Source organism: Poeciliopsis prolifica, unplaced genomic scaffold, assembly GCF_027474105.1.
Source record: "Poeciliopsis prolifica strain line A6 unplaced genomic scaffold, Auburn_PproV2 SCAFFOLD007, whole genome shotgun sequence".
Lineage (NCBI taxonomy): Eukaryota > Metazoa > Chordata > Actinopteri > Cyprinodontiformes > Poeciliidae > Poeciliopsis > Poeciliopsis prolifica.
This window is the reverse complement of record NW_026562382.1, coordinates 12,942,546-12,998,994: the sequence shown is the minus strand read 5'-3', so window position 1 is coordinate 12,998,994 and position 56,449 is coordinate 12,942,546. Positions and strand designations below refer to the sequence as shown.

At 37.4% G+C, this 56,449-nt stretch overlaps 5 protein-coding genes across 7 annotated transcripts; 3 read left to right on the top strand and 2 right to left on the bottom strand.

Moving 5' to 3' along the window:
* Positions 1-4,992: 4,992 nt before the first annotated feature.
* On the top strand, positions 4,993-17,391 carry pfkla (phosphofructokinase, liver a). Its single transcript, XM_055031980.1, has 22 exons — positions 4,993-5,279; positions 6,570-6,643; positions 6,746-6,823; positions 7,764-7,953; positions 8,078-8,243; positions 8,761-8,805; positions 9,458-9,566; positions 9,677-9,772; positions 9,999-10,091; positions 10,858-10,983; positions 11,079-11,143; positions 11,958-12,021; positions 12,108-12,254; positions 12,344-12,414; positions 12,595-12,682; positions 12,766-12,918; positions 14,101-14,265; positions 14,352-14,413; positions 15,197-15,308; positions 15,518-15,617; positions 15,702-15,807; positions 15,902-17,391. Exons 1-22 carry the CDS (start codon positions 5,195-5,197, stop codon positions 16,047-16,049), a joined length of 2,343 nt encoding a protein of 780 aa, XP_054887955.1. The 5' UTR covers positions 4,993-5,194; the 3' UTR covers positions 16,050-17,391.
* A 9-nt stretch (positions 17,392-17,400) lies between these two features.
* On the bottom strand, positions 17,401-21,976 carry LOC129361234 (uncharacterized). The gene is made up of 15 exons (XM_055031981.1): positions 21,679-21,976; positions 21,421-21,477; positions 21,131-21,257; positions 20,922-21,011; positions 20,651-20,838; positions 20,530-20,572; positions 20,355-20,451; positions 20,128-20,260; positions 19,977-20,041; positions 19,539-19,598; positions 19,122-19,297; positions 18,905-19,043; positions 18,778-18,819; positions 18,675-18,702; positions 17,401-17,892 (listed from the first exon to the last, which is right to left on the bottom strand). Exons 1-15 carry the CDS (start codon positions 21,728-21,730, stop codon positions 17,768-17,770), a joined length of 1,422 nt encoding a protein of 473 aa, XP_054887956.1. The 5' UTR covers positions 21,731-21,976; the 3' UTR covers positions 17,401-17,767.
* An 817-nt stretch (positions 21,977-22,793) lies between these two features.
* On the top strand, positions 22,794-27,588 carry tmem169b (transmembrane protein 169b). Of its 2 annotated transcripts, none has more exons than XM_055032471.1 (3): positions 22,794-22,905; positions 23,476-23,819; positions 24,300-27,588. In XM_055032471.1, the coding sequence occupies exons 2-3, from the start codon at positions 23,552-23,554 to the stop codon at positions 24,932-24,934; spliced, it is 903 nt and encodes a 300-aa protein (XP_054888446.1). In that variant the 5' UTR covers positions 22,794-22,905; positions 23,476-23,551; the 3' UTR covers positions 24,935-27,588. The 2 variants fall into 2 exon arrangements, with proteins under 2 accessions (XP_054888446.1, XP_054888445.1); XM_055032470.1 differs by having other exon boundaries at positions 23,447-23,819.
* Positions 27,589-29,045: 1,457 nt separating this feature from the next.
* Positions 29,046-37,706, top strand: xrcc5 (X-ray repair complementing defective repair in Chinese hamster cells 5). The gene is made up of 21 exons (XM_055031730.1): positions 29,046-29,087; positions 29,604-29,717; positions 29,796-29,979; positions 30,577-30,625; positions 30,734-30,856; positions 31,024-31,203; positions 31,386-31,500; positions 31,698-31,836; positions 31,964-32,076; positions 32,155-32,217; positions 32,307-32,444; positions 32,969-33,065; positions 33,427-33,542; positions 33,968-34,164; positions 34,302-34,392; positions 35,279-35,348; positions 35,489-35,598; positions 35,807-35,903; positions 36,064-36,131; positions 37,128-37,202; positions 37,400-37,706. The coding sequence occupies exons 1-21, from the start codon at positions 29,073-29,075 to the stop codon at positions 37,412-37,414; spliced, it is 2,169 nt and encodes a 722-aa protein (XP_054887705.1). The 5' UTR covers positions 29,046-29,072; the 3' UTR covers positions 37,415-37,706.
* Positions 37,698-54,114, bottom strand: LOC129361078 (collagen alpha-2(VI) chain-like). Of its 2 annotated transcripts, XM_055031728.1 has the most exons (29): positions 54,098-54,114; positions 53,833-53,986; positions 51,816-52,007; positions 50,050-50,654; positions 49,937-49,957; positions 47,868-47,933; positions 47,709-47,762; positions 47,536-47,580; positions 47,430-47,456; positions 47,320-47,346; positions 47,196-47,240; positions 47,067-47,120; positions 46,831-46,893; positions 46,279-46,341; positions 46,154-46,207; positions 46,031-46,066; positions 45,891-45,953; positions 45,323-45,385; positions 44,973-45,035; positions 44,832-44,894; positions 43,787-43,837; positions 43,610-43,708; positions 42,021-42,083; positions 41,886-41,921; positions 41,749-41,794; positions 41,489-41,641; positions 40,006-40,461; positions 39,897-39,935; positions 37,698-39,806 (listed from the first exon to the last, which is right to left on the bottom strand). In XM_055031728.1, the coding sequence occupies exons 3-29, from the start codon at positions 52,000-52,002 to the stop codon at positions 39,205-39,207; spliced, it is 3,144 nt and encodes a 1,047-aa protein (XP_054887703.1). In that variant the 5' UTR covers positions 52,003-52,007; positions 53,833-53,986; positions 54,098-54,114; the 3' UTR covers positions 37,698-39,204. The 2 variants fall into 2 exon arrangements, with proteins under 2 accessions (XP_054887703.1, XP_054887704.1); XM_055031729.1 differs by having other exon boundaries at positions 51,825-52,007; positions 53,833-54,102.
* Positions 54,115-56,449: the final 2,335 nt, after the last annotated feature.

Sequence of the window (56,449 nt, the reverse complement as noted above, 5' to 3'; positions counted from 1 at the left end):
GCAGCGACCCGGTATCCCGCATCCTTTCACTTCCTTGTCAGAACTGTGGCCAACACAGGTAAACAATGAGCTCATGGAGACAGTGTCAACACCAGCATGAACAACTCGCCTTGCAAATTGCAAATGGAAACTCCCGTGAAGGGGAAAAAAAAAAAAAACACCTCTAGACTTGTCTCATTGTCAGGATCACTACATAGCTTTCAGAGCATGCTCTCAAGAGGAAAAAAGCTTTACAAGGACTGCATAAAGCAGACAAGCGGTCAGCAGAGAGGACGACTCATCCAAGAGCCAAAAACATACAAAATAAAGGACGCGCTCATCCTTCTCTCTGAGACACGTCATAAGCAATCAGGCGTCACGACGGGAACTTTTGAGGACGGTGTGTGTTGGTTCTCGTAAGCTTCCCTTCCTCAACCATCAGACATTGCAGTTTCAAGTCTCATCTCAGGATCACTCGAGGACTGTGAAACTGGATCGGACCAACTATCGTGTGAAAGAATGTTCTTCGACTGGCACATGTCAATATAAAGGACCGGGGAGGCATTTAAAAACAAAACAAAGCTCTTACAGAGAAGCCTTGGACGTTCAACCCTTTAGTGTCAGTGTTTCTGTTGCTGCAGACTAAATGCAGTATCTCTTTTTGTCTTGGGTTAGATTTTCCTGGAAAGTGACAGAGCACCTCTTGGGTTAGATTTTCCTGGAAAGTGACAGAGCACCTCATTCATCATTTTCTTGCGGAGATTTTTATTTGTTTATCCATGATGATACAAGTGCATTTCTATAAATAAGAATATGATGAAATTGTTTTTTTTTTCACTCAATCAAGTCAAATTCATATTTTAATTTAGGCACAGTCAAAATTTGCAAACAAAATGACCTGTTTAGTTTAATAATTGGAATGTTTATGAAAAAGTCTCTTAAATGTCATCATACCAGTTTGTAGAAAAATAGTATTTCTCATAAAACTGTCATTCCACAAGCTGCACAAGCTAGGATTCCACAAAAGAAGATGCCTATTCCCAGACTCCTTTAACTCAGCAAAACAAAAAGAGAATATTATGCTAAAAAGAGAAAAAAGTATGCTAAAAATATGTGATAATCACATATGGCACAGCCTTAAGTGGAAAACAGAAATAAAGGCTCGAGTCTCTGTAGTCATTAAAGTTTGTAAAATAATTTCAGTTTTAAGTTTTAAAAACATGAGTCTTAAATGTTATTTATATTTTAAATGTACTCTTATCTGCTTCTTCCTCTGATTTTTTTTTTTTTTGTTTGTTTGTTTGTTTTATGTTGTGGTAGTAATCATTTGTCCCATATTTTGAAGTTCTTAATATGTAGTCAGCCTATAATCCCATAAAATACTTCTGCTTGTGAAGCTGGATTATAGTTGTGAAAATCACACTCTTTTAACCTTATTTATTTCAGCTAATTTTTAAAGGAAATGTGTATATTTGACAAGGTGGCTGGATTTCAGATATTTACCTTATAAGGATAAATACTATGAGACTTACTTTATAAAAGGTATTAAAAGTAGGTAACCTAAACACAAAATTCATAAAAACATATGGAAAAGACAAAAAAAGAAAATGCAGAATATAAGCTAAATGTAGGTTATTGAGCATATCAGGGATTCATTTAGTATGTTTTTCTTTGTAAGTCATGTTGCTCTTAAACCATATTTGATCCAAAAAAATAAAAGATTTAAACTTAACCTTTTAAGTTTGAGATTGAATTTACTGAAACTTGAAGAAACTCTGTAAAATATGAATCCATTTGCAATTAATCTATATAATGAGTTTAACTTTTTTAAATTGAATGACTAAAGTAAATGAACTTTTTGTGATATTTGAATTTATTGAGATGCACTTGTAAATATTGTCTGTTAGCTCAACAGCAATAACAAACAGCAGGGTAGTTCTCAGGTGATAAATAGGAGAGGGGGTTCATCCAGCAGGCTGGATGTAACCACGGTTAATAGGAGTTAGAGTAGAGCAGTAAATAGATATATTTTTTAATTTATCCCCGTCTCTTATTTTCCGCCCAACTTGCCTTTTTGAGGTTTGATGCTCAGGATTTGTGTTGAATGACAGCAATATATCAGATGCCACTAGATGGCGACATTTGATTTTTGCCTTTCTTCTGTGAATCTCCCACACCAATCTCTCAATCCCAGCAATCCAACTTTTTTTTTTCACCCAATCATCTTAAATACAAAACAAAACAAAAAAGAGATACTGCATTTATGAAGACATTAATTTTTGCTTTTGGTTCCTCGTCTGGCATCCACATTTGTAATGATCCCATCAATCAGGGTGGTACTGAACGCTAATGATGTCAGCTGAGACGTGTGTGCAGACGGTTGTGAATCTGCGTAAGGAACACAAGCCAGAGACGAGGCCACGGAGCTTTAAGCTGCTCTTGGTTTTCACCAACCATATATCTCAGTGTTAATCCTGTACATAAACAAATGTAAATGCGATGTGATCTGTTTTTCATCCTCTTTCGTTCATGTGTCTGCCGAGCGGCCGGACAGGAAGAGGAGGTCATCCTTATATCAGTATTGAACACTACGACAGGAAGGTGAATCTTGATTCAACGTGCTCGAGAGCTTTGAAAAGGCTCCATCTACCTTCTTCTCTTCTGTTTACGTACACGTGAAGTAACCTCGTATAATCTGATCAAGCTGATAATAACACTTGTCTTCTCTGGCGTCCATCCTGTGAAGAATGATTGTTGTGAACTTTTAATTTAATTTTGATCTTTTTATTGTTGAGTTGTTGTTGTTTTTCTCTCTCTATCCTTTTTGTAGCTGGCCTACATAATTATTGAATTAATTTATTTGAAATGAGTCACCAGGAGTAGAATTCCTTTTTAATTTGAGGCAGCTTCAGAAATCTCATGACCAACAGGTTCTCCTTTTGAAGGAAGCACAATGAATGGGTGTGGGGAAGAGTGCAGCATTTGTGTGGTTGAACAAAAGCGTTACCATATCACTGTTTGATCCTGCAGAGGGACCACTCATCGTTTAGATTCACCATTGCAGTTTAAAGTGTTGAATAAGTAGTTTGCAGAATCAAGTAGAATTAAGTGTTCCTGCAGCTTTTTCCATCTTCCCCTAGGCTGTTAGGAATCACAGTAGGATAGTCGAGCCCGAGGGAACATTTAAGGAGCCAATTATGTCTCTATTTCTGCAGTGATTCCTTCTTCGCATTTGTAATCATAAACTAAAATACTTCCATTTGAATTTCTGTGAAATTGTTGCCTGATTCTGTTAAGCGCATACACTTTTTTTTTTCTCTCATTTGCGACCCTCTTTCCTGTTGAATGGCATTATGATCAACCAATCCTGTCATTTTCCTGTATTATTCAGTGTACAGTGCAATAGGAGAATAAAATCAAAGCAAACAAACTGCATGGAATAAATGCTGATGTACTGTACCAAGAACACAGTTGTTTGTCTTGTTTTATTTATCACAAAGTGGGCAATGCATATAAATTCAGTGCTTTGCAAACTAATTTTATTACTATTTTATATTTTATTGAAGGTTTTATGTGCTAGATGAGAGGTGCTGGGGTTCAGTCATCTAGTGTAGTGTCGTGTGCAAATGGATGAAACGCCTCCTCAGCATGCAGTAAAGTTCCACAGAGTTTCTATAATGACCTAATTATTTGATTCAAGTGTCTAGAATCTGAGTTTTGTCTAAATATTGCAGATCTACTGCCCTCATAGGACTGAACTTTAACATTTGATCCATAACTGAAGTGCAAGGAGAAAGATACAGTTTTCAGGACACCTGTGAGCATTTTTTTTCTACGTCTTGACACATTTTAAATTATATTTAGACGTCTTCACTGATACTCCTGATGTATCTCAAACCTCCAAGCTGGGCATCGCATGAAACAAATCAATCCAGATCCACTCAGAAGCTGTTTATTATCATCACAAAACAATATTCAAAATTGATAACTCAGAAACTAAGATAAATATAACATTATCTTTTGAGATTTCACATCACAGGCTCCCACTTGGACCATGGCAAGTAAATGGCATTCCCTGCAAAACTTTCACCTTATTCAGAAAATTATTAAAAATAAGATTTTTGTTTTTTTTAATTGGATTGCTTGAAAATCACAAATTATGACTCTTATTTCTTCAGTGAAGTCATTCACAGGCTGCATTCAAATCGAGGGAAGCCATTTCTTGACAACTGGAAAAGTGTAGCAGCTCTGCCTCCCCTTTTTCCTGATTTTGTTCTAAATTAAGAGGATCTGATAGGAAACATTTGTTCAAACGGATGGTGTGACCCTTTTGTGTGCTTTTGCTATACTTTCAAGTCTGACAGAAAACTACACAAATATTTTGTTTATTTTCTATTTTTAGTCAGGTCTCATTTGCTTGTTTTGAAGCAGCCTTCGGCTTTCAATCCAACCAGTGCAATTGTTCTTGTAGCAATAAAATTGAATTTCTATCCCCTTTATTTTTCTAGAGAAGCGCTCGATGTTACTTTGTGCAAGCTGTCTTGGCTCATCTCGTCTTCTTGAAGCGGGATTTGCAAACACAAACATTACGCAGAACCACAGAGTGAAACTGTTGCTTCTTGTTTTCCTGCTGCTCTGAGCGTGATCTCAGTCACGTTTTCACTATGCCGTCTTTCCAAGCTCCACCTTTTCGACGTCGACCACTAACGGGAAGCGCAGGAAGACGCACTCAAACGCACCTCATAAGAAAAGAGGTTTTAATATAATACGGTTACAGTTGTTTATCTTCTGTAAAGAGTGCGTCAGTTTCTGCGCGGTCCTCTCGATAGCTACGGTTAGCATGACTGATCTGTTTATATTAATCCTGGGTCTCCTCTCACGAACATTCCGGTTCAGCGGGTATCCGGGAGGAGCGCAGAGAATAGCAGGTATTCGCAGCTCCGGGCGGCGCCGGGTAGTAAAATGAACGCTCCACAAATGAGCTTTCCCTCGCTGAGTGAGGGCGGAGTCAGTCTACGGAGAGGTGGGACTGCTGAGAGGGGCTTCCACTCCGCTGAAGGAGAAAGGGTTTGGTTTGAACCCGCTGCCAACAAGGAAGCGGACAGCTGAGACAACACCGAGGAGCGACTGCATCATTTCTTTTATCCACCCAAACTAACGGGGTGCTTTTCATTTTTGTAGGCGGGTTTCTCTGTTGTCAGGTGAGCAGGTCAACATGTCTTCCATGGACTTGGAGAAGCTGAAGATGACGGGCGCAGGTCGGGCCATAGCGGTGCTGACCAGCGGTGGAGATGCACAAGGTGACCTTTAGAAAACTCCTGATCTGCATTGAGGTTTAATATTTCACACCTGTGGCTGGACGCGTGGAGCTTAAATCGTGTTTCTGTGCAGCTCTGACCCCACAGAGTGGGTTTGTTTACACATGGACGAGCTGATTGTTCGCACTCAGACATGATCGATTTGGATTTATTTATGTTCTCACTCATAATGTAGTTCAAATGTCCCAACAGGCTCGATGTACGTGAACTATATGCCAATTATAATAGCATATTAAAAGGTTAATGGGATTCGGATGTGAAGAGGCCAAAGTCAAGGCCCCCCTGAGGCCCTGTGCGGATTCACAACCCATATAACAATCCCTACACTAGTATCACTAACTGCACCTACTTAATACTATAATAATACAATATTTACTAGCTTTGAAATCAGGAATTTCCAGCAGAATGTGTGCAACAAACAATTACAGCTACAGTATTACAGCTGATTGAGCTGTAAAGCCAGACTTATTAATATTTAATTAACACCCCCTTACTGCATATCCATACATTTAAAGTTGCAGAGGCTTCCAAGATGGAGATATTACAGGTGCATAAATTAGCAATTGGGTCTGGCTTTTTTCATTATTTAATCATAAATCTTATACTTAAAAGCCTCAACTTTTCAAATTTAAGTCACAGATCATGTTTATGCATGTCTTAAAACTGTACATTTGATCACAAATGTCTTTTTTTTTAGATAATTATTTTAGAACTCTGCTGATGTTTATAGGCTTTTTGGCATGCAGTTCTAGCTCTGCATGCATAAAATCCAATGCAGATTTTATGCATGGAATGAGATGTATAAAAATGTAATCATCCGCTAATTTAAAAATAATATGGACTGCTTGACCCTTTTGATTCCCATCAAAAGTAGATGTAAAGCTGGAGGTATGAGACTTCTTATTTCATACATTCAGTCTAAATGCAATTACATAAAACACGTCCAGTAGTTTTTACAATAATCACAGCCAACTGAAGCTGATTTGCACACGTGATTACGCAATAATGGTGAAAGGCTTAAATCTGAGCTCTCTTCCCCTTGCCCCTCTTGGAACAGGCTCAGCAAACCTTATGTGTCATGATCTGTTCAAGCAAATCTTACTGAGGATTGTTGCTGTAGTCCTCACAGAGCAAATGGCACCTTTGCCCAATAACTGATAAAGAAGTGAAATGCAACAACAGACACTTTAATTTCCTCATATGATGCAATAGCCTGACTGCAAATCGACTAAAGTTGAGTGTAATGTAAGGACAGTGCTGTTTTTGACCCAGGTATGAACGCCGCTGTCCGAGCCGTGACCAGAATGGGCATTTATGTCGGGGCCAAGGTGTACCTCATCCATGAGGTAAACAAGAGTTTTACGACCGCGAGTGAACATGCAGACCGACGTCACATCCTGTTTTATGGCTTTTCTGGGACTGATTGCAATGTTCTTGTGACATTCCAGGGATATCAAGGCTTGGTGGATGGAGGAGAGAACATAAAGCTGGCACACTGGCATAGCGTGACCAACATTATCCAGCTGGTGGGTTGAAAGTTATTACTGTCTTCTGGGAAAATGACTTTCACAAAGTGGAAATGATTACATTACACCCCTGTGTGCCCTCTTGATGCCATCTCATTTTTCCATTTCATACCAATTTGCATAATATACATATATCATTTTGCTAGAATGCAAATAATATTTTTGTAGACTTTACATTATTCTCTATTTCTATATACTGTACTCCAGATCACTCATTAAAGCCAGTTTACTCTCATTGTTTTATTCTACCAAAGGTAATTCTCACTGATGGATATTACTTAATATTGTAAGATAATAGAATGTCTGAAAAAATAGTATTTTCAAACATTACTTGTCACAAAAACATGCTCCTAAGCCACTGGTTTGTTTTTGAACCTGAAAAAAAGTGTGAAATGGGGAAGGAGTGAAATGACCAGAACGCTACCTGGAGCTTTGGTCAACAAAAGCAACCAAATTGGTCAACAAAACCAGTGAAACTAAAGAAAAATTTTTACTAAGGGCTCTTTCTTTAATCATCTCTGAGAAACATGACTAAAGAAATGCAAGGTTGTTTTTATTCTTTAGTCGTCTTTGCTCAGATTTTTTTAAAAACGACTTAAAATATTTTATGTCTTCACCTGACTCTGTTTTATGTGCATTCATTTTAGAAAGCAACGGCTGTTACAGCTGACAATTGTGTTGGTTTTTTCCTGAAGTTTTAGTTTATAAACCATTATGAAACATGCATTTTATGGTACAAGACAAGTATTTTCTGTGAGCATTTTAAGAAGTTTAACAATGAATGCAATAAATGAATGGAAACTTTCAGTATTTCACACAACAGTTTTTTTAAACATGATCTGGACAAGAATCATGTTCAGAAAAAATGTGTGATCTGGCTTGTCGTTTCAGCGACAGATCATATGTTTCAGCTTAGTTTTCACTAGCGTCCCTGCTGCAGGGTGGCACGGTGATCGGTAGCGCTCGCTGCAAGGCCTTCCAGACACGCGAGGGCCGCATCGCCGCCGCCTTCAACCTAGTGAAGAAAGGCATCACCAACCTGTGTGTGTGTGGCGGAGACGGCAGCCTCACCGGAGCCAATATCTTCCGCAGCGAGTGGAGCGGCCTGCTGGATGAGCTCGTACAGAAAGGTCAGCCGCTCTCTGGGAACCGTTTTTTATTTTGACCCGGGATATTTGATCAGTCTTGTTTCCTTGCCATCACTAGTGCTGTATAATGCATTTTAAAGAGAAAATTACATCTGTGGGTCTTCAGGAAGGATCACAGACACGCTTGCGAAGCAGCACAACAATCTGAACATCGTCGGACTTGTGGGATCAATAGACAACGATTTCTGCGGCACTGACATGACCATCGGAGCTGACTCTGCGCTGCATCGCATCATGGAAATAGTCGACGCCATCATGACCACTGCAAACAGGTTAGACAGTCGAAGGAGTTGCATTTGTGTTTTACTGTGATTTTATGTCAATAAACAGCATAAAGCACAACCTTTTGCTGCAATTACAGCTCCAGATTTTTTTTTGAGTTACACAATTAGAGAATAAATATTTTTACCCATTTTTTTATAAAGCACAAGCTCAGTCAAAGCATCAATTTTCAACCTTTTTCACATTACATGATAGGTCATTTTAATCATTTAATTGCGCAAGTATTACTTCCCAAAGATTTTCTCAATTGAGGTTCCAACATCTTGTTTTAATGTTTACTAAAGTGACTAATATCTTTGAAGTTTGGCTGTTGCCAACATTCAGCTCTGCACAGAACTTTGTTACATGATCGTAAGTCATCTTCCTATAATGTGAGTAAGCTTTAGTGTGTTACTGCACTATTTGCCCCCAGCTACGTGAACTCAGCATATCTGCTGTATCCTGCACAGACTTGCTCTCAGTTTTTACAAATGCTTCTATGATTCATGCTTCTCTTCTTTCCTGCAGCCACCAGCGCACTTTTGTTCTCGAAGTCATGGGCCGCCACTGTGGGTCAGTAACACATAGATTTTTAAAGTTATTTATTTATCCTTTTATATGGTGCTAATTAAATTTGGGTAGTAACTAGCTATATTTGAGTAACGTTTTAGAACAACTTTACGTTTAGAAGGATTTTCACTAAGCTGTGGTTTTTACTTTTACTTGAGTAATTTTATTATGAAGTACTGTTACTGTTTCTTGAATAAAATCTCTGGATTCTCTACCCATTGTGAGTAACTTCACAGAACGAAGAACAAGCTCGTTTTAACCAAAAATTAATCAGAAACAAACAGACCTGCAATTTTTGTTGAAGTTTTGTATGCTTTTTACTGAAACAAAAATAGTTAGACAAATTTTTCTTTTGCCTGTTTTTTTTGGTCATTTTTTAATTATGGTATTTCTAAGAATTATTTTCAGTTTGATCTTTTCATACCAATATTTTGGTTCATCGGAGGATGTAATTTTTAAATACTACATCATTCATGACTTGATCAGTTACAAATTTTTTACCAAATACTATTTTTACTGCCACTTGAATAATTTTTTGGACAGCGACTTTTTAGTTTTACTTGAATAAAAATATGTAGTAGTACTACACTTACATAAGTGCATTTTTTGGGTACTCCACCCTCCTCTTGTGCTAATTAGCATGTTTTGCCTGAAGGTATCTGGCCCTTGTATCAGCTTTAGCATCAGGAGCAGACTGGCTCTTCATTCCAGAGGATCCTCCGGTTGAGGGCTGGGAGGATCGCATGTGTGCTCGTCTGGAAAAAGTAGAGCATGAATGCACACAAAAACAGCCCAGATATCATATGAGCACCAGCTTCATGCTGCGGTACACCGTGTCTGAAGGTTTAACCAAGAAACCTCTGTTTACCTTCAGAGCCGAAACAAGGGGTCAAGACTCAACATTATAATTGTTGCAGAGGGAGCCATCGACTCAAATGGAAAGCCCATCTCCTCAACTTACATAAAAGATGTGAGCTCTTATTTACAGTCTTGATGACACTTATAATGGCTGTCAATATGTGTTGAAGACTCCTTACTTAAGATTAAGAAAGTGTATTTTGTAATTCATTGTCTTTGGTGTAGCTTATAAGGACATGTTATTGTTTCTGGAGCTTAAACTATGATTTAGTTTTTCTTTTTTTTTCATACTGGAGAATGTAACATTAATAGATGAGTACTTGTACATCTGTTTGAAGCTGGTGGTGAAGAGGCTGGGCTATGACACCAGAGTGACGGTGCTCGGCCACGTTCAGCGAGGAGGAACTCCGTCTGCGTTCGACAGGATACTGGTGAGGATTGTTGAGTGTATGTTTAAATACCATCATCAACATGATGGCATTTAACTGTTAATTCTTAGTGTAAAGTCGGAAGTTTTAGACAGTTTGAAATTGAAATGATCAGCATGGACAGGTAAATTGTATTTTTCCCTTTATTTAGTAGTCACAGCTTTTAAAAATTATGATAAATTGAGTGACAATTACTTTAGTTTTGGAGCATTAGGTCTCCAGTCCCAGTCCCTGGAGACTTTCTATTAAATACTGGTAGATCAGAGCATTTGTTTGTTCTCTTCCTCTATTTATAGTGTCTGAACTCATCGCCTGACTGGACTGTGTATACAACATTTGTCTGTTTACAGAGAGGCTTTGCAGTGGGAAATACTTAAAGCTGGTTATCCTTGTCAGGTCATTGTTTACATATGAATTCAAAAACAATTTGCTATTATTTTTGTTATTTGATACAAATTTGACTTTTTCCTGGATTAAACTGGGTTGTATACAGTCAAATTTAATATAAGTTGGACCTGTTTGGTTAAATATATAATAAATAAACTCAATTGAAATTGATGAACAGTACATGAAGACCAGCAAACAACTTACAAAAAATCATGTTGACAACTTTCATAGTAACTAATATGCAACCTTAAAATCTTGTCACTTTGCTTCTTTTAATTATTATTGGTTAGCTTCTCTGATTGAAGATTTTCTAGTCCAGCCTGCACGATTTCGCCAGACCCACATTCACTTTTTTCATCTAAATATCAATGTGTGTTTGCAGAGCACCAAGCTGGGAGTGGAGGCAGTAATTGCCCTAATCGAGGCCTCTCCAGACACGCCAGCCTGTGTCATCGGCCTCTCTGGCAACCATGCAGTCCGTCTGCCTCTCATGGAGTGTGTGGACATGGTGAGTCTGGCTCCATAATGGGGGAACTGATTTAATGGATGGCAAACATTGTGATGTGGTTGCAGATTAGCAAGAAAGTTAACAATCTTTTGCAGACCAAGTTGGTGCAGAAAGCCATGAATGAAAGGAGGTTTGCTGAAGCTGTTAAACTGCGTGGAGGGTAAGCGCTCATAGTTATACTGGATTGTGCTGTACAATGATTCTTTAAGGAATATTGAAGTGCTTACTTTTGTTAATTTTGATGATTATCATAACAAAAACTTGACAAAAAAACATTGCTAGTTGTAACCCGAGACCAAATAAAGATGGTCTCTAATATACAAACTGATAAGACTGCTGACTTAGTGACTGTCTAAACAAAGAGGCCAATTAACAACCATTCAATTTTAATAAAGCTTGTTGTTCAGGCTCTATGAGCAAGTGTTCAAATGACCACAATACCACTTAATTGGTCAGCAAACTGGTCTTAATTAAACCACATAGAGAATGTTTTTTTAGTTTTGTTAGGATGTTGATGGAGACATTAGAACAACAATCTAGATGAGGTGAATGTCGCTGTTGAAGCAACTAGAGATTCCTGGCAGATTCACAGGCTGACCACTGGATTGGAGCCCCAATCAAAGCTATACTGTACTGGATATGGAGATACTTTTCAGTAGACTGTCATTTCGGTGTTCCAATTTAGTTTTTTGATTCTTTTAAATAAGTATTTTGTAACATTACATTTTTTGAGAAACTGAATTCTGTGGTTTTATTAGCCTTAAGCCATAATCATTGTTTTTAATAGAATTAACGTGTAATAAATGTACATTAAATGTGTAGATTTACACATTTAATGTGTTTGTTATTGTATTTAACAATGACAAAATACGAGTCATTGTTAAAATATAACAAGTTAAATTAATTTATTAAGAATTGACAAGTTCATGGAAAAGTGCCTGCATACCTAACTATAATGCGTCTTGTTTCTGTAGGAGTTTTGAGAACAACTTGAATATTTACAAGCTTCTGGCCTTCCCAAAGCCTGCTGTTACTGAGGTTAGATTGTTAGACATTAGCTATAGCTCATGTTTTTAAGTGTGAATGTTACATGGGAGATGAACTTGACTTTGGTTCCCCTTTAGAGCAATCACTCTGTGGCTATTCTGAACGTCGGCGCTCCAGCCGGAGGCATGAATGCAGTAGTCAGGTCAGCCGTGAGAGTTGCACTTGCTCACGGACACAAGGTCTACGGTGTCAATGACGGCTTTGAAGGACTTGCCAACGGATTGGTGAGGATGGCTTTTTATGACGTAAAATTTCAGCTATAATTTTTAAAAATAATTTAAAAGAAACTGTTCTCCTTTCTGCCTCTGAGCAGATATTTGAAATGGAATGGCACAACGTGGCCGGATGGACGGGACAAGGAGGATCACTCCTGGGGACAAAGCGGTAAAAAAGAAAGCTGTACTTTTTCAAAAACATGCCTATCAAGTATTTGTGTACTCATAAGCAAATTCAGGTAGTAAAATAAACTTAATTTTAAAATGCTTAGAGGTCAATTGCAACACATTTGAAATTAAACGCCTCACAGTAATTTTAAAACCTTTTTTCATGTTGTGCCTTTCTCAGAACCCTTCCTGCTAATTTCATGGAGAAAATTGTTGAGAACATTGGCAGGTTCAGCATCACAGCTCTGCTTGTAATTGGAGGATTTGAGGTATTTGAGTCTTATTTTCTCTAAATCACTGAATACTATTAATTAAATGCTTCAGACTTACGATCCACGTGTTCATTTCAAAGGGATACGAGGGTGTGCAGCAGCTGTACGAAGCCAGGGGTCACTTCGATGAACTCTGCATCCCCATGTGTGTCGTTCCAGCAACCATCAGCAACAACGTCCCAGGAACGGACTTCAGTCTGGGAGCAGACACAGCTGTCAACGCCGCCATGGAAGTACGTCTGAACAGATCTGTGCACATTTACTGGCAGTTTCATTAAAAAAAAAAAAAAAAAAAAAACATAAAAAAAAAAAGTTTTAAAATAAATTTATCTTTTATTGCAGTAAGATAATCTCAATGAAAAACTGAGAAAAGTATAACCTTCAGTATATTTATTTACTGAATCCCTTTAAATGTAACAAAACTAAAACATTTAAAACTTATGCTTCACTCTTAAAGGCATTTAGGAAGTTTCAGTTTGTAGTCCATGACCAGCCAGCAGGCTACCTGAGAAAACATTTATCTTTCCAAGAAAAGCCTCCAAAGCTCTCTTAGAGAACTGCAGTAACAGTGGCATCTAGAGGTCAGCATGTGTTAAACACTACAGAGATATAATGGTATGGGAGAGGATTAGGGTAAATTGGAAAAAAAAAAAAAAAGAAATTTTCTTTTTCTCAGAATCTTGGAAAAAGTCAGAATTCTGAGATATTTTTTTTCTAAATTCTGACTTTAGTCTCAGCATTGAGCAACTAACAACAGAGATATGAGTTGTACAGAAGAAAAATTACCTTTTTTTAAGTCACAATTATTTTTTTCATAAGTGGGCCTTGTCCTTTGGTGGCTTTGTCAGAAAGAAAGTATTTTGTGCCCTGTCACCACAGTTGTTAATATGAGGAGTTAACTAAATGCTAGTAAGACTAACTATCAGAGGCCTGATAGTGGGCAAAATATTGAACATTTCTTTTTAAAGTTGGTGGGTGTGGCTTATACTCAGGCTCACTGAAAAGAAGTCGGGAGAGAGATTGTGCAGGGAGGAAGGGTCAAAGATCCTTCTCTTGTTCAGGGTAATAAAAATTGTGCAACCAGTGTTTTAGTTAAACCAATTGTTTCTTAATGTGGAGTTTTTCCTCCCACTGAATAAATAAACTCAGAGTTAAGATTTTTCTCATTTTTCAGTGAGAGTGTAGGGTGCAGCATTGCAAGATCAAACTTATTGAAAGCTTTTTGTACATTTTTCACCAGGGGTTCAAATAGACACTGGTGGCACTGTAGTTAAAAATTGTGTTTTGGGTCGATCTGTAGATGGGGCCAGTCAAACCTTTTTATAGCTCAGAAGGAAATACGTCTTACTTTTTAATCAGCATCCGTTCTTTGGGAAGCTTTTTATGTTCTGAGAGTAATTTTACCTTGTCTTCAGGGATGTGACAAGATTAAGCAGTCTGCCTCTGGGACGAAGAGACGAGTGTTTGTAGTCGAGACGATGGGAGGATACTGTGGTTATCTGGCCACCTCCACTGCTATTGCTGTCGGTGCTGATGCTGCTTACATATTCGAAGAGCCTTTTAACATCCATGACCTCAAGGTGAGACTTAAGGGAAAACAAAACACTTTGTCTCGCTTTTTTTGTTCGTCTAATGCATCTTCTCTCAATGTGCCCTCTGTTCATAGACCAATGTTGAGCATTTGGCTGAAAAGATGAAGAAGGACATCCAACGGGGTCTGGTACTAAGGTTCGCAACTTTACAGAGAAATTTAAAATCTTGAGTTTGACATTACTAAATACATGAAATTCAAAGTACTTGTAGTAAAGGCTGATTTTCTACTGAAAAGAATGGCTTCCCGTCTATCCAGTCTTTTTCAACACATTTCTATTTGACTGGTTTAGAATAAATGCTGAGAAGTGCTTAATGATGCTATCAAGGGTTTGAGTCGGCCAAAGTTCAGTTTAGACAGAACTTTGTAACAAGTTGGACACTTTTAAGTGTCCAGCCCTCCAGACTGTTTCGAGGTGACTCTTCTTGTTATCAGGTTTGAGTTTTTTTAAACTATTTTGTCTGTCAAAGTTAATTTGATGCTGGATTTCTGCAAGTGTCAGTGGGTTACATGTATGACTTTCTGCAATTTTCCTAAGACCGTCATTATTTAAAATCACATAAATGATAAAAATAACTTAATATCTAAAGTAAGATTAATATACGTTTGGCAACTTTTCAGTCCCAGTAAGTCAGATCTGCATTTTTACACCTAGGTTACCATACTTAAAACATTTGCAGTACAGTTAACTTCAACAATTATTGATACCGGTTTTCACCAACTATTGACATTCTTGTTTTTGAAGTTTACAACTAAATTAAAGTTACGACCAACATTGTTCAGTCTGGAAATACTTATGACCCTTTAAAACCAAAATTCTGCTGATTAAATGTAGCATTCTGAATATTTAGACCAACAACAGAATGACCTAATTGTGTAATAACTTTGAACTACTGTTGACTATCTTCTTTTTTAAACAGGAACGAATGCTGTCACAAGAACTACACTACAGACTTTATTTATAAGCTGTATTCAGAGGAAGGAAAGGGAGTTTTTGACTGTAGAGTGAACGTGTTGGGACACCTCCAGCAGGTATAGTTTTTAAACTAAGACAACACCATTTGCAGTAGCTTTATAGTGAAAGCAAATATTTTGTATTTTTGGAAGATATATACATTGTCTCTTGATAAAATAACAAGAGCCAATGTAATGTAAACAAATAAGACCATTAAAAGATATATATAGAGAGTGTTCATGTTTGAGTTTCATTGTATTATTTAGGATGTGTGTTTGTGCTGCAGGGAGGAGCACCTTCCCCCTTCGATAGGAACTTTGGCACCAAGTTGGGTGTGAAGGCAACCCAGTGGATCTCCGAGAGGTTGACGGAAAACTTCCGACAAGGTGGAGTTACGCTACACTCCCAGAAAATAAAAGTACTAAACCAAGCTGCAGATGTTTGCTGATGATGCTATTATTTCCCTCCAGGTCGCGTGTTCGCCAACTCCCCAGAAACGGTGTGTGTGCTTGGCCTGAACAGGAAGGTCGTGTCATTCATTCCTGTAACTGAGCTGAAGGCCAGCACTGATTTTGAGTAAGTATTATAAAAAAACATATAAAGTGGCTGCTTTTTTTTGTTAAAAACTTTATACCAAATCATTTATGGGCATTGTTTGTTTGCTTTTCAGGCACCGGATGCCCAACGTTCAGTGGTGGTTCAACCTGAGACCGATGCTGAAGATGCTGGCCAGGTATCAAACCAATTTTGTTGAATATGTCCCTGGAGAGATGGAACATCTTACTCGGCGCTCCATCAGCATTGATGCTGGATACTAGGCTCATTGAGGCAAAACTTCTGTATGCAGTTTTCAACCCTTATCTATCCATCCTTTGTCCCATTTTCACTCAGGAGTGAGGAGTTTTGGTGCTCTCCCTCATAAACCTAGCCAGAGTGCCCTAGTGGAAAATAATTTCTATTTGCATATGAAATTGCACTGGACCAACATCCACTATAGAATGTAGATATTGTTTTCTCTCCAGTTGAATTCCTCCTGCCTTAACTTTACCTAAGAAACAAGAACTCTTATTCTCTTGTCATACGGTTAGATTTTTGCATTAAGCTGTTATCATGCCTTTTAGCTTGCCTTGCACGTGGGCTTATTTAATACTTTATGTAGATTAAAGAATGAAAAGATGAAGCAAATAGGTTAATTGGAAATGTGATGTTTTGTACATGTATTTTGGGAACAATTGTGTAAAATGAACAGTGTGCTTCTCTGTCAGAACAGAACATGTTGATTTACACAAAAGCTAAATGATCAGTTCACCATCTCAGGCTTAAAGATTAATGCTATGAGTAGCCTAAGTGGTAAAATAATTATTAGGTGACTTATTTGGAAAAAAAAGTCAGGTGCTCTGCCATGGCAGATGCTGAGGTGAGTGAATTTATGTAGACAAGGCAAGACACTGCTAAGCGAAGCATGAATTTAAGTAAGATTATCAGAATGTGGCTGCAATATTTGAGTAGCATTCATGCAAATAATGTTGCAGTGGAGCATATTTACAATAGATCTGATGTCTTTGCATTAGTGTGACTGAAGTATAAGATGTTTTCTATTATTTAGTGTGTGCCTGTGACTGCAGATGCCCTGAGAATCAAGTTCTTGTTTCTATAAAGTTCAGGCCCCTTCCTGTTGAATGAAAATTGGACTGTGTTTCTTAAAAACTTTTTTAATAAATCTAATCAGTGTAATACTATTTAAGATCAAGCAACATAATTTTCAGTATTCATTTATTAGCTGACACATTTAATAAAGAGAAATTCTGTACTTTCTCCAAGGTGCTTGTAAGAATTCTTTTTCTACTCAAATTGCTGCTATAGAACAGTCAACCAGATGTGTCACCAAACCAAAGTTTTACAGAACATTTATTGAATATCATGTTTTACAACAAATGAATGTAGATGCTGCACTATAAATATCTTGCTTTTAAATCCACATATAGAAAATGCTTACATTCTGAGCCATAAGACAAAAACAGGAGCCTTCAGTGAAAGAAATAAGCCTAAAAAATTAAGACATTTTAAAAGTTTTGTTTGTTTTATCTGAATATTTTGTGTGGCTAATGTGATTGTAACTCAAGGGACCCATACATATATATATATATATATATATATATATATATATATATATATATATATATATAGTGTGGTTGTGTGACTGAAGCAACATATCTAGTATTAATTCAAATTAATTGAATTTTCTGAACCTATGAAACACTTTATTACAATGTAAAACATGTAAACTTTACAACTACTGTATTTGAAAGTGAGAAATCCATAAAGAAATATAAACTTCTGAGGTGTTTAAGTATATCAATGACGTATATGTATATCCAAGTATGACGCTATTATGTATACATTGTTTTGTGATTACCCCAAATATGTCTGTATATCAACAGTTGAATTCAGGAACTTAAATCACTGCCAGCTCAACAACACAAGGAAATAAACAGGAACTCCATACACAAAATGTTGTAGTGTGGTTTTTCTTTTCTCAGAAGTTGAATGAAAACGGAAACTCATCTTTGGAGTTTTTCTTGCTTGACTCAGGACTCTTGCTTGTAAAGGCAAACTGGAAGTCTTCACTTTGCTCTGGTTGGTCAAACAGGAACTCAGTGGCTAGAAAAATCATATCCCAAATCGAAGGGTTAATTGATTCGAGTAAGGTGGTTTCAAATGTTTAATTTATATGGACACAGACTGATATATTTCAAGAGTTAATTTCTCATTTTCATGGGCATGGTTCACAGCTAACAAAAAACCCAACATTTTCTCTCTCTGGAAATAAGAATCTTGCAAAAGACTGAAGGAGTGTCAAGACACAAAATTGGATGTGCTTGAGGTCTAATGTGAACTTCCCATGGTCAGTGATGTCTTGTCATTTGCTAGTTACAGTCAACTTTGACTATTAGGTTTTATGAAGATGCTGATTTAATTGCTCACGTTGTCCAAAGTACCAATACCTTGTTCAGTTACCATGGTTTTATTGTTCTTGACTGTCCAGCAAACTCACTTGACCAAACCCCCATAGAGAAACTGTGCAGTAAAGACAAAAGGAAGATGAGATGTCGTTCTTCTGGATACATCAGTAGAACCACAGGCTGATAACTGCAATGCTATACTGCACTGATGCAGTAATTCATGCAAAAAGAGTCCCGACCAACTATTGGTATTATTTATTTTTTGTTAATCTGAGAAAATTAATCTTGTTTTTTATTAGCTTTAAGCCATATTTATTAAAATTATTGAAAATAAACTTTGTGAGCAGAACACACTGGTTGCAATGAATCTAAACATAAGTTTCACTTTTCATGTACTGAAATAAATAAACTTTTAAATGACATTTTAATTTATTGGGATGCACCCAGAGGTAATAAAACAGCTTCTGAACAGATACTTACTACTTGAAGATTTAGCATCTGTGGCTTTCTGTAAAGAAGATGAACATCCCTCAGTATCTTTTCTCCAGATATAAGGTCTAATACCTTGTAATGCGAACCTCACCTTGTCGTCGAAAAAAGAGCCAGAAAAAGCAAAAGAGGATTCCTGCAATGACAACTATAGTTAACTCTGAAACCAAGAAAGAGCAATTGCTGTTGGATTTAGTTTTTTCCTTCAGCGAACTTCCTACTTCTTCCTGGGATGGGCCAACATCAAATCCAAATCCAGGAAATCCAGGTGTGCTAACATTGGAGTTCAGATTGAGAACAAAAGCTGAAGATTTAGCTGACTCGGGAGTACCTTGATGAGAAGAGCTGGTGGGACTGAAGCTAACACAAGAGCAGAACACATCTCTTCAGGTTTTGTTTACAACTTGACTCAAAAGTCTTGAACTCATAAAATCTTACTTGAACGTAAATTTTGGAGTTGAGAACACGGATGTTTCAGCTGGAAAGAGAGCCTGTACATTGTCTTCTTGAAATGTTTGAGGAAAACTATTGGCTTCCTGATAGTCCTCTGCATCAGGTGCTTCATCCTGCATGTTATCCTTTTGGACTTCCTCTGGTAAAGTAGGAACCAGCACCTTGTGACAGAAAAAACAACAAAACTCTTTTTCAGACAATGTTCAATGTAATCTAGCATGTTACTATTTACAATCCAAAACCCACATTGAAATTATATATTCAAGTCACTATGTGTTACGATATTTGCAACTTTATTTTGTAAAAACATACATTGTAAAATTGTAAGTAAAAAGACAGGGTAAAATATATGTCAACAGTTTTAAATTCAGTACAGTAGTTTGAAAAACAAAGATCTCTTACCCGCTGGTCTGTTCCTGTCGCTCCCTCACTCTCACTCTTTGCATCAGGCTCCTGATGTCCCTGCATGACATTCATTGATTTGCAACCCTTCATCCATCCATTTTCTAACATCCTGGACCCTAGTGGGGTCGAGGGGTGCTGGTGCTTATTTCCAGGGAGTGTTTCGGGCAAGAGGCGGAGTCACGCTGGACAGGTCGCCAGTCTGTCGCAGATACTGCGCCAGTCTGTACATATACTAATGTACAGTATCAGAACGTGAACTAACTAAAGAAAAAATAAAGTGCTGTACTGCACTTAATAACCTAGTCATACCATAACCCTAATTTAATTTATATAACCTAAAAGTTAATCTAGGTGAAAGTTTTGTGCATTGAAAGTGCAAATGCATTAAAAACTACAGTGACTCAGTCCACTAAAAATCAGAGAATAAACTAAAACCTGTTCCTCCTGTGAAATTTCTGGTTCTTCTGCCTCAGAGTGCATTTCTTCTGGTGGACCTGACTCTGAAAATAAAACAACAATCTGACGGTGATCTTCAATGAAGACGTCTATATATGAATAAATAATAAAAAAATGTATTTCAATTCACCATCTGACAGCTGCAGAGACCAGAGCTCTTCATTTGATTTGTCAGAGGCAGTGAAGCAGCTGGTTGGATCCTGCGGTTCGTTTCCCTCACTCACCTCCTCAGTATTTACCTCCACAGCAGGTTCATGGTCACTCTGTAATATTATGTTCAGTATTGATATAATTTTATAGAATATGATTACTGATGTGTTATCAGTGACAAAATGTCAAACTGATCAATCTGAGTACAGCCGCTTGGTTGAGATCAATGCATGACATGTCAATGGAGCAATCCTCCTTCGTCTGTTTGGATTGTTCTTCTGTTGTGTGGTGCTTGCCTAAAACACTACAGAGAAAATTGCATTTAATTAGTAAATAAAAAGCTTTAAAAGTTTGCTTTGTTTTTGTTATTTTTAAAACAAACCCATCTGGTAGTTTTTCCATGGAATAAGAAGTCACATCTGGATCTGTTCAAAAATTGTTGAATATGTAAATTTTCAGCTCATCCAGAGAAAAGACAAATTACAAAGAAAAGACCAGGTTACCAGTAAGATATTCCAGTTCTTTCTTTTTCATCATCATGCAATCATCACAGTGTTTAATTCGACTCTCAGTTTTCTCTATCTCAGCCTGCAGCAGGAGGAGCTTCTGAGCGAAGGGATTTTGGAAATATGTTTCTTTGTATGACTCCAGTGTCTGCAGGTAGGTAGCAAACCTTTCTTTGTAGACTTCCCTAACAAGTTGGTGTAAAATCAACAATTCAGTTTTGTACATTTAAATGCAGCTTTCAACTGATCAAATTATGCAATAGCCTACTGGTCATGGTCGTAGCTGCTTTGTCTACTTTCCAGTTCTGTTTTCAGCGTCTGTTCATACTGAAGAAGCAGGCTGATGGTCACCTTCATGCTGGAGTGTCATGGATGACAGAAAAAAACAGTAAATAAAACCCTACTATAATGTAACTGGGTTAACAATACATTTGATCATGTTGACCAGTGCACACTGTGGTACTTCATTGCTGTTACCTTTTTGTTTTTTCTTTATTCTTCGTTACAGTGCTCTGCTTCACTCGAATTTCTTCATCAAGATTCTTGATGTATCCTTGAATTGCTTCAATGTAAGACCTCTTCTCAGTGATGAGATTTCTGCACTCTGTTTAAAGAAATACTTCATATTACTTACTCTCGTGCATTTGATACATACCGTGGAGCACAATGCGATTATAATACTTCAAGTTACTTATCGCGATATATCAATTAATAAAACTAACAGGCCACGATTTGTTTAACTTATCAACAAGTGTAGCAAGACATACCTTTGATTTGCTTTTGGATTGCATTCTTCTTTTGAGAAGCCTCTCGAATTTTAACAGCTAAAAAGAAGTGAAATTATTTGATTGCCTTTTGTTTGTAAAAGATACCTGCCCCGACAGCTGTCAATAGTTTCTCGTATTGTCAAGAAACAAAGTCAAAATGTAAGCTAGGTGCCAACTTAGCTTGCATTAGCTAAAGTGCTAACAACAAAAACCCGAACAAATTTAACTAAGATATAGTTGTAAACATAATAAACGTACCGAATTGAAACACAAGACTGTCAATATTGTCTAGCAAATGCTGCTCCGTCATGTTAGGCTGAACCAGCTAACGGCGCTAATTACAAGTTAAGAATTTCAACTATAACGAAAAATGATGGTTTAAAGCTAAATGTGTGATAAGGTGACAACTTAAGCCACCAGTTATACAGAAAAACACAGGTTGAGGTTAAAGTCTATTCTTAGATTAGAAAGAATTCACGCTAAAGGAAACAAACGTTGGAGGTTTTTCAACGACCATGAGGACCGTCACGCTTCCTGGTTTGTTAACAATGGCGACCGTCAGCCACCTCTTCCTGAACGCAGTACTTACTGATGGATTTCACTACTGTACTTTTAATACTTGTTTGCCAATGGTTTTATGTAGAATAATATTTCATTCCTTAAAATTAAAACATGAAGTCTCAACATTAAGACTCGAAATATGTTCCCTTAAAATGACACAAATGACTCGTAATTGTGGCTTCATTGTGTTGGCTTTTCATTTCCAATTTTTTTGAACGACGTTTATTTCAACAGTAGCCTGCTTTTTGTGTCAACAGATGTCTAGGAACTAGTTTAATTCATTCTGATCATTGTGATCTTGAAAATGTCCCTTTCAGGCTTCCAACTCATTTGTGCATTTATTCAGTCTGTTACAGTTGAAACCCTGAAACCAAGATCCACTCAACAAGTGACTTTTTCTTGTTATCTTTCTGTCTCGCACAATTATGACTTTGCAACTCAAAGATACTATTCATTTAAGATCAAAAATGTGGCTTTTTTTTCATTTCGTAGTTCTGTTTTTTGTTGCACTGTAAATCATTTTATCTTTTATCTTAAATTGTGATTTTGAATATTTTTATTTTATTTTTATCTTAAATTTGTTCATATTTTATATGATGCGTAAGACCACGTTGTCTTTCGTTTGGAGCTACCGGGCTTCCATAGTGGAAATAATCTTTGGTATCCAAATTCTGCAGCTAATTCCTGCTTTTTCCTCCAAAAGCAGAAGTGACGGTGTGGCTGGAGCAGGGATCAAGGATGGCGTGGATTGGTCTGATTTTGTAGGATTTTTGCTTAGGGGCGGGATTAGTCCTATTCCAGAAGCCGTTTTGCGTAGCGCATCTGTATGCCCAGAAACGCAGCACTGGGGTGTGTTTGTGTGTTCCTGATCCGCTAGTTTATTCTCACACTGTCCCAGTTTTGCTGCTCGCCGTTCTTTTAAAGGTAAGCCTGCATTTCAGTGGGAGAATTTTTAGACGGCGGCGGATTTCCACCGGCTGCTGTCTGCAGACAAAAGAGCGGAACATGGGTGGGATTTACATGGGAGGGGAATCAGCTGTATGAGGGTTGCATTGTCGATTTCACCCTCTCCTATAAGAATGCATTCTTACTGGACGCCCTGTTTATTTTTCGTGTGTTTTTTTATACATATGTCTGTAAGGAGGATGTAAGATAACAATTATGTGCTCAGATAATCATGACGGTCATGCAAAACAAAACAAAAAAATTCTTTCTAAACTGAACAAATCCAGGCTCCTGCTTTGTTTTTGCTACATCCGGTTTTCCCTATACATCCATATGAAAATAGATGCCATTTCCTGGATGTAAACAGTCTACAGCAGGACATAGAGAAAACATTCGCTGTTTTGTGTAAAATTGAGCAGAGAATGCCTGCATGCTGAGGATTAAATAACAAGTAAGCTTCTTCTAACTGGACTCTCTTCCTCTCTGTTGTGTGTGTTTCTGTGCTTGGGTTGCCTTCCAGTAATCTACATTAATTTTTTATAAACGCAGTAGATGGGACACATATTTCAGCCCACGCCTAACGCATCAGAAAAGTAGCCCATCATTATTTGGTTTCAAGGAAAGGATGGCACAGGTAGAGGAATCTCACACTGAAGGGGAGAGCAGTCCTCAGATGGTCTCCTTGAGATCAGACGTGTCAGTGAGCCAGGGGAATGATGGAGAAGTGGGGCCATCTATGAGGAGGAAGAGGAGGAAGAAGAAAGAGCCCCGTCCAGAGTCCATCATCGTGTACCGCTCCGAAATGGAGAGAGGAGAGGAGCAGAGCGGAGAGGAGGGAGGAGAAAGGAGCACAGAGGAGGGAGCAAAATTCCTGGGAACACCGACAGGAGAAGGTGAGAGTGAGTAGTGTTAGAGTTGAAGAGTAGTACACAAGTTCTAATTGTGTTCGGTTTTCTATTTTAATAAAACAAACAAAAAGCAAATATGTAGTGGGCTTTCATTTCCAGCCTTTTTAAATTTTGTTTTAAACATGTCTCATTGAATCTCAATATAAATACAGCTGTTCAAGATAAGCTGAAAAATATACTGGGTTTTTTTGTATTGTATGGAACCTATCATCTAAAAATTAGCCAAGCCCTAAAGCGTGCACAACTTTAGTCTACTTTTAATTCCAAATCTGGATTATTTGAACTTTGCGATTAAAATAAACAGTTTTATTAAAAGTTTTACTGTTTAATAAAACTGCTTCTGTTTAATAAATGTTTAATAAATAACTTGTGTATTTGACAGTAATATTGTTTTTATTTAGCTTTTTGTTAGATGTTTTTTTATGTATTGTTGTTCATCTCAAACCTAATTTTATCTCTGAACAGAAAGGGACTGGAACCTTCCTCCAGACAGCTGCTACGTGACGCTTACTGGCACCATCACTCGAGGAAAGAAGAAAGGCCAGGTGGTGGACATTCACGTCACTTTGACAGAGAGGGAACTCAGGGATCTGGCCAAGTCAAAGGAGCGTCTTGATGCAGAGTGTGAGGCTGGGGAAGGGTACAAACGAAAGTGTGCCTTAGGAGTGTGCCAGGGACCCCATGTGGTGCTGTGGAGCATCTCCTGCGCTCCTGTGGTTTTCCTCCTTTCCTTCATCACCTCCTTCTACTACGGCACGCTCACCTGGTACAACGTCTTCCTGGTGTACAATGAGGAGCGGACGTTCTGGCACAAGATTACTATTTGCCCCTTTCTCATCATCTTTTACCCTGTGCTCATCATGCCCTTGGCGTTGTCTCTGGCTCTATACTCAGCTGTGGTGCAGGTGTCCTGGGCTTTCAGTGAGTGGTGGATGGCGGTGCGAGACCTGGAGAAAGGCTTTTGTGGCTGGGCCTGTGGGAAGCTGGGGCTGGAGGACTGCTCTCCCTACAGCATTGTGGAGCTGCTCGACTCTGACATGGTTTCTGGGACTCTGCAGAGCAAGGCACCCAGTGAATTTGCCCAGACGTCATCAGTTTGAGGGGGGCATTGCTGATTTGCTGAGCTGTGCAGCTGTATTCAAAGGCCTTTTTCACATTTTATCAGGTTAAAACCACAAACTTTAATGGATTTTATTTGAGTTTCATGTGATTAAACAACACAACGTTCACCTTTTGTTGCACTTGAAGCTGCAAGTATTGTATGTTAACCAGTTTTGCATGTCTAGAGACTTACATTTTTGTCAATTCTTCAAAAAATAACTCAAGCATATTCCGATTATTCGAACATTATCAGTGAATATTTATTTTCAAGTCTTGTCATAAATTATTTGTTAATTATACCATTTGGACTTTGACAACATCACTCTCACATGAATATACTCTGATCAGAACCATTCCAGCTCTGACTGTATGTTTATGAATATAAACCTGCTCTAAAGAGAACCTCTGCCACAGTGTCGAATGCTTCTAGTACATTTTCTTTCCAGGATTGTTCTGTATTTAGCTCCATTCAGCTTTTCATCATCTCTGACCAGCTTCCCTGTCCCTGCTGAAGAAAAGCATCTCCACAGCACAGTGGAGATGGACTACATACGGCTTCAACCCTGGGGTTCTTCTTGTTATGCTTTCAAATTTAAGCCAGATTTGTAACAGTTGCCTGGGCAACAGATTCCCCATCCTGAGTAGTGAATATTCTTTTGATTTGTTCACTAATGTTCTCTAATTTAGGTTTCCCCAACTCTGGCCCTGAAGGCACATTGCCTAGCATTTTTTTCTCTGCTTTGACAAGCTTTATTTTGATTTATAACTAATTTACAAGTGTTGGTTGAAATGCAATCATGCAAATCTGGGGTGTTAAAAGCAGGGAAACATCTAAAACATGCAGGGATGTGTGCCTTTAGTACCAGGATTGATCTAACAAACATATCAGTCCTTTAAACAGTTTTTGCATTTATAATGAGATCAGAGTACTCAGAACTGAAACTATTTATCAATAGATTTTCTTTTTACAGGACCCTCTTTATGTTGGCATAAATAAAATGCTGCTGTCATTTTAACTTTTCATCTTAGTTTGAAGACAAACACATGGAAGTTTTAATTCGCAAGAAAATATAGTTACAGATTTTAGAAATTGTAATTTGATATAATTCCTACTTTTGGTTGTAAATATATGACTTCATTTTAATCTTATTCTTTAATTAAACTGAAAAAGAAGATTTTCCTCAGAATTATTATTTTGTTTCAGAAAAATGCTGTACAGCATAACTCAGTATGTACTGCCCAAACTGTCTTCTGGTGCTGAATCTTATTAAACTATAAGCATAACTGGTTATCAGGGTTTTTATGGTTCTCAACTTCTATCATTAAACAGCTACCAGGGTTTACTAAACCAATCTCAGAAACTTTTCACCTCATGTTGGCCTTGGCTTGGAAAGCCATGCTGGAGATCCAGTAACACAGAAAACTCAACATCATAACCAAGTTTCACTTGATCTGTAAATATCTGTAATAAACATTTGTGATTGCTGTGCAATGACTTGTGTAACTTCCAAAGTTTAGAAGGCTCTGCATGAACTGTTCCAGTGGGAAAAGTCAATAGTAACACATTGTTGACTGAAAGATTATTTTGCGTTTTAAAGAGTCTGATTTCCACCATTGGTTCTCTATTTTGTGATGTTACTTTTTTTTGTGTATGTTGTCAGTCTAAGTGTTTACACCTGGCCTAATAAAAACTATACTTTCCATGTCTGTTGTAGTATCATAGCTCAGTATTATTTAAATAGTCTGGACAGTTTTGTTGAAAATAAATGCTCAGTCAACCCTACTGTGCACAAAGACACCTCAATGTTTACCTGTGTACTTTTGAAATAAGACAAAATTTTGGATTACTAGTGTAATAATGAGTATTGAGTGATCACTGATGATCCATGAGAATATGGTGTTATATTTTGATTTTTTTTAAATTATTACTCCACTTACATTCAATACAGCTCAGGAGGATGTCTGGAGTTCTTAAAAATACTTTAACTGCAGTATGATCCATTCAAAGTGAATGTCCAAGAAGGTTTTGTTCTTGAATATAACTGAAAACCAAAAAATGTTACATGATTATTTTTATTCAAATATACATTTATCTGCTTTTCTCGACATTCATTTATGCGTTTTGGGGTTCGGTGATGCGGTAACCATTGGAAAATAAAGAAGATTTTAGTTATGATGCATTGAGTGAAGAGGAAAAAAAATTAAAAATTCAGTATTTGACCTGTCAATCACTGGTCAAAGGCAATCAAGAAAAAATGAACAAATTTGTTCAGCCACTACTTATAACTTCATTTTATTATGTTTTTGCTCAATCTCAGCACCATGAAATGAACTATGTGCGATCAGAATCTCATTGTTTTGCTTCATTTGTAGTTTTCTAGTTGATAAATCTTGTCAGATTCCCATGTATTCATATTTCATATGTTGTCTCTTCATTTCTGGATTTATTTCTGTTATCCTTTGACAAGTTGTTTAAGCTCCTGTATGTGTTTTACACTGCAGCACTTTGACATAAACTGGGTGAGTAGATATTGGTTTTAGATGAGTCAGATTATTTAAATGCTTGGTGAGTCATCTGTTGGGGTGTGTTTGAGAATATGTAACCATGTATGGCCTCCCCTTTCTGGGTATGCTGTTTTTGTTTACAATAATAAAAAAAAAAGAATAGATGTGGTTTTGGACTGACTCTGTTTTCCACATCACGTTTTGTAAATCCACATAATGGTAAAGAATAAAGGTAAAACAAAGGATAGCATCACTGCATTTCAGTGGTGAGATGTTTTCTTAACGTATTCCTCCCCTCCTACTGTAAAACAGCCAATAATATCCAGTTCTTATTTTCTGTAAATACATGTACACACTGTTATCTCTGCTACCTCTCAGCATGTAGATCCTGGGTTCAAATCCAGGCCACAACTTCCATTTTCATTGCTGATATTTGGCTTCCATGTTAGATTAACTGGTCACTTTAAATTGCCCTCAGGAGGAAGTACGTGTGTGTGCACATGGTTCTTTGTCCTGCATATTTCTGTTACCCTTTTATCAGCTGGCAACCTGCCGAGCCTATTGGCTGCAGTAGAAAGGCACCAGCCTCCATGGATCAATCAATGGATGGATTAATTTATTCACAAAGAGAAACTGCCATATTTCATTTCCTTCCACATATGTCTGAAATGATTACTCAAATTAATTGATTATTAAAATAGTCATCAACTAATTTTGTAATTAATTAATTTTAACCTAATATACACACTGAAAAGGGTAATTTTCTGAAACACCAACTCAGAGCAGTAATTAAGCCAAAACTATACAAAATATATACAAATTTTGAACTTAATGTGGATAATCTTTTTCTGTAAATATGTTCTTCCCAGAACTTTTCAAATAGCATCGTTTCAGCTTCATCTGGCTCAAATTACGTAAATGACAACAAACTACCAAACACAAACAGGAAGTATGTGCTCTAATTCTCAATTTTGTAAAATGAAAAAAGATCACAGTAGCTGGATAGCAAAAGTGTTTATCACAGTTGACATTTTAAAAAATATATTATTTAAAGCATGCTTAAAAAATGTATACTTTTGTCTGTTAATCTGTTTCATTGACATGTGTTTATTTACCAGGATGGGTGAAATGCCTCTCTGAGGTCAAGTCTCCTGGCAGGTCAAGATCTTTTATAGCAGTACAAGCAGAGCTCCAACATGTGTTTCCCACCCCTGGTTCTCAAGGCACACTGACCATCAAGTTGCAGGTGTTCCTTTGATTTTAATTAATGGCGGATTCTTGTTGCCATCATCTGAATCAAGATTATCAAAGCGGGTACACATGCAGCACATTGTGCTTTGAGAATAATGGGTGTAGAGAGCCACGTGAAACACAAGAGGGCGTATAACCCACATCTTGATTTCTAGAAACGAAAACACCGTTCGTATAAATACGTAAAATATTGTTGATCTTTACTGATATTTAAACGTTCCTTCAAGCATATAAATAATATTTTTGGGCCCCAAATCCATATTTTAATATACGAAGATTTAAAAGACTAGGGGACACAGGAACTCTCTGATCCGCTTGTTGTTGCCTTCCGGAATAATAACACAGTGACACTCAGTGACTAAAAGAGGGAAAACGAAGAGGATGGCCGGAGCAAAGGTAAGTTGTTTTCTATTTAATGTGTGTTAATTTCTTTAGACTGATGCTAAATGAATGATAACAGGAAGTTCATGTTCAAAAAATACTTTCGGGTATTTTTTTTTAGTTTGTTTTGTTTTTGAAAATATTAGAAGCTGCTTGTGTTCGATCAGGTTCGTGTTAAGGCATGTCTGCCAATCTTTAGTCACGCCTCTAGGTTCAATTTGCTTCTCATTTGCATCATGGTGATGTCTTGATTTTATGTCAAAAGGTGGTTTTAACATGTCCACTTCCATCCTAACCCTACTCCTAACTTCCACACCAGGTTTATGCTTGAATATCTGATTAAGACGAAACAGTTCAGCCATGGTGTAAATTCACCTGGTGGGGAGAAGTTCCAGTAGTTATTGACAGCTTTATAGTGGCAGAATGAATATGTATTTGATCTGTTATAGTAAAAATCGAGGTTTAAACACGCCATAATAGTTAAAAAGAAAAAAGAAAATGTTTATGACCATTGAGGTGTTTGCTTTGCAGTCAGCCCTGGTTCTCTGCATGGATGTGGGCTTCTCCATGTCCAACTCAGCCCCTGGTGAAGAGCCTCCTTTTGCACAGGCGAAAAAAGTCATCCAGAAGTTTGTCCAGCGGCAGGTACAGTAGCACAGTGATTGAACAAGGTGTCATCCTCAAAAATAAGCCCCCTATCTTCATCTAGTGTTTTTCTGCCAGGTTTTTGCAGAGACCAAGGATGAACTAGCTTTGGTTTTGTTTGGCACGGATTATACCAAAAACCCTTTGGCCCGGGATGGGCAATACCAGAACATCACAGTGCATCGTCATCTTATGGTGCCGGACTTTGAGCTGCTGGAAGAGATCGAACATCAGATCCACCCTGAAAATCAGCAGGCTGACTGTATCCTTTGTTGGACTTATTTATTAATTTTGTACGGCTTATTGTTAATAAAATCCCAAATTTGAGTTTCTGAGAAGATTATAGCGCTGTGAAAATTTAGTGGCTCCCTATTAATGTCCCTGTGCCCCCGATTAAATGTTTCAGATCAGTCATTGTCTATATCTGCTTGCCCAGGTCATGGTGCCTATCTCCAGTGATAGTTGGGCGAGTACAGCCTCAAAAAGTTGCACAGGACAATTGACCATGCATAGCCACACACTGACACCTAAGGATACTTTAGAGAGACATAAAGTACTTTTTGCCAGTTATCAAACACTCGATGGGAGAGGCTGCTGCCAAGTGTGGCATGGACTTAGGGACTAATTACCGTTTCATACTGGACCAGAATAGTTTGGATAACTTTTAACTCTCATTAAATAAAATCCATAATTTTTAATGATAAAAACAGAAGAAAAAAAAACTGCAAGGGATGAAATAGTTTTGAATTGACCAATTAAAAAAAATGTGATACTAAAATGTCAACCTGCATTACATGCATGAATAACTGCATCAGTGCAAAATTTTTCTTTTAAAAGTTCCTTAACTTATGTTTAACAGGGCTGGATGCTCTTGTAGTTTCCATGGATCTTCTCAAGACAGAAACCCAGTAAGAAGCAATTTGTATCTGACTATTTAAAAAATAAAGGAAGAATCGGTGGATTCATTCTTTATGTCGAAGAGACTAATTGATTGTGACTATTTTTTTCTTTTTAAGGGGGAAAAAGTGTGATCGCTTAAACATTGTTCTCCTGACTGACCTGAGCACTGAAGCCAGTTCAGACAAGCTGGATGTCATAATTGAAAACTTGAAACAAGCTGAAATCAACATGCAGTTCTTGTAATACACAGTTTCCTTTTGTAAAGCATGGCCTTTTTCATATTACTGTAGAGCATTCTACTTCTCACGCGAGAAGCTAAATTTCTTCAAATTTGTTTTAATTTAGACTTTATGCATAGCAAGCTGGCCTTATATTATTTTGCCTTTACCAACTTGTTCATTTCCAGTTTGCCTTTCCCAGTGGAGGATGAAGAAGAGGGTGAAGGAGATGGGGACAGAACGGGTTCCGGTGACCCTGGTAGGGGCAAAGGTCTCTCCAGGGAACAGCGAAGTGGCCTGGAAATGATTAAAAACATCATGCTGAGTCTGGATGAGGAGGAGGGCCTGGAAGAAATTTACACATTCAGGTTGAAGAGTTTCAAAGTTTTTTCTCCAATTCAAATGTTCTTTCTCATGTCTCATTGGTTTTTGTTCTCTGTTAATACTTTCCCCTGCGTGTCTCACCATCTGACTGCATTTAGGAGTAAATGATCCTTGTATTAGATTTCGTCACATTTTTTTATTTCCATTTGCCTCGATTCTGTTGCAGGAATGCTATGGAGCACTTGTGTATGTTTAAACGCATTGAGAGGAGACCCATGGCCTGGCCCTGTCAGCTCACCATCGGTAGCTCTCTGTCCATCCGTATCGTTGGCTACAAAGCAGTAAGTTCTCTAAAACACGATTTATCTGCAGTTTTTTAAAATCCAGGGAGGGGGCACAACAAACATTTGCTTGTTTCAGCTGTTCTATTTAAAGCAGTGCTTTTACATTTCATATATTCTTTAGCTATTCTTAAGGGTTATTCCACCTTAATAATAGTCACATAAACCTCGCTTTAAATGTTACATTTGTTCTCCAGGTGACTGAGGAGAAACTGAAGAAAATGTGGATCACAGTCGATGCTCAAACCAACAAGAGAGATGATGTGAAGAGAGAGACTGTTTACTGTCTGGATGACGACAATGAGACAGAGGTGCAGAAGGAAGACATTATTCAGGGTGAGGACAATCTAAAGCCTTGAAGAGTGGAATAGAAAAAAAAAGAGCAAGAAGAGATTCTTTTTTTGTCCTAAAATCTGAAAAATTTTATGCTTAAATTCAAGCCCGCCTCTTTTTTTGTTGCCAGGTTTTCGGTACGGAAGTGATATCGTACCTTTCTCCAAAGTGGATCAGGATCAGATGAAATACAAGCATGATGGGAAGTGCTTTGCTGTTCTGGGCTTCACTAAAAAGAACTTGGTATTTTCCTCTTATTTTTAATCAAGGCCATGACTCAACTTAACAGCTGAAGCATACTAAACTAATCTTCATCTGTAGGTTCTTCGCCATCAGTTCATGGGAACACAGATTGTCAAGATATTTCCTGCACGGGATGATGAGGTAGGGATGGACAGCACTGGTGTTAAGTTAATGACCACAAGTTGAAGCTGCTCTGGTATTTTTGTTGTGTTTCTTTTCTCTCTGAGCAGCATGCAGGCGTGGCCATGTCGGCTCTGATCCGTGGTCTGGATGAGCTCAACATGGTTGCCATTGTGCGTTACGCCTACGACCGGCGCAGCAATCCTCAAGTGGGCGCTGCATTCCCGTGTATCAAGCCTGAATATGAGGTCAGGTCACAGACAAAAATACTTTTTCTCAGTTTTTTCTTCAGCAACTCTCCTCATATACTTTTAAAATAATGTCTTTGCAGACACACCATCTTTTTCGCCCATGCTCTGACATTTAATCAGTCTAAACTTTTTTGTATTTGTTGGGATATCCATATTTATAACTATTATTAAATAATTTGGAAGACCTATTTGTGTTCAACCATAAGGTCTTTGTCCCTGAGTGCATTCCCAACCTGTGACCTGCTTTTTTATGTGACTTTTTGAGGTAGTGGCTTTTTCATTGCTGAATGACCTATCAGGTCATTGTGCAAAATGGAAATTTTGATTTCTTTTGTGGTTTTGACTTAAAATACATCACCAGGTGAGCCTCTAATTAGCTCTCTTTCAAAGCAATGCTATTATTTTCTTGGCTAAGCTAGTATCTGGGATCATATAAAGTCACAATGAAGGGGGAAAATGATTGTCTTTTTCTACATTGCATATAAATAGTTGCATTCATTTTTATGTATTTCCCTCTGCAGTGCCTGTTATATGTTCAGCTGCCCTTCATGGAAGATCTTTATGGAAGAGAGTTTACATTTCCTTCTCTTGAGAACAACAAGAAGATTGCTCCATCAGGTGCGGCAAACACAGAAAGATATACTTTTGCACATTTAAATAATAATAATTATCATTTAGTTTGCATGTTATGAAAATCTGCCATTTCGATGGGTGTGATGTGAGCACTTCAGATCTGCTGTATTTCCCTTTTAGTACATGTACTTTCTGAGGCTGGTGGGACACTATTGTTGCTTTATTTTTTAATTACAAAAAGGAACTGAAAATGTATTCTCACAAACAAACATAATATGCTGTATTTATATTTAAGATGAACTGTTTTGCTAGGAAGTGTTTATTTAGATATTTTTGTTCTTTAAATCTTAAGATGCATATCTAAACCTAAACTCTGTGATTTCTTTTTGTTCCTTGCTTCCTGTAGAAACGCAGTTGTCAGCCATCGACTCTCTTATCGATTCGATGATGCTTGTAACAGAAGACGAAGATTTGCTCAAACCTCACCATCTTCCCAACCCTGCCTTCCAGAGACACTTCCAGGTGCAGTTTGGAAACACTGAATTTAAAAGACAAAGCTCCTACACTGTCATAAAGAAAATAATAGAATTTGCTTCTCTGAATATCCAGGTCTGTACATGGGGGGGAAAGAAAAATAGTTAGCATCAATGTTTGATAACTTTTATTTCTTTTTTTTCCCCATCTACCATTTTCTAAAGGACAAATATCAAATAATACCTAAGAAAAGCTAATATAGATTTAAGTATATTTGAAATCTATTCAAACAAAAATCTAATATAGATTATCACATTGATTTAACATTTGCCTACCAATATTTGGGTTTTTCATTAATTGACTATTGTGGAATGAAAACCTTACCCAGCTTATATCTGACACTGTTTATCCTGGTTTGGTTCTTCCTCACTGAGTGCTGGTTTCAACTTTTCAAAATCATTTTATTATTTCAGTGTCTGCACCACAGGGCTGTACACCCTGACTCTCCTCTTCCCCCCATGGAGCCGTGGCTGGAGGCTGCTCTCGATCGCCCTGAGGTCATCCAGGAACGCTGCCAAGCTCCACTGGAGGAGATAAAGAAGTTGTTTCCACTCACCGAAGTGGAGAAGAAAAAGAAGCTGAAGACAAGCGCTCAGATTTTTGGCAAAGAGTGAGTTTGGATTCAGAGTCCTGTTGCAGTCCTGTGTGCAGATCGGTTGTAAAACCTTTGCAGAGTAACATGCATGGTATTTTTCATGTCGCAAGAAGCAGTGATGGATTGTAAATATTCTCCTTTGTGATTCATAGCTCTGAGGAGCCAGATGCCAAGAAAGCAAAAGAAGACGAAGCAGAGGATGAGTATAACCTGGCAAACATTTCCGAAGGATCTGTTACTTCTGTACGTATCAGAGGGAACTGGCTGAGTCCTCACAGGCCATGTAGGGTTATATATAGAAAAGCTCAGAGTACCTTTCATGTCTGGATAAACGTAAAAACTAAGAGTGGAACAAATTTCTATTTCTAGACTATTTCTTTCCTATTGTCTAAATGTCGTATTCTTCCTTTCTTCTATCTTTCCTGTCTTGTGTCCTTTATTCTTTCCTGCTATGTGTCCTTTCTTTCCTTCCACCCTTCCTTCTGTATTTTCTTCCTTGGTTATTTACTTGTGTTCTTCCTTCTTTCGTAATTGGAATCCCTCTGTCCTTGGGTTCTTTCTTCCTTATTTGCATCCTTCCTCTCTTCTTTTTTCTTTTCTCCTTCATTTCTTCTATTACTGTCCCTCTTTCCTTAGTATTTTTGTCCTACTTCCTTCCTTAGTGTCCTGCACTTATTGCACCGTATCTTTTAATTCCATCTTTGTGTTCTTCCACCTTTTATGCACCCTATCTTTTTAGATAGGTAACATACATTTATCCTATCTCTCTGTCCCTTCATCTGTCTTGATGAACTTCTATCATTGTATCCTACTTCCTTCCTTCTTTCTTTGTGCGCTTCCATCTTTCCTCCTCCTTGTCCAAATGTTCTTCCTTATGGCCTGTCTTCATGCCTTCCTTCCTTCTCCTACCTTCCATCATGCCCTGTGTCCATCCCTTGGGTCATACTTTCCCTCTAGTTAAAGGTTTTTCTTCTTGCTTATTTAAAGCCTGCTTACTGTAGAAAATCTGCCATAAACCAATGGTGCAGTTTATTATTTTGTGTTTTGGAAATGAACAAAACCGACTCTGGAACATTGAGTCTGGAAAGCACAACAGATGTGTCTTAAATTAATTTCCACCTCCCACCAGGTGGGAAGCGTCGATCCAGCCCGGGACTTCCGCGCTTTGATCAAACAGAAAACTCTTCCGTTCGGAGAAGGTGAGGTCCCGGCTTCCTGTTATTTATCTGCAGAGCTGATCAGATGAAAATCGGTGCAATATAAACCACCGTGACTCACGCTCTGTCCCTGCAATCATGTTTTTCTCTCTCTCTGGTTGTGGTGACCCCTGTCTTTTCAGTCTGTCAGCAGCTGACTCACAGGATAGAGCAGCTGCTTAGCAACAAGAACACGCACTACTACATGAAAAGCATCACCTGTATCCAGGCTTTCAGAGAGGAGTCTGTAAAGGTAAGTAAACATTCACTACCCGACATTTAGGAATGCACGACTGATGTTCTTTCGAAGTTCGGTTGTTCTTCTGAGATTATTAGTCTTGAGATTAAAATGAGTCTGTTTCTTTTCTTGTGACTTGAGCTGAGGCCAATTTTCATAAGCATGTCAGCATTTGTGAGAGCGCTAAATGGAATTTGAATGTCTTATGTCTTCCATAATTCAGCAGGGGAATGCTGATCTGTTCAACAGTTACCTTCAGTCCCTGAAAAGGAGTATTCCCAGCAGAGCCCTCGAGGTCTTCTGGGACCTGCTTGTTCAAGGTAAGATAAGCCTTCTTTTTAAGAGGCTGCAAGGTTTCTGCTAAATTATTTTTCCCCTGGGAAGAGATGAACCCTCTTCATGATTTGAGTGCTGAACGCTGCTTTAGTTACAGTACAAGTCTACTGAAGAGTTCAGCGTTTGACTTCTTTGTTTGGCCAGACGCTGTGACTTTGATCAGCGAGGACGAGGTAGAAGGAAGCGCCGTGTCGAAAAGTGAAGCTTCTCAGGTGATTTTAATGCATATTGATGTTCATATTAGTAGTGTGGAATATCACTAAGAATTTAATTTATTTCAGTAAGTCAATTCAGAAAGTGAAACTTGTGTATAAATACAGACTAATGAAACACAAAGGAACATATATAAGAAGTATTTTTGTTTTGGGAATTATGGTTAACAGCAAATGAAAAAACAGAACTCAATTTGACAGAAAATTTATTTTTTAATATCAGCAATGAATAACAAACAAACCAAAAAAAGAAACTTTGAAAAAAAATTGTTTTTAAATGATGATTTTAAGAGAAACAACTTGTCCAAATTAACCTGACCCCATATAGAAAAGCTTGATTACTGCCAGACTTGCAGAATCTGGAAATCACTTACTTAGGACTTTTCTGACAACATGAAGTAGGCTGTCTACCAAAATTACTCTCAGAACACATCAGTGACTAATCCAGGAGATCTCAAATAAACCAACATGTAAAGGCCTCATTTGCTTTCTTTAATGTTTGCGGTCACGATAACAAAAAAACTAGACTTGGCAGGAATTACTGTTCTTCCTTTCTAGAGGTCCAAGTGGAAAAAGCTTTTCGCACCAACAGGAACCCAAGTAGCCTAGTCAAGGTCCAGAGTCTTTTTGTGCATGTAAACCCTCCGATTTGACTGAATTAATACTAATTTAAGAAGAGCAGCTGAAGGCTGAAGTCACGTTGGACTTTCTTCCTGTTAAAAAACATTTTTCCATTTATTCCATAATTTTCCAATTTACGAGAAACTAAATTTAAAGTTTTTATATTAGCTCTAACCCATAGCAGAAATGGACCCTTTAAATATATTACTGTGAGATACATCACTCTGTTCTAAATCTCTAGCATTCAGGTTTTGTGTTGAAATGCTGAAATATTTAGCTTTCCAAGGATATTTATTAAAGTCGTGAGAGTTATTTAAATTGTGTGAACAAACTTTATCAGCCCTTAATACTAGATGAATCCTACTTTGTTTGCAGTTTCTTTTGACTGAGGAAAAGAAAGAACAAGTTGCTTCTGAACCGGTGGAAGACACTGGTGATGTGGATGACTTGGTGAGTGTGAAAATGTGTCTTCCAACAACAATCTATGTTCTCTCTTTTTATATAGATATGGAATTTAGGAATTAGATCAGTGTTAGAACTGTTCCCTCTGCGGTTTTTTATGTTGTTCTTTGAGGAGTGGAGCTTTTGGTGCCTCATTATAAACTCGTCAGGCTCTTATCTCTTCTCTTTGCTCTCTTCCTGTGCAGCTGGACATGATGTAAGAAAAGAAGCAGGAGGATTGTTGGCAGAAATCTAAGGAATGTGGTTTTGAACCCACCCAAAGCAAGCGAGTTAAACCGTCCTTTGTCCTGTTCCTTCCACTGGAAGTCCCCGTCACTGGGTTTATTTAAGTTTACTGTACTTTATTAAACAATTGACCAAACAACTTGCAGAAAACTGCTTAGATCAAAAAGTTTGTATTCCCCTTTAAATGTAAAATCACTATATTGTATGAGTCTTTTGTAAGTCAATTTCTAATCATCTAGTGTAATAAAAACTGCAACATTCAGGGTACTACAGGTTTATTTTGTGAGTCAGTGATTTATAATGTGTTTAACAGTAGAATGTGTGCTTTTTTGGGTGACAAAATATATTAAAACTTTGTGCTTTGTAATAATAATTGCAAACTGTAGGATGCACAAGTAAAAAAACAAATATTTTCTTAAAATAAGGAGAGTATTGCAAAGTTTTTGTTTGACAGACAATGAACACCAACAGACACTTGTATTTTACACAAAAACCCTCTAAACAAATGTTCTTGAACCAAGTCACTGTACTATATGATCCTGTGTAACATATTTGTTGAACAGCTCTAAAAAGTCTTTAATTAATAAATGTAAACTTGCTAGCACCACACCATGAGACATAAAACACTTAAAAGCTGCATTTGTGTAACATTTACTTCTTAAAAAGCAAACGGTTCTTCCTTAGTTTAGGAGAGAACCTTTCAAAAATAAACAGCATAAACACAACATATTGCCCTGGATTTATTGCAGACAACAAAGATTCAAGTCTGTATCACTGAATATGATTTACCTAAGTCATTAAAGCCCTAACCTTAAAGTGACATCACAGCCAACTTTCAAAGGAGTTCTTGAATTTCCAGGTGTGGTTCTGTTAAAAACATTAAAAGCGGTTAATATCTTGCATGTATTGGATATTTTATATTGTTTCCAATTGGTATAAATCCATATTAATTGATCAGAGGGTGAATTTTATAGCTGGACGGAGAAAGAACTAGACCAAAACTGATTTTCACCATCTCAAAACAACTCTTCAAAATGCTAAGAGATTTTATTCATTCAAATGCTAGAATTGCAAAGGGGCTGGTGTCTATCTATGGCGCTGAACCTTGGACAGGTCGCAACACATCATCACAGGGAAACAGACAATTATGTGCACAAGCACTAAAAACAGGAACATTTTAAGTGACTGAATAACCTGTCATAGATATTTAGCCAATTTTGCTATATCATTAGGGTTCATGTCTGGAGATGAATTTGCAAGTATTTGGAAAAATAAATTGCTTTACTGGCTAACAACTTGACGGAAATCATTTACCCTTATTTATGATAGGTTTTGTTTAAAGTTTGAGTTTCTTGCAACTGGAAAACGAAATAGACCATTTGACAGATAAATCGAAGCAAACCTAATTTTATATTTTTGGAAGAAGGAAAAAAATGTCAGAAAAATGTTTACTTAAAACAATTTGGGTAGACAATATAGAGGTATCGAAAGTCTTTGTCAGTTATCTCTCACCATTGGCTCATTTCTTTTTATTTTATATTTGAACACAAAGAAAATCAGTGCTGGTAAGAGCTGAGTTCTTTAGAAACCTCTCCCCAAATATTTCAGGTTTTGCACATTATTGTTCCTGTTAATCTCTGACTGAGGTGACATTAATCAGCATTTTTGAGAGCAATACAAGGGTGAATTCAACTTGGATCAACTGTTAAACAGAACAGAGCACAGAGCAGTAACACCAGTACGACACTCACAATGAGGACAGTCTTTAACACACCCACCTGACGAAACGGTCAAAGAAACTAGGCTGTAACAGATCAGAAAATTTCTGATTCTTAAAGATGGCAGTCTGGTCACCCATAGCCAACTTTGTTAGGACTTCTTCATCCACGTCACTTCCCGTGGCAATCACAGTGGAAAAGATGTGTTCCCTGCGCATTGCAGAAGCTGCCTCGTCCAGGTTGGTGATGTTAGTAATACCATCTGTGATGAAAACAAATGAAACCTCGGCACCACGTCTCGTCTTGCGAGTGGGTCCTTTACCCAAAATCTCATTGATGGTTTTGAAGATGGCAGGCCCCACTGCTGACGACGCATCAAGATAATGTAAACCTGATAGACCAGAAGTGATAGCCTTCTGGTCGTGTGTAAGAAGAAAAGCCACTTGGTTTTCATTCTCATTGCCAAACTCTGTCAGTGCCAGACGAGCCCCGTTTTGGTCATTTCTGTTCTTGGCCATTGTCAATGCATTTGCAACCATTTGAACAAAATGACGTGCATGGCCAAAGTTTTCCATCCCAAGGCGCTCCGAACCGTCGAGAAGAAACACCAGGTCTATGGGTCGTCCAACACATGGAGCTACATCAAATTCTGTAATGAGAGAGGAATGTCATTGCTTACTCAATGACATTCTCTTCATTTTACCATTACATCAGTAACCTAACCATAAATAAAACCCACCAGTTTTGCAAGGAAGGTCTGGACACTTAATCACTGGATCTGGAATAGTAAACAGACATTCAGTGAAGTTTAGGCAAATACCAAAAGGAGAATGGATAGAGAGACCTACCAGGACAGAGAACTGTTTCCATCTTCTGAATGAAGTTGTCAGCCACTAAGTCTGTGTATTGCTTCATCTCAGTGATGCGGTTCTTGTTGTTACAGGCTATTGATACTAGGGTCTCACTGTCATGTTCCTTGTCAAACATGTCACCAACCCCAATGGCATTCACCACCACATTGGGGTCATCACAGAGGTACCTGAGCTTACTGTCATCATCACGAGGGTCGAAGCGACCGTCTGTAACTACCACTACAGATACTTTGGCACGGGCTCTCTTGCTGTCCCTTATTAGGTTATCATAGGCAAACTTGAGTGCAGAGGGTGTAAATGTGCCCCCAGCAATCCACTGAAGATTCTTCACTGCTGTCTTGAATGAAGACATGGAGTCTATTGAAGGATCATCGAGTCGTATGGCCTCAAACGTTCCTTCGTGACTGAACTGTACCACTCCAACTCTTGTACCTGAAAAACACGGTCACTGTAGATTAATTGCAAGTTGCTAGTATAAGTAAATGGTATTTTTATAATGATAAAACTTCTTTAACTGTTTTCTGTAAATATGTCACTAAAAGGCTTAATTTTTTTCAATTGAACATTGCTAAAAAGCTACAGAGTTTTCCCAAATCTCTGACCCACAACTGTGGTAGACTGCTGTGGCTTCAGAAGCTTAAAACCGAATCTTGAGATGATGCCACAGCTAAGCCAGTAAATTGCAAAAGTTGTTAAATTTGCTAAGTGTTTTATCACTAACAACAATTAGCAAGGCGAACTACCAACTAGTTAATCTTCATTATGTGCATTTAGACATCAAGAGAATTTTTACAAACAAGGATTGTTTGGCACTACATCAGCAGTGGTTAATAAGATAGAAAAGAGTCAGAAGTGCAAATGAACTGTTTAATCCTGTAACAACTTTCACTATATTTCTGTGGAAAACATATTGAATCTAAATTTGGAGTTAGCGGGACACTTCTAATGTTCAAATCAAGGATTCCCCCTTCAGGGTCCATTCTGTTTCATTTTTTAAACACGAAACCTGGAAATTACAACTTCTGAGTAGAACTCTGAGGTAGTGTTAAAAGTGAAAAAACCCAATGCATGTTTAAAGATGATATCTGCAAAACTGTGTGGTTGTACTTTTGATACAGAATGACAAAAAGCTACAATATTTTGCACAAAAAGCATGTTCACCTAAAAACTACTCCGAAATTTAGCTTTTGTTGTACATTCGAAATAATCTATAAACTTTATATTATTTCAGATATAAGTCACATTGTATTGTATTCTTGTGTTTGTATAAAGATGTAGAACCCAGAGATAATTTAGATGTAGTTTATCATATTGTGAAAATAACAGCAAAGTTTTAACGTAATATTCAGTAGGAAAACAATAGGCTCTGACTTTCAAATCATTGAAACATTCCCAACAGTTTGACACATGATCACTGTATTGATTTTTCTTTAGAAAAGGCTTGGATGTTATTCTGTACCAGTTGGAGATGTGGGGTCAGAGGCCATTGATCCCAGCCTGTTGATGGTGTTAATAACAAAGTTCTTTTCCAGAGTGAAGTTGGTCATCCCAACGCTCTCAGAGCTGTCAATCACAAAGACAATGTCCAGAGCACCGCAATGTTTCTCACAGTCTGAGTGAAAAGAAAAAAAGAAAAGAAAATGCAACAAGTGGCTCAGCATGTTTAAAGATGATATCTGCAAAGCTGTGTTGGAATGAGGATCACGTCTCCCTGCCTACCACAACAACCACATGTCTCCCTGATGTACGTCATAACATCACAGTCCTGGAATAACATTAAGACGGGTTAGAGATAATCAGTTTAAAAGAATATAGAGAGCTTACTTTTATTCATGGTATTTTTCAGTTTGACTTACAGTGAGCCCAGGATCCCCAGCTGGTCCTGGACCCCCCTGCACAAGCACATGACAAACACAGAGCGGAGATATCAGATCTGAAATCTTTATGCATGGTCAGGTAATTACTGAAGTGGTTCCGCTGCTGTTTCTTACATCTTTTCCAGGGTCTCCCTGGGGTCCTCTCTCTCCTGGCTCTCCTGGCTGGCCTGGTTCACCCTGAATGCAAAATATTTTTCTGGTGAAGTGACTCATACCTCATACCAAGCATGTTTTAAGTAGTAGTGACTCATTCTCTGCATATGTATAAAGTGCTCAGCTAAAGTCATTTTTTACAGAAGGTGGAGCGTTGTCGTCATTGATTTTGCTCCTTGTTTGAAGAAGTACTGAACTGTCCATGAACTACACATGGACAGTACAGAAGATAAATTGCATCTGTTTCATTGCAAAAAATATCACAAAGAAACAGACGGCAGTAATGATGATGATGATGATGATGATAATCCTTGTTTTCATGTCTAAAAAAGAAGCTCCACAGTGTTTTCTGTCTTTTTTAATGACTATTTTCTGTTTCTTCTTTTGTGATAATATTTAAGGGATCTATTTCAACCTGAGATTTCTTTAGCTTTTTTGGTCACTATAAATGTTTCAGATGCTGAAACCAACCCAGATGTGATAAGACAGCTACTCCTCCTTTAAATCACTAATTAACTGACAAAATGGAATGTAATTAAGAAATCACTTAAATAGAAACTGCATGACAACATGAAGTAGGCTAAAACATCTCAAATAGCTACACACCAATCTCTGATCTAAAGACATTCAATAGCAGAGGACAATCTGGGAATGGCTGCAAAATCATTTTTAAGTCTTTGAAACTCAAGTAATGGACAAAGGATTATTTGCACAACATTTTTCCAATAGTATTTTTCATAATTAATTGATGTTAGTAATATTTTTTTGCTTATAAGATTGTCATAAGGCCAGCCACGAGAGTTAAAATACAAATTTTGTGATCTTATAGTGGTTGTCCAGTAGGTGGCTGCATATGGAGTGACTAAGTAAAGGCCAGTAATGTAGTTTTTGTGCAAGTCTACATCAACACCTTTGACTAACTGGCCACTGTAGTAACTATTCTTTAGGAAAGATGTATTTAGGCGACCTTTTAAACTGAATTCAAGTCTGTTTTACAAAATAGTAGCTTCTTCAAGTGCATAAATTTCCTATTTATTAATTGATTTTTCTTTTATATAACTTCTTTGATTTGAAAGTAGAATTTTCATGAATATATTCATGCAAAAATTCAAAGTTGTCTTTAGGGACTGATCAAAAATCAACAAGGACAAAGATGACATAATTAAGGATTTAGTTAAAATTGACAAAATAAAATAAATTTACAGATTTAGACGTATTTGGTGCAACAACATAGGTTAATTAATGCATGATCAGTTTTAAAAACTTCATCTAAACAAAATCACCCTTTGAGTTAAAATACTTAACATGGCCCTGAAAACGTGATTGTTACACCGATGTACATAGTTTCATTTAAGTACTTCTTCTGCTGTGTGCATTCAGCAGTCCAAGTATTTGAGGCAGAACAGTCTGCACAACATTCAGTTTTGAGATAAGAGCTTTTCCCTGTTTTAGCAGAACTGTATAGACATTAGTTTCAGCTTATCTGCTCAGCATCTCTGTTTAAACCGTAAATTTCCCTTCCATTAAAGACATTGTGTATTTATTCTTACAGGCTCTCCTGGTGCTCCTTTGGCTCCTGTCTCCCCTTTTGCACCGCATTGACCTCTGTCCCCTCTGGGTCCTCTCTTGCCCGGATCTCCTCTCTCTCCCTGTGAAGCACAAAATTCACTTTTACTTGTGCATCTAAAACCTGAAGGAAATTTTATATGAACAGAAAAAAATCATACTGTTGGTCCTCTTGGTCCAGGGTAGTTGAATCCTGGTCTGCCATTGTCTCCCTTTAAACCAGGACAGTGTTGAATGTTAAATATTTGTATTATATACAAAGATTAGGTTTTTGTTATTAATGCTTTAACAGCATAATTTCATTTATGCAATATAAATAAAAAACTCACAATTAGGACTTTTTTTGTTGTTGAGTAAATGAGTGACAATAGAAATCATCAGAGGGTGATAGTGAACCAGCTTCAGAGGAGAATTACCAAAAGTGAATTTTGTCAACAGAATTGATTCTTTCTAAAGAGATCGTTCTAACAGGATATGTTGCTTCTTATTGTAGGAATGCAGTACAGGATGGAGTGAACACTCATACATTCCCCAAGGTCCCAGCCATGCTGGAAAATTGAGTCAACTTAATGAAAATGAGGTGTGGGAACTAACTTTGCTTGCTCCACTTTTTGTCACAAGATTATGAATCTTTTGCTGGATCATCGTGACTTTAAAAAAACTATCACACGGGAAAAAGATTGTATAATGCCACAGTTGAAGCAGTTTCACCTATAAGTCAGCAGTCTTATAGGTGAAAGTTTAAGAAGTACTGTACTGTACATGAACTACACATGATATATCCATGGTCACTTTTTAGCATCAAATGCTAAAACAAACATGTTCACATGTGAAATTAGCTGCGTTTTGAAAATATAGATTTTTAAAAACAGACTGACTATTTATGAGCATCCAACACTCAACATTAGATTTGAAAATCCACATTAGCAACATGCCCAGTCCAAACTACTGGCTCCAGAGTTTCTCCTCCTCACTGGAAATATAACCACATACATTTTCACATTTTTCCAAACTCATTGGTGGCCATTGTGATCGGAAAGTTTAAGTCTTCTTTATGCATACTAGTTTTTCAGAGTGGTAAATATCTGAATACAGTTTTTACTGATTTTGATTTAAGACCTCAAAATAATTAAAATGCCATTAAATTTAAAATATTTAAAAATTGTAAATACTATAACATTTAGAGTTAAAACTTGATCTTCTCACCTGCGGTCCAGGTGGTCCAGGGTCTCCTCTGAGTCCGGGGTCTCCAGGAGGCCCCACTGTGCCCTACAGTGTCAAAGGTTAATGGCTCTATCAGCTCATGAACTTTAACTATTAATCTGTTAATAATAATAAACTGCACACATTTCCTCCAGCGCTGCCTGGTTCTCCTGGCCAACCCCTTGGTCCTGGTAGTCCTTGGTCTCCCTGAAAACATTAATGGAAATGCTTTCACCAGACTTAACCTTGACTCTCGCTCCCACAAACAGAATTACTCATGTGGATGGGAATTTGGCAGTGGACTACGCAGGCCAGATCATTTCAAAAGGATTGTGTTTTCTCTGGAGAAAGGCCTCTTTTTCCAAATACCAGACTCAGCTGGAGTTGTTTTGGCTGATCCGCCGTGCGTAAAGGCGTAGCTTCATTATATGATGTGTAACACGGCTCTGGGTTGCCTCTCTGGCCAAAGCCCCCCCACACTGTGAACTTCTCACCTTCGCACCCCTAACTCCATCCTCCCCAGGTCGACCTCTGTCCCCCGATGCTCCTCGATCACCCTTCAAAGAAATATTGCGTGAGAATTTTAAATAATAAATAATCGCTGACTAAAGAAATGGGAGCAGAACAAGAATCTTCCTCAAAATTCAAAGAAATGATCTGATGCTTTGCATAACTAAATCACGACAGGAGGAGGTTCTGCTCTCTGGGGGTGTAGAGTTGTGCAGAAAATGTGAAAAACATGATATTTTCTGTACTTCTACAGCTGAAAACTCATGTCAAAAGAATTTCATGCTGTTTGTCAGTATTTCAAAAGATTAACAGAGTTTCAGATCACCAGCAGAAACCCTCCTTCTTTCATGGTCTTTGCATAAAAAAAAGAAAGAAAGAAAAACACTGCATAGTTTACCAAGACTCTCTGCAGTAGAAGTTCTCTAGTATTTATTTTTGGTTTTGGTTTCCTAACTTTTCTCAGTTTGAAAAAAGAATATATCTGCTTTAAAAATCCAGAACTTTAAATGTCATCGGTAGATGACAACTGATTTTTCTCGATGTGAAACTCACCTTTGGCCCTGGGGCCCCATCTTGTCCTGGCGCCCCCTTCCTTCCAGGATCTCCTCTGCTGCCCTGTTGACGTTTGATAAAATATGAATGTCAAAATTTTACAACTCAAGAACAGAACTTTTAAATAGTGCTTGAAGTACCAGTTCGCCCTTCTGTCCTGGTTTGCCACTGATCCCCTGAAAGAAACACAAATGTACTATAATAGTCATCACTTTACCAATAATTTATGTTGTAGGATATTTAAATAAATCTATGATACATACCGGAAGCCCTCTTTCTCCAGGTGATCCTGGATTTCCAGAATTTCCCTTTTCACCCTAAGAAATGGTAAGTCAGGTTAGTGGCTGTATTTTTTTATTATTCTGCTGTGTTTCAAACTAAAATTTACCGTTAATCCTGGATTTCCCACAGGGCCTTGAGGGCCTATCTTCCCAGGGAGACCTGTATCACCCTGAATCAACAAAGACAATGACACAATTAGATTAAAGCAGTGGACATGGACATAGAGAATACTGAATATGGATGTTTGCTTTAAAGAACTCACTTAATCATGTTTTGAAGATGTTGAAATTTTAAAAATATAAAACAATAAATAAATCACATCCTGCCTTTCCTTTGGTATTCAAAGCACAAAACTAGTAGAAATACATTGGTTTGCCTATGTGGCACTTTCTCTTTCAAAAGTTGTGCTCAAACTGGAAATGTTCTTTCTGCCTATTAAACAAGTGACAATCGCCATAAAAAGTTGATGGTCCAGGCTGCTATTCCAACATCCTGACTGTTTCACTGTGAATCCAAGAAATTCTGAATCCCCAGCCTTGCCTTGTGTTATCTATGCATTTTTGAGCTGTTCTTTTATTATTGTATTTATTTATTTATTTATTTTTACCTTGTCTTTCTCCAGACTAAAATTGTATAAACTCAGACTTCTTTTTCACACCTTTTCTCCTGTTTTTCCAGATAATCCAGAGTCCCCAGGGTCTCCTGGGTATCCAACTGGTCCCTTAAAAACAGGCATTGAATGAGTTAGACATCTTTGGGCGATTTATGATAAAGTAAAACACCATCTGATTGATTTATACGTGCAGCATGGCAGAAGTGATTGTGTTCTGTCTTGCAGTAACTACGATGAGATCAATACACAAAAGCAGATTTCAGTGAAAGCACAAGACTCACCTTTTCACCTGGATCACCTTTGCAGCCAGGAGCTCCAATTCGACCAATTTTACCCTGAAATTTCCACAGGTCAGTGAACATGTGTCTAGTGCCCCGTGCCTTGAAAAAGCAACATGCGTCACCACTTACCTTTTGTCCATCTGTTCCATTCCTTCCTGGTGAACCCATCGCACCCTGCAAGAAATAACAAACACAATTAATTTTCAAAGTCTAAAAACGAGTGGTGTAGCCAAGCATTAACATGTTACTATACCTTTGCTCCAATTAATCCCATTTCACCCTGTTTGAAAGAAATAAATTAATTACAGCTGGTATTTTCTTTCCATCACTGGCACATAATCAGAAAGTTTTGGAAAATCTCACCTTTTCACCAATAAAACCAATTTCTCCCTGAGGGCAAGCAAGAAGGGACAAATTATAAAGATAAATAAATGAAAAATGTATAAATATTTGGTGAGCTTCACCAAACCTTTAGACCAGGTTGTCCAATGGAACCTTCAATCCCAGGATCACCCTGAATTGGAACATTTTATTAAAAAGTGAGCTGTCATTGAAAATTAAAAAAATAAAATCACAAGTTCTTTTTATTTTGTTTTGTTTTGTTTGTGTTTTTTACTAGATTTGATGCATTCTCAGGCATACCTGGTTACCTTTATGACCTTTTGGTCCTTTGATGCCTCTGTCACCCTTAATGCCCTAGAAAAATTTCCAGCAAAAAACCTTTCATTTTCCAGCAAAATAAACGTTTTTGCAAAACAGGAGACAAAACATGAAAACTAGAATAGCAGTCGTCATACTGACTTTTGGACCTGAGGCCCCTTTTCGTCCTGGGATCCCAGGGACTTCAAGGCATGTAGGTTTATAACACTGCAAGTAGAAGAAAAACAAAAATAAATTAATTCATAATAAATAAACAAAACATTATTTCAAAATAAAAAATAAAAAATAGACACCATAGAAGTTTTTAAAATGTTTTTCTGCATTAAGCATTGGTTTGTATGCTTATGAGGAATGAATGTTTTGCTTCATATATGACAATTACCTGGTATCTCTACTGTTCAATTAAAATAATGGAAACTAAGTAAGTGTTTCCACATTAAATGTTCTACATACATTTAAGTTTTAATTCCTGATTAGAAACTATGTTCTCTCTTTTTTCAACAAATATGAGCAAATAATCCACAAGCAGGTCTTCTATTGGTGTAGGTTGGCTTTTGTCAAGTGCTCTACTATTTTCTTCTATAGACTCATTGCCTGTTTTTGTTTTGAATCTGAATATTTGAACATTTGCAACACACCGGTTGTCAGAAGAAAACCCACAGGGCAATATGGGTTCAGTGGTGATATGCAGCTCGAAAAACAATTATTGCACTGAGGTGCCATTGCTTTTGAAGGATATTGTGCTGAACAGTTTGAGGGGATAGATTGCTGGATTCATGTCAGTTCATAACCAGGCAGAGCTTTGTCAACAGGTGGACAAAAGATTTGTGTCAGCATTTTTGATTACTTTGTCTTATAAATCACCAAATGAGAACTATCTTCACTGGCCATATCAGCGCGCAGAAACAAGAAATTTAACTTTGGTTCCACTTTTTAAACAATATACAAGCATTTCAAATACAATTATGAAAAAAAATATGGTAGAAAACAAAAGCAATCTTCGAAGTAAATATTTGTATGGACACTGTACATGTAAATTATAAAACACAAGAGGTCTAAATATAAGAATATTAGATGGATTTTGTGAAACATCCTTTGAACTATGCACTCTTGTTGTGAATGATGTATGTGTTTTGGGATCAAGGATGTGGAATTCACTGTATATCCCATGCTCCTGCATCAGGATGGGGTATGTTTCTTTGTCCTGTGATGCCACCCTCTAGTTTTATTTTATTAATACTTTGGGATCATTCAAATGTGTGGGAATGAAATGTCATTATTTTGAAAGTAGATCGGGCCCTTAGTTTCAGTTTCAAGCATATGGCACACTGAGGTGATAGAAATCAGTGCAGACAGCACAGTGTGGTGAGAGATTAAACCATGCTGAGTCACAGTTGAGTGGATTCTCTCAAAGTTGCAAACACATTAAATGTACATGGCGTGTGTGACCCACAGTGCTTGTGTAAAAGAATTGTTCAACAAATACAAAAACCTGTGGCAGGCCTGGGTTATCTGGTGATCTTATTGTGTCTCCTGTAGTGTTCAGTGCAGAGTAAAGTGATGCTGATGTGGTGTTTTTCTATGGCATTGCATCTTCCTATGCGATATGTTTTAAGATTATAAAGAACTAGCTCATTTGTGAAAACAGTGGTGATCCCATTTCAAAATGTTTGACCAACCTCATTAATCTTTGATGAGCCTTGAACAGAAGAACACATTTTTCATGAGCATAGTGTGGGGTAAGTTAGACTAAGAAACTACTTGTGGATTGAAGCTTTCATTGTTTATACATTTAAAAGCACGTTGGATCTTCTGTGATTTTTAAGTAGAGCTATATATTTTTAGCTTGAGGGTATGGCTATATCTCTGAGGACAAATTATTATTGCTTAATAAAATAGTAAAAAAAAAAAAGTAAATGACACGATGAGATGAGTCCTAACATCCTTTTTGAGGTCATTTAAGTTTTATTAATCTATATATATATATCTATATCTATATATATATATATATAGATATAGATATATATATATAACAGATTCAAATCAAAGCATAATAACTCTACCAGGTAGTTATTTAAGTTCAATATTAGGGAAGGGATTCAAAATCATTAGGTAAACAAGTAAAGAAACAGTTTCTTCAAAACCTTGGGACTAGAACAAATGAAGTGACGTTTTCATGAATCAATCATTATTTTTTTAAGTTGTCTTACCTGTAGATATGCCTGATATTTCTGAAAAACAAAAGCAGCAGTCAGTCAGGCAGGTTTCTTCTACCAATAAAATCTTTTAGAAAGTATTTAGAAAAAATAAGATCTCAGATCACCATGACTTTGATGATGCGATCAATAGTTTCAGTGTTCATCCTCGGTCTTCCATTAACAATCTCCATGACAATGTAATCGTCTCGGTACACCTCTGTGGGTGAGCCGGCTATCTCCCTCATCCCTACTTCATCGACACTTCTGGAGGCTGCTACTGAAAAAATGTGGATCCCTCGATCCCGAGCCCTGTCAGCTGCCACCTTGATCCCCCCACACGGACTCCCCGTCACGTGACCATCCGTGATGACCACTGAGAACAGGATAGCTTGTGTCCCTGAGTATGTCATCTGGTGGGTCATATTTGTGAGAGCGCAGTCGATGTAGGTGCCTTTGCCCAGGTATTTTATCTGACTGAGATTCCTGATGAAGCTCTGTCTGGTCGTGAACTGACTGAACAACACCTGCTTCTGAGAGAAGTGCAATCCCCCAAAGGACCAAGTGATCTGGATCTGGCCCCTGTATTCCTCGTCTTCGAGTTTCTGGGCGAATATCTTCATAAACTCCTTGATGCTCTCCACCAGACTCCCGGGCGGAGATTCCTGCAGGGCGATGGTCTCTGAGGTGTCAATGGTGAAAAACAGCTTGATGGGACAGTCGATGATCGTTGCTGGACAGGAAGATGCCAACAAAAATGTAAATAAGTCACAAAGGATTTTTGTTAACATTAATGACCGATAAGGTACTAATAGGGCAAGATGCAATGTAGTTTGTTATGCTCTAAAAAATGTTTAATTAGGGTTCCTACACACTTTTTTATATCAAAATTGCACACTTTTTCAGACCATATATTCGAAAATGCAAAGTTCTTATATGTAAATGCAAAAGTTAATAATAAATCCATGGCAGATATGTTTTTAGTGGTCAGAATTTGAACATAAAACCTGCAAAAAAAAGACTACACAATAGAAAACAATAAAAGTATAGCAGATGGTGGAAAACAGATGTAATGATGGATAGAATAATGAATGGATTGATGATTAAATAGCTGCATGAATGAATGCCAGATGAACACATTATGTATAATTATTAGTACCTTGAACAAACATGGTTGAATGAACAGATGGAATGATAGAACAACTGGCAGAATGCGACAGAATGAAGCCTGATAATCCAATTATTTTTCAAGAACCATAAAATTCCTAAATTTCACTTTCATGCCTTTTCATATTGCTGGGCTGCATGGGAAACTTCCAATATAGATTCTGCAACCTTTATGCTATTAGGATTTTTTGCATGAAAATGAAAGTGCATATAACGCCTGCAATGATTTGAAAAGGTTCATTTTCATTGTGAGTCTTGGAACATCAGTCTGTACAAAACAAGCTTTGTGTTCCTGGTTTAAAATGAGCTCAGCCTCAAGGTGACAGAGCATGAATTACATGCTGCTCTTAGGCATTAGTGTGAATCATCTAATAAATTATAGCACAAATAAGGCCTTTCACATTCATATAACTCAAACTCTTTTGTCTGGTTAAATTACAGTAAATTCACATCCATAGAGTGCAATTAATGCTGTTTTGCAATGTGTTTTAGAAGCAGACGAATGCCTCCTTCATCCTTCTTTACCATCTCTATTTCATGTTCAGTCGTGCTCAAACTTTATTGCACTTTTAACCCATCTACGTTTTTATTTCCACTGGATACTTCCAGCACTGCATATAAAACGGGCAAATTAAATATAAATCAAAACGACCTCAAGTCCTTCAAGGCAAATCCAGAAAAGTGGATATTGCAGTTTCTGACCTAAAATTGAATTGAAATAACTCACTCTCACAACCTTCTGGTCTTGTTGTGGGCTCTGGCGGCAGCGGAGTCGGTGTTGGTTCCGGACTGTCTCCTCTTCCAGGTACGGGCCTGGGTCCTCGGGGTGGAGCAGGTTGAGGCGATGCGGCTTGGAACACCGTCAGGATGATGACCCATGAAATCATTACCGCGACTGAATCGATTCCGGTCATTTTTCCTGAAACACAACAGCTGCTGTGCGTCAGCTTTCTAACCCAAAGCTCTGTTTCAGTGCAGGAAGTTACTGTCACAGAAGTGAGACTCCACAGAAGGCGACTCAGCAGAGCTTATAAATGTTTATTGCAGTTTCAGACAGTGTTAACAAAACGTCTCTTGATATTTATCTCTCCATTTATCTGTTTTGAGAAAACAGGAATTCCTTAACAACATGGAATTCTGTTTGAAAAAGTCTCAGCCTGGATGTACTGTCTGATGAGAGTTTATAAATAAAATGTGGAGAGGAACATTTTGGCTGGAGTTAAGTACTATGAAGAGAGTGAACATCAACAAGCAACAAACAAAATAATGAGCTGATGGGAGGTTGTTGCATTTTTCTTAGTTTTCTGTCAGAACATATGTTCCGAAGTCAGATGATCAAATCGATGGTGGCCAACATTACAAGCAAAGAACTAACAGATGCAAAAGCCTTTTATGTGTATTCACAACTTGAGTATTAAATCACTTTTATCGCTGAGCTGAATCTCCTTTTTTTATTGCTTGAAGCATGATTAAGAAAATACACACTCACATTCTCCAGCCAACGTTCTGTAACGATTTTAAGCTGTGGTCAGTTGTTTCAAATATAAACAACATTATTTCTTTTTGAAAATACGTTTCTTGACAGAACAACAAAAAACATGATTGTCAGGAAACAAGTAAAGATGTACCACAAGCAAATGTCATAAATATGTTAATTTAAAGTTTACACAGTCATTCCATATTTCTGAATGTGGCAGAACAGTGAACCCCTGAACCCTGTTCTATTTTATGAACACTTGACATCCCCTCTAAAACACTTTTATCTCTCTTTTTTAATGGTTCAAACTCTGAATCAACCTTACTATGCATTAATTATGCATTAGCACTAACAAAGCTAGCATTAACGGTTTTCCTCTTATCTGCTCTTGTGGGTGCAGCCAATCTGTATTAAGGAAAATAAATACCACTACTGGATTGGTTGTTTTCAAAACACCAGCTAAAAAAATATGCTTAGATATGCTCTCTTGAAATAAAATCCATTAATAGACAGGTTTTCCACAAATTGATTAGAGTCACGTTCCACAGCAAAAAATACGCAAATATCAAACAGGCGACAGCTGAACGTTGAAAACTACCAAACAGCCCACAACAGTGAACTACAGGCAAAAATGATAAAGAAGTCATAAATAATCTAAACTTTTCATGTAAACACACTCAGTTTGGTACTTTTCTAACTTCCCATAATACCCGGCTGTGGTGTAGTGTTAATGCTAGCATATAAACAAACAGGAACAATATATCATACCACTCATTTCAACAATCGCCTCTGCCAGCATGTTCATAAAAAACAATCTAACAAATCAGGTGACAAATTAACAATTTGATCAAATTTGCTTCATTTTTTTCCCTGATTTCTGCAAATCTCTATTTTGGTAACAGGATGGAGAAGCAGACTTCCCCACCCTGACCACACCCACATGTTGTTGCTCATACATAAATACTTCTAAACAAAACAAAAACAAACAGAAACTTAGTTATGTAACAACTGCAAGATTTAACAGTGGTATCTCTAAAACATGGTCCCTCACTCCACAATTTGGGCTCTTGATCCCATAAATTGTGACCTTATTTTCTGAAATTCAAATGACCTTTGGTTTTCAGTTTGTAGAATAACATCAAATGTATTCACTCATCTCTCTAAGATAATGTCAACTAATAAAGTTGCCTCTGTTTTTGTACAGACTCAGTGAAAGTAGTCTAAGAAACAACAACAAAAAAAGTGAAATAGAGTTAAGACTTCTTACCTCGGCAGCAGCACGCAAAGAATGTAAACTTCAAACTGAGTCAGGAAATTCAAGCAATCTCCACAGACTGCAAAGTCCAGATAATCATCTCAATCGGAAAGTTCCCATATCAGCAGATTCATCCGGGGTCAGCCTCTGGTTGGGGAGAGCTGCACTGGAGAGAGACGTTTAAATGAATGCCTGTGCTGCTGGACAGCGACAGCAGCACAAGCTGAAACACAAGACTTGAAGTGGATTCGGGTTAATACAGCATGCTGGAACGAACCATCTATCAACAGAATCTGACAGAACATGAGTCAGATCGCAGACCGAAGCTCTCCAAAGAACATCTTTTTTTTTTACAAACACATCAACTCCCACTGCTGCATATCCTTACATGGAGAGAACAGCTCACACTCACTCCCTGTTTATATCTCTATGTTAAACAGCATGGGAAATGTCATCCTGGAATTCAGGCGCTGCTGTGCTTGAAAAAAAAAAATTATAAATTACAGAACTGTTATTTGATTAATCAGTCTAGATGCTCCGACAAGCACAAACGCATTTTGAATTTCTGAAATAATTTTAGAGAATAAAAGTTTTATGTCTTATGGACAAGATAATATTTTATGTCCTTTTTTAAATATTGTGAAGATATTTTAGATTTAGTTCTGTAGAGGTTAGGTCATTTGAAATATCCCAAATTGTAAGGCTACAGTCAAATGGATCAACACGATTTTGACATTATAATATAGCTTATTAAAAATATAAACAAATAATACACATGACATTGCTCATTTACTAAGAAATGAATACAATCTAAATGTGTACATGTAAGGATTTTTCTATATTGATTATTACTTTTAGTATTTATCTGTAGTGACCTCTAATTTAAACATGACATATGTCTATTGTGAATTGTTGTTTTAATTATTGATGGAGTCTTGGTCTCCTCTAAATGTCTTTTCCTCTTTCATATTGAGGTTCAAGAAATGTGTGTTAGATTAAATATGACAGGAGTTTAAAGGTCTTTTTTAACAGTAATGCATTAGGCTGACCAAAACTGAATAACTCCAATACTGCTGCAAAAAATATCAAAGGACTTTATTTTAGCTGCAGCAGCACAAGCTTTCTTCTCAGCACTATAAGATATGACATCAATTTTTCATTGTCTCTTGAAGGACACTTTTTTTTTATTCACAGACATACTCTGTGGAGAGATTAATACAGATGGCCTGCCTGTATTTTCATGCCCCTGTGATTTTATTCATAATTTAATGAATCAAGTATGAATCAAGGGCAGGGACATGTCCTCTCTGCAGAAACTGCGACCCTCCGTTGTCCTCCGTAGATTGAAACTTTGTGCTTCATTTAACCAGAGTATTTTAACGCAATTACAGATGTGCTCTGGTGAAAGAAGCTATAAGAAACACTCAGAATCTGGAGTGGGTGAGTATGCAATGGGTTTTCTGAACTCGGACCCCTACCATTAGGATGATCATTTCACACTGAGATTCTGGGGTTAATCTGAAGAGACAGAGCTTCTTCATTCAATGACACACTTATTATAGCTACAGAGAAAATGTTAGGAAGTTTTGCAATCATATCTTGAAGAAATTCTGTAGAAAAAAAAATCTATTTTCCAGCAGTTTAATGCATTTCAGTTAAACTCATCTCTGTCAGAAAAACTAGACTCATTCACAATGCATTAATACTTTATTTTCACTTAGGTTCCTGTCTAACATATATTTCTTTTCCATCAGCAGAATAACCACAGCTACAGCAATAGAGCAGGTAATTGTAGTGAAAGAAATCAAAGGGGAGGAAGTTTAAAGAAAGGGAGCAGAGGCATGTCCTTGATAATGGATTGGTTGCTCTAAGACTTATTGAATTATTTTCCTTGCTTTTTTCTTTTGCTTACTTCTTTCCCAATTTCTCCCAGTTGGAGTGAGGATGACCTTGGATGAGATGAGCAAGATTATAGGTGGCTTATGATAAAAGAGAAGTTACATGAGCAGTCAGCTGATCAAAATGGGAGGCACATAAAAAACAAAAACTGTTACACAAGCTGGATAGAAAATAATAATAAAACAAACGAAAAATGTAGGAACATCAATATGAAAGTAGATACAGACTCTAACAACAGGAAGAAGCAATTAGCAAATGCCAGACTAAATAGTTTATTATTTTTTAAAAAGAGTCCAGCGAAAAGTCCACTAAACAAAACTGTGCTGCAAAGCTTTTTCACAACATGGAGGCTACAACCTGAAAGTCTTGATCTCCTTTAATTAATCTGTATAGAGTTATACCACAGATAAGTAAGAAAACTTGATTACTTGAACAGAGAGAATGAGAAACTATTTTGTTAGACATTTAGTCAGATGAACTGGTACCTGACCAGTCATTGCTGTACAGATGAAGAACGAGTGTTTATCCTGATCTTTACTGTTTTAAAGCTGGTTAAACCATTCTGTATAATTCATGAACATCTTAGAGGAGCTTTGTCAAGTCTCAGCATTACAATAGTCTCAAACGTTTGCCGTAATGCTCTTAGTCAGAGTGTAGGGAAAGTCAACTGCTTGCATGTATGAGTGTATTTATTCTATTTTAGTGGGATTTAAAAGGATCATTATCAGAC

What these genes read in the sequence shown, in the direction of transcription:
- tmem169b (XM_055032471.1), top strand. Translation starts at nt 23,552, where the DNA reads ATGGCACAGGTAGAGGAATCTCACACTGAAGGGGAGAGCAGTCCTCAG. An exon ending in GGGAACACCGACAGGAGAAG is followed by an intron (nt 23,820 to 24,299) that starts GTGAGAGTGAGT and finishes ATCTCTGAACAG; the next exon opens with AAAGGGACTGGAACCTTCCT.
- LOC129361078 (XM_055031728.1), bottom strand. Translation starts at nt 52,002, where the DNA reads ATGACCGGAATCGATTCAGTCGCGGTAATGATTTCATGGGTCATCATC. An exon ending in CAGGACAGAAGGGCGAACTG is followed by an intron (nt 45,954 to 46,030) that starts GTACTTCAAGCA and finishes AAACGTCAACAG; the next exon opens with GGCAGCAGAGGAGATCCTGG. An exon ending in CTGGACCACCTGGACCGCAG is followed by an intron (nt 43,838 to 44,831) that starts GTGAGAAGATCA and finishes CCTGGTTTAAAG; the next exon opens with GGAGACAATGGCAGACCAGG.
- LOC129361234 (XM_055031981.1), bottom strand. Translation starts at nt 21,730, where the DNA reads ATGACGGAGCAGCATTTGCTAGACAATATTGACAGTCTTGTGTTTCAA. An exon ending in CAGTCTTGTGTTTCAATTCG is followed by an intron (nt 21,478 to 21,678) that starts GTACGTTTATTA and finishes ACTTCTTTTTAG; the next exon opens with CTGTTAAAATTCGAGAGGCT. An exon ending in AATAAAGAAAAAACAAAAAG is followed by an intron (nt 21,012 to 21,130) that starts GTAACAGCAATG and finishes ATGACACTCCAG; the next exon opens with CATGAAGGTGACCATCAGCC.
- xrcc5 (XM_055031730.1), top strand. An exon ending in CAAGAAGATTGCTCCATCAG is followed by an intron (nt 33,066 to 33,426) that starts GTGCGGCAAACA and finishes TGCTTCCTGTAG; the next exon opens with AAACGCAGTTGTCAGCCATC. An exon ending in CCGAAGGATCTGTTACTTCT is followed by an intron (nt 34,393 to 35,278) that starts GTACGTATCAGA and finishes ACCTCCCACCAG; the next exon opens with GTGGGAAGCGTCGATCCAGC.
- pfkla (XM_055031980.1), top strand. Translation starts at nt 5,195, where the DNA reads ATGTCTTCCATGGACTTGGAGAAGCTGAAGATGACGGGCGCAGGTCGG. An exon ending in TGTTGGGACACCTCCAGCAG is followed by an intron (nt 15,309 to 15,517) that starts GTATAGTTTTTA and finishes TTTGTGCTGCAG; the next exon opens with GGAGGAGCACCTTCCCCCTT. An exon ending in AAGGCCAGCACTGATTTTGA is followed by an intron (nt 15,808 to 15,901) that starts GTAAGTATTATA and finishes TTTGCTTTTCAG; the next exon opens with GCACCGGATGCCCAACGTTC.